Source organism: Phyllostomus discolor, chromosome 8 (genome assembly GCF_004126475.2).
Source record: "Phyllostomus discolor isolate MPI-MPIP mPhyDis1 chromosome 8, mPhyDis1.pri.v3, whole genome shotgun sequence".
NCBI lineage: Eukaryota > Metazoa > Chordata > Mammalia > Chiroptera > Phyllostomidae > Phyllostomus > Phyllostomus discolor.
In genome coordinates this window covers 102376880-102431377 of record NC_040910.2, presented here as the reverse complement: position 1 = coordinate 102431377, position 54498 = coordinate 102376880, and the positions used below count along the sequence as shown (strand labels likewise).

The 54498-nt window shown below is 50.3% G+C and overlaps 1 protein-coding gene, 1 long non-coding RNA gene and 1 other non-coding gene across 4 annotated transcripts; 1 reads left to right on the top strand and 2 right to left on the bottom strand.

Moving 5' to 3' along the window:
* Positions 1–5898: 5898 nt before the first annotated feature.
* LOC114504360 lies at positions 5899–6009 on the bottom strand. Its single transcript, XR_003685140.1, has one exon. It is a non-coding gene; the product is annotated as a U6 spliceosomal RNA (small nuclear RNA).
* An 8582-nt stretch (positions 6010–14591) lies between these two features.
* Positions 14592–16410, bottom strand: LOC118502320. The gene is made up of 2 exons (XR_004905030.1): positions 16001–16410; positions 14592–14902 (listed from the first exon to the last, which is right to left on the bottom strand). It is a non-coding gene; the product is annotated as an uncharacterized LOC118502320 (long non-coding RNA).
* Positions 16411–16593: 183 nt separating this feature from the next.
* IGF2BP1 (insulin like growth factor 2 mRNA binding protein 1) lies at positions 16594–54103 on the top strand. Of its 2 annotated transcripts, none has more exons than XM_028519836.2 (15): positions 16594–17243; positions 18408–18468; positions 40357–40405; positions 40943–40994; positions 43693–43756; positions 45054–45335; positions 46130–46264; positions 46892–47014; positions 47784–47919; positions 49058–49180; positions 49542–49658; positions 50476–50550; positions 51322–51453; positions 51710–51823; positions 52688–54103. In XM_028519836.2, exons 1-15 carry the CDS (start codon positions 17069–17071, stop codon positions 52778–52780), a joined length of 1731 nt encoding a protein of 576 aa, XP_028375637.1. In that variant the 5' UTR covers positions 16594–17068; the 3' UTR covers positions 52781–54103. The 2 variants fall into 2 exon arrangements, with proteins under 2 accessions (XP_028375637.1, XP_028375636.1); XM_028519835.2 differs by having other exon boundaries at positions 49539–49658.
* The last annotated feature ends 395 nt before the right edge of the window (positions 54104–54498 follow it).

Below are 54498 nucleotides of genomic sequence, written 5' to 3'. Positions count from 1 at the left end.
ATTTTCCCCCTTCAGAGGAGACGAGAGGAGGCAGGAACCTCACCAGTTCTGTCGAGTCATCTGGCCTCTCTTGATTCTTAGAAGGACGCCCTGTAGCTCTCCGCCCCAGTCGCACCACAGACGCAGCCACGGCTGCAACCATCCCTGCCCACACCACCGGCCCCAGCACCACGCGGGTAAAGACGGACACTTTCCAGAACGATCTTCAAGAAAGAATACGCCACCTCCAGCCTCTCTCTCGGCCATCTGCTACAAGGGATCGTTTGGGAAGCCCCCTCTCAGTTCTAACTCCAATCCCTCTTGCTGTTTTCAAAGGCTATTTTGTTTGCTTTTGTTTGTCAAGAAAAGAGCTCAGTGCTTAGTTGCAGCCTAATCCATGGGAGGAGAAACCCACTGAAGAGTTGGAACTGGGAGGGGCTGCCGAAGGTTCTTACTTCCAGGGAGGGAAAGAACTGGTGATGCATTTAGGATAAAAGGCCAGAGGGCTGGACTCCCAGAGAGAGCAGCATTCTTAAGCCCGTCTCTGTTCCAGGGGGGAGTCCATCCCCCAGAAAGGAGGTGGTGAAAGGGAGGGCTCTCCTTCCCTCTGGCTTGCACCGGGACACGGAGGAAGGAGCGGTTTCCAGGGTCCCCGGCGGACACTCCCCTCGCACGCACACGCACACGGATTCCTGCAGTGGGTACGGGGAGGCCCTTCCGCAACCCTCAGTTTGGAGCAATGAGTAGCAGGATTCCAGCCTGCACGCCACCGCCTCACCACTCCTGAGTAATGCTTAACTGCGGGCAGAGCCCTTACTCACTCGGAGCCTCAGCTTGCCTGACTCTAAACTGGGGAGAAGGAGACAAAACCTGCCCTGCCTACCTCTCGCAGGTAAGTGCAAAGTTACCATGTCTCGTTAGTTTGGAGGTCTGGGGAGTGCTGGCTGGTGGTTTTCTTTGGAAGGTGAGAATTAGGTAAGGTGAAATGATAAAGCTGGCTGACTCAGCCCAGCACCTGGCACAGAGGAGGCTGGGAAGTCCCATTGGAGGAGCAGAGATTGGGGACAGACTCACCCGTCTAGTCACCCGAGGTGACTAGAGCAACTCCTTCTGTGCTTCAGTCCCCCTTTCTGTAAAATGGGGGCGGTAACAGTTCCTGCCTCAAATAAAGGATGTAGGAAACATGGACACTTAGTATTACATTATATGTAATACAAGATACATCGTATTACATTATATCTTGATATGTTAGTTACTGTTTGCTGCATAACAAACGGTTCTGAATGGCAGCAGTTTGAAACAAGGAACATTTATTATCTCACAGTTTCTGAGGCTCAGGAATCTGGGCGTGGCTTAGCTGGGTGGTTCCGGCTCCCTCCGGGTCTCTCCCCCGAAGTCGCAGGAGCTACCAGCTGAGCTGCAATCTCAGAAGACTTGTCTGGGGCTGTAGATCCCCTTCCCAGCTCACGGCTGCAACGGTGCACTGCTCCCCAGGGCTGCTCACCGTGGGGCTTCTTCCCCCAGAGCAAGCGCAGGCACCGAAGATGAAAACCTGAATGCCTTTTAAAACCTAAATCCAGATGTGACCATTACTTCAACTGCAGGGTACGGGTCATGCAGACCAACTCTGGTACGACGTGGGGCGGACTGCGCGGGAGCCAGAGACCCGTGGGGGCCACCTCAGAGGCTGGCAACCATGTATACAGGGAGGTAAAAGTAGGTTTAAGTTGTGAGTACATAAAATACAGAGCTAATAAAGCTATTGTCATAATCGTAACCTGCGTATCTTTTTCCATAAGAACGCCTGTGAACCTACTTTTGCCCACCCCTGTATCATCAGCCCTAAAAAAAGCATTGACCACCATTGCCATGATTATAGAAGATGCTAGATTCATCAAACACTCCTCCTCATTGTCATAAAATCTGGCCGTTGAAAATCTATGTATCTTAGTCCCTTTCTCTCCGTAAGAGTGGGAACTGAGCTGATGTTGGATCCTGAAGACACAGAGAACGAGTCGTTTCTCTGATGTTTTGCAGGGTATAGATGTCGGTCTTTCGCATTGCGAGAGGGCACTGGATGGTCAGGCAGCCAATACGGCATGGGGCATACTCATACTAAAAAAAAAAGTTTAAAAACTGTTGTTTATCTGAAATTCAAATGTAACTAAACATCCAAATCTGGCAACTCTATGCGGAGAGCCTTTTGAAACCCCAGTGCCTCAGTGCCATTCCCAGAGTCATTCATCTGGGAGTTTTTAAAGCCTTTCACTTGGAAACCATTTAAAACTTAAAGGGAAGTTGCAAAAATAATGCAGAGAACTCCAATATACCCACATACTCAACAATTTTTAATGCGTTGCTACTTATGTTACATCTTTCCCTTAGCTACCTTCTCAGCAATTGAGAGCAGACACATACACCTGTTTCTTTACCATTTAATATTTGCATGTATGTTTCTTCTGAACAAAGATACTCATGTATACAAACACAGTCAGTACAACCATACAATTCAAGTGGTGTGACATTGACAGAAAGCCTATAGTCCACATCACAGTTCTCTTCGATGGTCCAAATAAATGTCCCTCTGGGTGTTTCCCTCCCTTATTAGATGCAGGCCAGGACCAAGCTGCATTTCATTGCCGCGTCTCTCCATCCCCATTCACTCCGTCTCTCAGCCTCTCTTTCCCGTGCCACTGACAGTTGCGCTATAGAACGCTTCTCAGTCTGGGTTTGTCTGATGCTTCTTCCTAGTTGGATTCAGGTTTTGCATCCTGGCCAGAATACTAGACAAAGGAAGGTGTGCCCTTGTTGAGGTATCCCACCCAGAGGAGCTAGGTGTCTGCCCGCCTGTGATTGATGACCATGTTGATCACCCAGTCAAAGGGTTGTTGAATTTTCCCACTGTACAGTTGTAGTTGTTCTTCCTATAACTAATAAGCCATATGCAGGGAGACACTTTAACATTTTTTTAAATTGATTTTAGGGACTAAGAAGAAGGTGGGGAGAGAGAGAGAGAGAAAAAAAAAAACATCAGTTTGTTGTTCCACTTATACATTCATTGGGAGGGTGTTTGTTTGTTTGTTTCCAGAAAGAGAGAGGGGAAGGGAGGGAGAAACAGAGGGAGAGAAACACTGATGTGTGGAAGACACATCAATCGGTTGCCTCTTGCATGCCCCTGACGACAAGCAGGCACGTGCCCTGACTTGTGAATCAAACCAGTGACCTTATGGTTCTCAGGCCAGCACTCAGTCCACGGAGCCACACCAGCCAGGGTTATTGGTTGGTTCTCATATGTGCCCTGACTGGGGATCAAACCCACAATCTTGATGTACGGGAACAGGCTCTAACTAACTGAGCTACCCGGCCAAAGCAGAGAGAGAGAGAGAGAGAGAGACACTTTTAGACAATGCAAATACCTTTTTCCTGGTCAGACCTCCCCCACCCTCAGATATACTTAACAATCACTGATAATTCTTGCTTGAACCCATCTCTATTATGATAACAGAAAATGGTCATTTTCCAGTTCACCACTCACTCCACAGTACTGGGATTTGAAAGCACAGCACTTTTGAGGTGTAACTGACATGTAATTAACTGCACACATTTAATTGAAAGTGTACAACTTAACCCGTGTTCTCTCTCATGAAACCATCACTGCAATTTATGTAGCGAACATAATCCACCATCCTCAAAAGTTTCCTAGAGCCCCCCTCTCCTATCACTTAGCTAGTTTCTAGTTGGGCTGTTACAAATTAAGCTGCTATGAATGTTTGTGGGCATGTCTCTCTCTCTCTCTCTCTCACACACACACACACATTTTAATCCCAGACAGAGGACATTCTTTTTCATTGAGTTTATTGAGAGAGGAAGGGAGAGAGAGAGAGAAACATCGATGTGAGAGGGAATTGTTGACTGAACCGGGGATTGAACCCTCAACCTTTTGGTCTATGCGATGATGCTGTGACAAATTAAGCCATATTGGCCAGGGTGACATACGCTTTTCTTTTTTTTTGGTGTGTGGGGGGGTAAATACCTAGGATTGGAGTATGTTTAACTTTTTAAGGAACTGCCAAAGTGTTCTCCTAAGTGGTGGTCACATGTTACATTCCCACCACCTGTATAAAAGTTCCAGTTCCCCCACAGTCTTGCCAAAACTGAGTGTGGTCAGTCTTTTTCAATTTTAGCTATTCTATTATTAGGTATGTATTGGTATCTCATTGCGATTTTAATTTGCGTTTCACTGATGACTAATGATATGAACTATTGTTTCATGGGCTTATTTGCCATCTGTATATCCTCGTTGGTGAAATATATGTTCAAATGTTTTGTCCTTTTTTGGGGGGGGGGGTATTTGTTTTTTGTTATCGAGTTTTGAGATTTGAGATACAAGTCTTTCATCAGATACATGATTTACAAATATTTTCTCCCACTCTGTGGCTTGTCTTCTCACTCTCTTAACAGTATCTTTTGAGGGACAGAAGTTTTTCAAATTCTGATAATGTCCAATTTATGAATTCAGCTTTTTATGAGGTGTGTGTGTGTGTGAGAGAGAGAGAGAGATCTGAGAGGTCGTTGCCTAGCCCAAGCTCACAACGGTTTTATCCTAGACGTCTTCGAGATTTTGGCTTCACAGTTAGTTATACGACCTGAATGATCACATTTAGGTATAAGACTGAGTTAATTTGTATATAGAATGGAGCGTGGAAAGAAGTTTGTGTTTGTGCATGTGAATATCTAAGTGCTCCGGCACTATTTGTTAAAAAGGTTATCCTTCCTCCACCGAGTTGCCTTTACATTTTTTGCATAAATTGTGATGTATGTGTGGTTGGATTAGGATGTTTAAATGCTCCATTGGTATAAAGGCAGGAGCACAGACTTGGGGTCCGGGCGTAGCTGACCTATAAGGTAGAAACAGTACCCCCACCTCAGGGTGCTTTCTGCAATTTACAAAGTTCCCCTCTGCCTCTTGTGCGCTCCTTCCAGGAAGTGTACTAGAATGGGAAAGTTGCTCTTGAGTAATGTTTTTATTTTTTTTCCATATTAAAAATATTTTTGGCCCTGGCCAGTGTGGCTCAGTTGGTTGGAGCATCGCCCCATAGCCCGAGAGGTTGCAGGTTCCATTCCCAGTCGGGGCGCACACCCAGGCGGCAGACCTGACCCCTGTCAGGGTGTGCAGGAGAAGGCAGCCAATCGATGTTTCTCACATCGATGTTCCTCTCTCTCTCTCTCTCTCAGCAATGAAAAAACATCCTGGGGTGAGGATTAAAAAACTATATACGCTCATATCTTTCATGGCCAGTGGCTCATCTGGCTGGAGCGTCATCACCATGCACCAAGAGGTTGTGGGTTCGTTTGATTCCTGGTCAGGGCACATGCCCGGGCTGCAGGTTCTGTCCCTGGTTGGGGGGCAACCATGGATGTTTCTCTCTCTCTCTCCCGCTCCCTCCCTCCCTCCCTCCCTCCTCTCTCTGAAATCAATGAATCAATGAACATATCCTCAGGTGAGGGTTAAAACATTTTTTTATGAAAAAATTTTTTGAAAAGATATTAAACATTTAAAAAAATGTATCGATTGATTTTAGAGAGAGAGGAAAGGAGAGAGACCGATTTGTTGTTCCACTTGTTTTTGCACTCATTGGTTGTTTCCTGCCTGTGCTCTGACTGGGGATCGAACCCACAACCTTGGCGTATGGGGACGATGCTCCAACCAACGGAGCGACCTGGCCACAGTAAAAACATTTTTTCAGCTACAGTTTACATGAAATAGTATGCTTTATTAGTTTCAGGTGCACAGCACAGTGGTTAGACAATCACACACTTTACAAAGCGTTCGCCCTGATATTCCCATATCCAACTGGCACCATACTTAGTTATTACAGAATTATTGACTACATCCCCTAGGCTGTCCTTCACATCCCCCAAAATAGGGAATGCTTTATGAATTAGTGAGTCATCCATCCTCGTGCAGGGTCCATGCTAATCTTCTCTGTATCACCCCAATTTTAGTGTATGTGCTGCCAAAGTGAGCCCTTGAGTAATGCTCTGCAAACCCTTAGGACCTCAGTGTTCTAAGAGGGAGGGAAGGAAGGCGTCATGGGCACCATGGTCTCCATGAGCTATCTGCAGGCAGTGAGAACATCCAACACACATCAGACATGTGCTCCTGGCAATTGGGCACATTCTGATTTCAAGTGCCTGTGCTTCCGGTGGGAGCAGCGTCACCACTTGCTGTCTGTAGAGCAGGGGCTCCGCTGAGACACGTGTATGTTTCCACAGGAGCACAGTTTGTTACTAGTTGACCAATGGAATTTTTTGATAGGCAAGATTTTTGAAACACTGGCCTCGTGGAGAAAGAATAAAGGAGATCTTAGGTGGTGCAAATAATGGAAATCACTCAGAGAAACACAGCCACACGGATCCTGCCCCGTGTTTTCCCAGGTTTCCGCAGCAAGAGCCGCCCAGGCTGACGAAGAAGCAATGGGCTTCGCCCCTTACAGGGCACCAGCGAATGCAAAAGGAGACGAACATGACTCAAACATGGGTGTGCAAAGGGGGGACGTGTCAGCCAGAGCCAGGACAAGCTGGGAAGGTGTGACTCTAAGGGCTTGCTTCCTGTTGTTTACCTTGCTGGTCCTAAGTTTCAGCACATGGCACCTCGGATTATTAGGAATAAATGTGTAATTAATCAGTCCTTTAGCTAAAGTCAAGCCACAGCCGTGATTGATCAAAGTGAGTTGCAGTTAACCCTCCACCCTGGTTGCCAATGGAAGAATTTCTGGCTGTATCAAATCTTGGAATGGCGGATGATCCAGAACTATCCCTTTTTTGGCTTCTAAAGGTATCCTTGGGTTAGGGTTGACTCATTTGTTACAAAAATATAACAGACAATCTAGAAATCTTGGAAAATATACCAGAGTCAAGAGAGCGAGAAATAGGGAAGGGGAGAGAGAGAGGGGAGCAGAGAGAAATGTATCTATGTTCTCAAAACCAGAGTTAACTGTTCACACTTTTTCCCAGGTTTTTATTATTTCAATGAATTTTTATGAACTATTTATGCTTAACAAAGATAACGTGAAGTTTCGAGAATAAAACCACAAATGCCTGTGCATCCACCACTCAGTTGAGAACTGGAACATCCGTTTCCAGCATCTTTGAAGTGCCCCGTGAGACCCTCTGCAGTCACCCCTGAGCCACCTCCCCGAATTAACCCCGTTCTGGAATTTTATTCATCATTCTCTCTCTTTTCTTTAAAGTTTAACCTCTTTTGGATGCATCCCTAAACAATATATTGTTTAGTTTTGCATATTTTGAACTTAAATAAAGGGAACGATAATATGTATGTTCAGTCTGGTTTTTTTTTTACTGGTTTGTTTTTATCAGCATTGTGGAATTCGCCCACGTTGCTGAAGTTCATTTATTGTCACCGCCCACTGGTACTCCATCGCACAGCTATCTATAACGGACTCTCCTTACCCATTCTCCCGTGAATGGCCATGTATGGTTTCTAGGTTTTGTTATTATACACAGTGCTGCTGTGAATATTCTTGTACACCTCTCTGGGTATTCATGCACAGAGTTTCTGTAAGGTAATTTCTAGTCTTTTAGGCACATATCTATCTATTTTAAAAAGATAGTTCCAATCATATGAACTATGGGCGTGCAAGTACTCAGTTGTGTGATGCGAACTTTTTGCAAACTTCTCTCCACTTTTTAAAAGCCGTTTTTAAATACAAATTTCATGGTTACATAATATTTTACCAGATGCCTATGTTTAAAGTTACTGGAAAATTCCCCTGTTTTTAAGCATGCATGTGTTTTTTTCCCCCCTTTGAGGGTGATAATTAGTGTGTACGTTTATTATCTTTTTTGAGGTTTTGAAAGTTTGTTTTTTTTTACCTTTTTAAATCATGGTAAAATATACATGACACAAATGTACAATTTTAACAGATTTTCAGTGTAAAATTCAATGATAGTAAGTACATTTCCTCTGTTGTGAAACCATCCCATTATCCATCTCAAGAACTCTGTCATCTTGCAAGTTGAAACTCTGTACCCATTAAACACTAACTCTCCACCCCATCCCTCCTGCCAGCCCCTGGTAACTTCTCTTCTACTTTCTGCCCTTGTGAATTTCACTGCTCCATGTATCTCATGTAAGTGCAATTATATTATATTTGTCCTTTTGTGTCGGGCTTATTTTACTTAGCGTAATGCTTTCAAGATTCATATGTTGTAACAAGGATCAGAATTTCGTTCCTTTTTAAGGCTGAATAAAAGGACTTACATACTAGATTTTTGGTAGGAACGTTACTCAAAAGTGTAATTTCTAAGTCAAATAGTAAGAATTTAGTAAGATTTTTGTTGCCTGAATATTATTCTCCCACACAGCCATATGGAATGTTTTATTTCACTCTATTCTTGCTAGTAAGGAGTATTACACATTAAAAATGAAAACACCTGACTCTGCTCCTTGGCTGGGAGGCTCAGTTGTTTCAAGTGTCATCTTATACACCAAAGAAAGTTGCAGGTTCGATTCCCAGTCAGAGCACATACCTAGATTGTGGGTTCTGTCCCTAGTCAGGGTACATACAGGAGGCAACTGATCTATGTTTTTCTCTCTCACATCAATACTTTTTTCTCTCCATCTCCTTTCCTCTCTCAAATCAATAAACATCCTTGGGTGAGAATGAAAAAAAAAAGAAACCCAAACACCCACTTTGCTGTTTTTATGACCTGCTTAATTTTTGTTTTAATTTAGCTTGCTATAAAAACTGCTTTCCCTTTTTCTTGGGTGTTCATAGCTGTATGGAAACCTAGAATATTCGGTCAACTTCTGCTAGGGTGACTGGCTTTCCCAGACATCCCGGGCATTACCGAGATGGGAGGCTGTCTCCCGGTGGCGCTTTTGTTTTGGATGACGTACCAAATAACAGATCTTGACACGGTTAATGGGGAGCTAGCTACAGTCCCAGATAAAAAGACCCGAATAGAGTTCCCGGCAGGAGGTGCGCGTGGGCTGTGCCTTGAGTCCATCAACCCGGCTGCGCGGTCACGGGAGAGCAGGATGGCAACGGGCTGAGCCCACGGACTCCGGCGGTTGCCACGGGCTGCCTGAGACCCGAAGTTGAGAAGAATGCCAAAGCTACACGACCAGGCAGAAGGGGAAGAATGCTCATCAGTGGACACTGGGCTCAGCACTGTTGTGGGCGCCAGACTAGGAAACGACAAGCCCAGAGGGAACTCTGGGTTGCTATCCATTTTTAAAAAAATAAAATATAGTTAATATACAATATTTTAGTTTTGGTTGTACAACATAATTATTCAACGTTTACATGCCCAATGAAGCGGTCATGATAAATCTAGTAACCAAGTGTCCGCCATACAAAGTTGTTGCCATGTCATTGCCCACGCTGTACATTACATCCTCGTGACTTACTTCCCACCGGGAAATGTGTGCCTCTCATTTTCCTTCACCTTTTCTGCTCTTCCGCCCACCTCCTCCCTGGCAACATCAGTTCGTTCTCCATATCTATGAGTCTGTTTTGTTTTGTTTTTTAGATTCTACGTGTGAATGCAATCACACAGCATTAGTCCTTCCCTGTCTGACTCCTTTCACTCACATTATCCCCCCGAAGCCCCCCCGTGTTGTTGTAAATGGCAAGATCTCTTTCTTTTCCATTGCTAGTAATATTCCATCTTGTATACGTAGCTCGTCTTCCTTATCCACTTATCTATTGCTGGACACTTAGGTTACTTTAATGTCTAGGCTACTGTAAAGAACGATGCGACGAACATAGAGCTGAATACACCTTTCCAAATGAGTGTTTTTGTTTTCTTTAGAGGGATAACCACAAGGGGAATTACTGGGTAGTTCTAGTTTTCATTTTTCGAGGGACCTTCATACTGCTCTGCACAGTGGCTGCACCAATCCGCACCCCCACAACTGGCGCACGTGGGTCCCCATTTCTCCACATCCTCGCCAGCGCTTGTTTGTTTGTTGCTATTTCGATGCAGACTGATCAGCCTTTTGAATGACTGAATTTACCTGTATTTCATCGGATGATTGTGGAGTGCATTTACAAAAAATAAAATAAAAAGGGAAAAGGAAGGAAGGAAAGAAGAAAAAAACACTTAACAGGCTAAACACAGCATTTTATCTTATCGCAACAACCCTGTCTTCTCAGCTAGCACCAAAAGATACTTATTTAATATATGTTTTGGACACCTGTCAGCGCTGTGTTGGATTCCCTAAGTAATTTATAGTTTCTGCCCTCAAGAACTTGATACATAAAGTGCTAATAACAAGGTTAGTTATAAGCAACATACGATGCAGGAAAATAATACAAACCAGTAAGAGTATCCAGTGAATGTTCAGACAATACAAACCGAGAGCACAGGGTGGAGGAGCTCTGACTCACCCTGGGGTTCCCACTTTGGTGGATAAAATATTTCAAGCATCTCTGACACCTTCCACGTCCCCAGAAATAAATTTGAATGATAACAAGTAGTGATGGTGGGAGAGGCAGAAGGAAAAGGGAAGGAGTGGAATAAAAAGATAGAAAATTTGGAGAGGTATGTTGATTAAAAAGAGGGAAGAAATGGACTGAGGGGCAGAGGAGCCCACGAATGCTAAAACGGGGAAGAGAAGTGACAGAGAAAAAAGAAAAATTGAAAAGAGGGTAAAGGTAAAGGGGGGGAGGAAAGGAATTGACAGTGTCGGGAGTAGGAAGAAAAATGGAGGAACAAAAGGAGGGGGGAGGGACAGAGAGGGGAGGGGCAGGGGGAGGGGCAGGGAGGAAGAGGAAGATAGGGAAAGAGATCATGAGCCTTATTTCAAAGCAACTTAGAAATAACTCTAATATTTGTTTCCTATACACTTGACAGACACATTTAAAATGAAAACTTTAAAAATTTATTCACTGATTTCTCCTATGACCCTTGAGCAAATACTTTCAGGTTTTATTTAATCGTGGGGGTTGTGTTAATAATAATCCTTAAAAATGTGAGGATGTTTAGGGAAGAGGTGGGTGGACCCAAACTCTTTCTGAATTATCAACCCATGAAAATCAGAAATCACGTTTAGAATTGAATCTCAGTTTAGTCAAATAATCAGTTTAAAAATAACATACTATTAGACTAGTTTCCTTTTCTGTATAAAACTGGTTTTATAGAAACAGATCTAGGTGTTTCTAATGAATATTTTGGTAATAAAATATTAGTGTAAAATAGTGTATGTGTGAATTTTTTAAACTTAAAAAAAAGTAGCAACATCTTCTGTTAAGCACTTTGAAATATTTGAGACAACTCCTGAAAAAAGAAAATCCTAACTAGAAACAGGAGTAAAACTAATTAATCTTACAGGCAGGAACAAAACTTTAAATATACAAACAAAAATAATTTTCTTTCCAGCTAGGAAAATTCTTTTAGTCTTAAAAAAGTATAGATATTATGTAGGAAAAATCAAATTACCTCCACACCATTTGTAATTACCTCCATGTTGTAATTGATTCATTTTGAATTAAATTCACTTAAATACTTTGAAGATATGTAGATTTCAAGAACAAAATTGTATTATTGTCACTTTAAATACTATTTAGGTATGGATTCTTTCTTTTGTTTCTTTTTACAATTTTATTTTAAAAAATAACACTTATTTCCCAGTCTTTTCTTGAACTGTACCTTTCCCGCCCCCCTACAATGAATCAGGGATCTATTTTGCATTTTGTGCAAAATTGGGATTAAGCAAAGTTGTTCATTACCTTTTAACCAGATAATTTTGGAGTGAAAAAAGGCAGCAATGGGGGAGTGTGTGGAATGTTACTGACATTTATTTCACATGTGTCAATAGAGGCTACTATGGTGCAGTTTAATTTACTAACAAATTGGATTTGGAAATGCCCATTTTTTTCAAAGTTAATAAAATAAATTACTCCCTTACTTCTCTAAAGGTTTCTAAACTGCAAACCTAAGCTCAGACAAAAAAATTGAGCAGTTTTGTCACACGCTGTGTGACCCGCAGAAAAACAAATGGTCATTCTTACAGTTATTTTTTCTTCTTGAATCTTTCCTATTTCTGGAAAAATACATTTCTTTTTAAGATTTTAAACAATGAACACTTCAGTGATAATTTGAGGAAACTTTTCTTTTCTGCTTACCATTTTATTACATTTTATGAGTTATCTTAAGTACATAATGACCCTTATTTATTTGACAGCAAAAAATGCTGCATGTGTTCTTAACTGGGGCTATTTTACAGTTTTTCAAAGTTTACAGTCATTTAAAAGAACCCCACTAAAACTTCAAGTTACAGGAAGAAACAAAATATCCCAAGGCAATAATAATGAAGAAAAAAAACAAGCAAACAACAAAATAAATAAAAACCAAACAAAAACAAATGCCTTCAAAAACTCTTAAGTCCAAACAGCCATGTCAAGAAATGTGAAAACTTTTTCTGTATTTTATAGAAACCATAATTTCATTTCAAAATCAATTATGGTTCATTAGAAAATAAAAGAGAAAAATGTCTACTTTAATGTATTTCCCTTCTAATTGCTTTCTAACTTTTTGTTTCTTTTGTAAAACAGGCTAACCTTTAAAAACAGAAAGTCATTAAAAAGATGGAAAAGTCATTGATAAATGTTCGGTTTGAAATGTAATATATATTCTTGGGGTTTATCCAAAGGAGTTAAAAGAGGAAAAAGTTATATTTTCCTCAAAATCTGTTCAGCACTATTTACAAAAGCAAAAATAAAAAAAAAGTTGCCATAACTTTACATATCGAAAAATAACAATTAATGATGAACTTCCATCTACTGTACTAAATGCTACAAGTTCACTCAAAATGATAGTTATGACAATTCTGAGGCAGCATGGGAAAATGCTTATGATACAATAGCAAGCGAAAACAAAATATAAAAATAAAATAACAAACTACAAAACTATCAAAATGAACAAATGCTGGAAAGACACATTTTAAAAACAGTTAATTTTGTATGACAATGGTGAAATTGATTTCTTCGCTTTGTATTTCCAATTTTTAAAAAGTTGTTTTAGTCTTACATTTTTTTCCTCTGCATGTATGTTTATGTTCACATTGAAGGAAAAAGGATCAGAATCCCACCTTTAAAATGGAGTCAAGTTTCAGTGTTTCTGAATTCTGAGGAAAACTGAATTCTGAAACCAGACCAAAGACTTTTCCAGGAAAAACAAAAGAGAACAAGAAGTATTATAAGAATAATTTGAAAATGATGTTATTACTGAATTGTATAAATTATCATATTATTAAAGAAAACAATTTATCTTGTAGCTACATTTTTCACTCTCATCAACTAAATTTAATTCTGCACTGAATATTCTTTTCCAAAGCTGTGTAGGAAAAAAATTGAAAATAAATGTTTATTAGTTGTCTTTAATATTAAAAGAAAAACAAAAAGGAGGATGATAAGTTATGGAGTCCTGAGTCTGCCCATTTTTATCCCTAACCTAGTAATGTTTGACAAGGATAACCCTTCTCTTAGGTTAATTTTAGTGCTGGGCTCACTCAGAGGGGCGAGATTAAGTACCAGTCGACAACCCTCAGCCCCCCAGCCCCAGTCTAAAACAGCCAGGTCACTGAGGCAAGACTGATTTGGGGGCAAAAAAGGTCTGTATGTAACCAGCCCCAGCTGTCTCCTCCCCCTTGTGCTCCAGCAGCCTGTGCCTCTGCCCAGACCTCGGAGAGGGGGGTGGGGGTGGGGGTGGGAGGACTAGAATTCAGTGAAAACAGCTGATTTTTAAAACAAATCAGTTTCCCTTTAGCAGTGGCTGGCACGTTTTTAATTTTAAAAATTTATATTTTCTGTTATTTTTAAAAATTATTTTCAGCTCACATTTAGACTTCTAATATATATATATTTTAAAATTAAAAAAAAAAACCTACCCATGAACTGAATTCCATTTTTCCTTGAAAAAAATGTGCTTCCCTTTGAATCTAGGATGGGAAAAGGTGGGCTGCATTTTACAGGCGTGTGGAGGTCTGGAGGGAGGTTTTTGTGGGTTGTAACTTGCTTCGGTTTTAAACATAAAGAGGTAGCGTGGTGGCTGTGTTCCCCAGGGAGAGGTGCTTCTAGTAATTCCTTAAGATTTAAATGAAACGAAGGCTAAACAGCATGTTCTGGGAAGTGGGATGCCCTGCCTAGTACCCTTTTTCTTGTCCCCCAATAGAACAGAAAAGATTGAAGGAGGGTAGGGCTCCAATTCAGGAAGAGGCCAAGGAACACGGCCGCCTTTCTTGAGACTATCTTAGCCCTCTCGAAAGTGCACACAACACCAAAAGTTCCCAGGCAACAGATGCACACATTCTGGCCAAGATGATTTTTTTTTCTCCTGGACTTTTTATCCTCTGAAGTCTCTTTGCTTTGCAGTTTCTATTAGCTTGTTTTTCATTCAAAATGTTTATTGAATGCCTACTACGTGGCAGGTACGGATTCCAGCTCGTTGGTTTTCAAGTTAAGTGTATGGTCAGGAGTTCATAGTCAGAAGCAGAGGGGAGGGTGGAAGGATGGGTGGGGTGGTGGGTGGGAGACACATGTTGCCCACCTTCTTAGATAGAAATCTTTTTTCGACTTGGCAACTAATTGCTTATAGTATTTTATCTTGCCCCATGGAGAGAAAAAAAAAATCGCCAAAACAAAAACGAGACAAACACGTGGCTGGCTAGAACAAAACGCGAATTTGGAGGGTCGGGTTTGAAGGTGGTGGAGACCGAGAAACCGAGTTGGGAGCCCTCCCCCGCACCCACGCCAAGCCCCATCTCTCTCCAACGCGCGAGGAAAACCGGGAGGGGGACAAAGGTGCGGCGTGCCGCCTGGAACTCCCGACTTTCGAACGGTATAAAACCGGCAGGCAGAAGAGCGGTGCGCACAAGTCGGAGTGAGCTCAGACTCTGCAAACAAAAAATAAGAGAAAACCTCAAGGCATTCATATCGATGCAGCCAACACGTGTTTCGGAGTCGGCCCGGGCCGCCGGCGACTGAGACAATGGGGTCGGGGACCGGGAAAGGGAGAGTGACCCCCTGCCTCACCTGCCCTCGCAGCACGCGTGCCCGGACAGAATGATGGTCCCCTCCCGCAAAACCCGAGCTTCCGCTCAGTTCGAGGAGCTTCTGGCAATATCGGGGGTCCACTCCCCGCTTTCCAAGAGAAGGGGGCTCCACGGCCCCCGGGGCGCGCTCTCCACCCCCCTCTGCGCCGCCTCAGCCCCCGCCACGGGAAACTCGCCGGCCAGGCTGGTCCCCGGGCTCGGGACCCCGGGGGCGCGTGGACCGCGCGTCCCGCTCGCCGCCGCGTCTCTGAGCCTCCGAAAGGCGCGGCGAGCTGCTCCCTCCCCCAACGCCCAGACTGGGTGCGAGCGCCCACGTGTCGACCCTTGCCCATTCGGGTCGGTCCCTCGGGATCTCAGGGCCGGAGGCTCCGGAACGGGTCGGTCAAAGGCGAGGAAAGAGACCAGGGCGGATCCTCTTCCCCCTCCGCAGAAACGGGCGGGGGGCGGACCGCCGCCCCCTCCCCGAAGCTCCCGCCCCTCGCTTCCCCAGCGCGGAGCGGAAATTGCCCCCTCCCCCCGCGGGTCTGACCTGGGGACGGGGCGGGGCTTCGCTCCTGGCCCCTCTCCCGCCTTCCCGCCCGGATCCCAATCCCGCACCCCAAACAAAGTTCCGAGCCCCCCGCCCGGCGCGGGGAAAGCGGCTGTCGCCGTCCTGGGCGGAGGGTGGAGGGCGGAGGGGACTCCACCTGTCTGTGCCCCCGGCAGGGCTGCAGGAGGACGGCTCGGGTCTGCGCCCGGTCACTCCCTTTCTGAGCCCTCCCCCTTCGGTTCGCCCGGGTCTGCTCGCGCGACCACTCCCCGTCCTCCTCCTCACCCCTCCCTCTCTCGTGGGGTCATCTTGGGCCGGAGCCGTGCGTTCTCCCAGGACCCCGAGACCTTGTCGTTCCACGGCCAAACTCCGGGTGCGATCCACTCTTTCTCCCGTGGGAATCCTGAAACCTGATTTCCTGCGGATCCCTCGTTCCCAACCGCGATTCCCCGTTCCCATCCTCCGGGTCCCGCTCTCGCAGGGCCCCTCGATCCTGGATTCCCGGAGGCGAGGGAGTCTCCCTGAGCCGGGGCACGAAGGCCGAGACCCTCCCCCAACACACAGAGTTAAAAATCCAGGGAAAAGGCGCCTTTTTTTTTCTAAATCATCGGCTCGCCGGCTTGCGCGACCCCCTCCTGAAGACCCCAGAGTCCTCGGCTTCTCTTTGTCTATCTCCGCGGTTCCCCGCCTGTCAGTCGGTAGCAGTTAACCGGGATAGAGTGGGCAAACTACCCCCTCCACCCACTACACGAATAAAAAAAAATAGCCGTACATTTTACATATGAAGAGGTGGGAGACTCGGGGCCGACCACCCTCCCCCAGCTAGGGCCTGGGTAGGGGGATGGGTGGGGGCGGGGCGCCTCCCTAGGGGCCAGATTCTTGCAAAGGAGGAGGGGGCCAGTGGAGCTCCGGCAACGCAGCCCCACCCGCCGGGCTGACTCGGGGGTGAGTTGAATGGCCCCCCCCACCCCATCCACCCTGGCGCGAGATTAGTAGGCTGGGCTGGGCTGGAGGGTCTAAGGGCCCGGAGGCGTCGGGGGTCTTCCCCTTCAGGGTGGGTGGGGGCTTTCACCACGTGGCTTTGCCTCCCCTCCCACCCCCGCTCCATTTTTTTTTTTTTTTTCCAAGTCGATTTTATTTAGAGGCGGCGCCAGGGCGGCCGCGGAGAAACGTGACACACCAGCCCGCTCGGAGGGGTTTCGGACAGAAGGAACGAGCTGCGCCGCGTCGTCCGCCTCTCCGCGCGCCGAGGGCACTTCTCCAGGGCCTCCCCGAACTCCCCTGCGACCTCTGCGCGTCCTCTGGCCGCCCTCTGCGCCCCGGGCTCCGGACAACTTAGGGGTGGGGTGCAAAGAAAGTTTGCGGCTGCCGCCGCCGGCCGCCCGCCTGCCCGCCTCTCGGCCTAGGAGGCTCGCCGCCCGCGCCCGCCCGCCCGCTCGGCCTTGCTGGGGACCGCGTCCCGCCCGGAGCCCGCCACCATGAACAAGCTTTACATCGGCAACCTCAACGAGAGCGTGACTCCCGCCGACTTGGAGAAAGTGTTTGCGGAGCACAAGATCTCCTACAGCGGCCAGTTCTTGGTCAAATCCGGCTACGCCTTCGTGGACTGCCCCGACGAACACTGGGCAATGAAGGCCATCGAAACTTTCTCCGGTAAGAGTGCGCCCATCTCCCCGAGGAGCCACGACAAGGTTCCCGAACAACGGAGACCTGCCCCCCTTCTTTCTTGCCCGCCAACTCCGCTCTTCCCCCGGCCTGCGCACTGGGCTTCAGGGCCCACCCTCCACCCACCTCCTTCGACGCCCCTCCACCCCAGCCCCCTCCCGCCCCCACGTGGAAACACTCGGGGTCTCCTCACCCCTTCCAGCCACTGTAGGCTTGGGCAGGGTGGTCCCCGTGCCCCCCACCGACGTGGCGGGAGCCCCCAGGGGTGGTAGTGGGGGGGGCGCCACGGGGGCCACCCCGTCCGGGCGTTATTTCTACGCCGGCCCCTCCCTGCCCACGCCTGGCGCGCTCCCCCCGCACCCCAGCTCCTCTTCCTCCGCCCTAGGCCTTTGCAGCCGGGCGCGGGGGCCCCTCTCTGTGTCCCGTCTCCCGGGTCTCCGTGTGTTCTGCAGCCTTCGGGCAGGACCTGAGAATGCGGATTCCGCCTCCCGCCCAGGGCCTGGGGCTTGAGCCATTTTGATTTGAAAGTGGGGCGTGAGCGGCTGTCGCGGCGGCGGCGGCGGCCGCGGGTCGCCATGCTGTTTCCCGAGACGCGAGGCTGGGCCGGGAGGCGCGCGCCGCGGCCGTCAGGGACCCTCCCTGCGGGCCCCGCTCTGCTCCCCCAGGGCCTCTTCTCCCCACCAGCTCGACAGGTGACCGCTCCGCCGCCGGAAGCCCTCCTCCTTTGCTCGACGCAAAGATAAAGTTTCATTTTGCGGCCCCCTCCCCAAAACACACTTGGAGAGAAACGGGCGTGCTTCCTCGGCCGGCCTCTCCTCCCCACGTCTGGAAGCCTTGTGGGCAGCCCGGCCACACGGATGCCCTAGCACTCCCAAACCGAGCTCCCAGAGCGCTGCACGACTCAACGGGCCTCGGTGAGATAACGACAGAACAAAAATTAAGAAAACAATAATGAATTTGCAGACACCACCATTCTCAGGGCGACCTTGCTCATCCGGCTGCAGAACCCATTGCCTGGATTCCTAGGAAGGTCTCAAATCCCAAGAACTCTTGAATTATCCTAATGTCTTTTTTCTTCTTCCTTTTCCCGCCCCCCACCCTGTTCAGGCTCTCATGGGTTGTTTTTTTTTTTTTTTTTTTCTTAATCTTTAGGGAAAGTAGAACTGCAAGGAAAACGCCTAGAGATTGAACACTCAGTTCCCAAAAAACAAAGGTAGGAAAGAGTTCTTCTCTGGGGAGAGGGGCAGCCTGGGGGCGCTGAGAGGCTGTGTTTAGGGGTCCTTAGTGTGTCTCCAGTGGAAGAAACCCATTACTGGCCTTTCCACCCCCAACTCCGGATGTTGGGGGCAGGGAAGGAAGATTGGCCAAGATCTTGTAATGGGTGGTTTACAGCTTGTAAAAAAAAAAAAAACAAAAAAAAAACAAAAAACTGGGGCTAGGGTGGGCTAAGAGATGTTCCTTGGAGAAGTAAAAGAGTAGAAATCAATAGGGAAGAAACCCTGTGAAGTTTGTACAAGGTATGTGGGGCCATTTTTGTGAGGAAGCTAAAAAACGTCTCGAAGAGTTTAGACTCATGGACATGTTTGCAGCTTCCTGGCAGGCCTCAATTTCTGTTTTTTCTTCCCCCACCCTTCCCTCACTATAATTTTTAAGTGGCTTGAGGGGTCCCCTTTGACTTTCTAAGGGAAATGGAAGGAGTTTCTGCCCCCACCCCAAATTCTCTTAAGGCTTGTGCAATATCTTAATATTTCTGCAACAGGCGTGGATATTTACAGACCCCCTGCCCTAGTCCCTCCCAACTAGGTTTTGCAGAGTATGCTTCGGCTGTACTGTCTTTTGCAAGCCCCCCACCCCCCACCCCACCCCTTCAGCCCATTGTTACAAGGGGACCATCTGGGGTGAGAGCTTTGTGTTCAGGCTGTGAGCTGGGGCTCTTTGGAGGATCTAGAACTCCCTGGATGAATGGGTGTGTGTGTGTGTGTGTGCGCGCGCGACCCAATACCATTTTATCCTCACTTCAGCAAAGTGAGTCGGTTACCTCTGTTGTGTTGCCCCCAAATCTGATTCATGGTGGATTTCAGATCTTCATTGAACTCTGGGTGGGAAGTGTAAGGGGAGCCTTGCTGCTTTCTGAAATCTGACTTTAAACATGTTGCAGCCTTAGTAAACCCTTGATTCTTTCACTAGCCCTCTCCCCTCATTTCAACTGGAAACTATTTCCGAATAGTGCCTGGCCTTTTCTGGGTGGGAAGGTAGAGGTGGATGGCTGTGGTTTTTTTGGAGGTGGTTATAAGGATCTAGAAAGTTTAACACCAGTAATAGTTTGTTCAGCGGTTTATCTTGAGATATTTAAATAACTTGGAACCATTGTATCTGTACAAGATCAATATGGCTTGTAACTATGTTTATAGAATTTGTGATTTAACCTCCAGTGCTTGAAATACTCTGTTATTGGAAAGGCAATTAGAGTTAGGATTAAGAGATAATCAAATCGGAAGGAAGAAAAAAAAGTCTTAGTTATTATTTTGAAACATTTCCTGCAGATGGGAATAATAGAAAAAACCTTACGTGGACACCTACTGAGTGTGACATCCATTCAGAAGATTGTGTAGGTTTGAACTGAAAGCTGAACGTTTGAAACACGTTGATGAGAAATACTAAGAATAACTGGAATTCCAAGATAGGTGGGGAATTTTCTCTTTGGCTCCTCAGCACGGTTTAAATTTTAAAGGGAATAAATTGAAAGGCAAGAGAAATGGCGAAATGTGATGAAATGGAACCCAAAACATTTATATTTTAATTTTCATGGTGCTCCGTATTTATGGATCTTTCCCCCTAAGCCATCTGCTTGCTTTCAAGCCATTTTTTAGGCTCCTTGTTCCCTCCAAAATGCACTCCTGAGGGCTCTTTTGAGTTGGGAAGGGGTGGGGTTTGTGAGGAGAGTGGGGACAGAATCTGCCTTTCCACACCCATATTCAATTCGATCTTTTGTGTGTTCTCTCCTTCCCGAAGTAATCGGGGAGTGTAAACACTGTGTCAGTTGTGTTCTGTCTCATTTTTGGGGTGGTGGTGAAAAGGCACTTTATTATTCTAGAATGAATCCGTTTTGGAAGTTTTAGGATATAAAAAAAAGGAAAGTTTGTTTTCACGAAGTCAGTATGTTCTATCATTTTGTGTTCTTTGGGCAAGTATGTTGTGGTATGTGTTTTTAGCCTGTCTGAAAGTTGAAAGTATCTTTTCAGTTGGTTTGTTACTGGCTTTTTTTAATCTCATGGAGCTATAAACAACAGGAACTACTTAATTCACTATGAGTAACATTTAAGCGAAATGAACAACTGTGCCTGTATTCTGGCGTATGTATATACTCCAGTGTTTACGAAGTTTAAAATGGAATTCTTGGTGCACTCAGTTCCACGTGAATTATGACTTGAAACGTTTTTAAGACATTCATAAAAACCTAATGAGCTAAATGGTCCTGATACATTTTTGGAGGGGGGGAGTCCAGCAAAAGATGATACTATTACAGCAGTTAACCTCTGAGCAATCCTGATTTTGGAGTATTCACATTTTCTTCTACTTGATAAATATAATTGTTATCTTTTTAAAAAAAAGTACATATTGATTGTGGAGAGAGAGGAAGGGAGAGGAGAAACAGAAACACTGATGGGTTGTTTCATTATGCATTTATTGGTTGATTACCTGACCAGGGGTCAACCTAGAACCTTGGTGTATCTGGATGATGCTCTAACCTGAGACACCAGCTCAGGGCAGTTGGTGTCTTTTTAAGAACCCAAGAAACTGAACACTGTCCATTTAAACCGAAAACGTTCATTTCAGTTTTTAAATGGATGACATTACATTTCTCTGAGATCACCTTCTCATACCCCCCACCCCTTTTAGTGTTAGGATTTTGGTCAACAATTTTGGCTTTTTGTTGAGAATTTGTATATATTCCCTCTCAAATGTTAGGGCAAAAGAGTAAAACCAAAAACCTTTTTACAAACGGCTGTGGTGAGAGTTTGTGTTTATATTTTAGTTTGAGATAGAAGAATAGTTAAGGTAAAGGGCTACCTTCTTAGTGAGTCTTGTTTATTTTGGGAAATGGCTTGCTTTTTAAGGGAATGAAATGTTTGTTCATTTGCCCCTGTGTGGCCTTTTTCTAGAGGAATGTGACCTAACGATAGCATCCCTACTGTCAACTGGCGTCATCAAAACTCAAGGTGTTATTAAGAAAAAAAATGAAAGGGGTGCACTGCAGCTTGCTTAGGGAGATGTGTTCCAGGCTTGATGTCCTTAGGCAGGCAATGGCGGTTCTTTACATTGTATTGAAGTTGGGTGGGTTAACACTTTTCCTCCAATTTCCTTTTTTTTTTTTTTTAAAGAAAGAATTGGTCTCAGCCTTCTAAGTGTGAGAACTCTCAGAAAGTGCTCAAAATGAATTGTGATTTTTACAGTTTAATTTTCTAAAATTAGCAGCTTAAAAAATTTCTGTGAAGGGATGCCTTACAAATGGCAAACATGGTTTGTTTTTTTTTTTAAGTGATTTGTGGAGACTCTGAAGAAATCATTGGGTCACTACATGTTTTCAAAACAAGTAGAAAGCTTACCTTCAGAAATGGGTATGTCTTTAGAGAACATTGTTCTTAGGGGCTGACAATGACTTGTAAAGGGGGTTGAGAAACAAGGGAATGTCTCTGAAAAAAAAAACCAACACAGGCAGAAAGCACTGGAGTGGGGGGGGGGGTTGAGGCACTTGGACTTAAGAGATTGTAGGTGTCAGATGCAGCTTTCATCAAGCATGTGTTCAACAAGTATGGTCCAAGTAGAAACAGTTTATGAGACTTGCAGTAAAGAGGTTTTCCTAGGAAAATTAGGCTTAGTGTTTGGGGGCATTCAATAAGTTTAAAAACCGTCGATTCTTAAAAGTTTTCTAAACTCTTTGGAGGAAAAGTGGAAATCAGTTCACTCTGCCCATTTTTAATTTCCATCTAGAAAGTGCACTGAGCCTATTCATAAATTAAAATTTTTTTTCACTGCTAGAGAAGTCCTCGTTATTTAATGCTCAGTATTTCGAGATGAGTTTCCTAAGAAGGATGGTGTTTGACTGTCCTTTGCAAGAGTTGGGTGTTTCCAGGACCTTTATTTTCTGACTCAAAGGGGAAAGATGAAATTTTATTCCAGTGGTTTCCCAGATGGAGAACTTCTGAGTAAAGAAGGGGAGGAATGATAATTCCCATCACAATGTATAAAAAGTATAGTTAACTCTTCCATATGTAAAGTTTTAAGGGCACAGCGTTTGGTGGGAAAAAAGCAAAACATTCTCATGATTATGTTTTAGAGATGAAATACAGGACATTAGTCATCGGAAGAATTTTGATTTCAAGGTTCCAAGCCTCTAATCTTTTAAAATTACCTTAATGTATGTCATTTGCATTTATTTTATCTGTTTGGATACTTTTAAGGCTTATTTTTGAATTTATTTACTCTAGACTCTGTGTAATAACCAGTTGACAAAGACAGGCTAGAGACTACACAATTTCCAGACGTTAAAGAAAGTTTTTTTTTTCAGATCCGTTTAGTTGAGTGAAAAAGGGGGGGGGTACCAGCAAGTGTTAACTTGTCTAAGGTTAGGGGGTGCATACTGGTTGTACCTGTGCTGATTTTTGTGAGCGTTGGGAGGGGGTGATAGTGGTGACGTTGTCATTAGAATAAATGTATGAACCAAAGGCGTCTGAAAAAAAAAAAACAAACAAACGACATTTTGCTACCTTTTTTAGAGTTTAAATTCAGTCTTGTTGTCTCCTCATCCTCTTAAAGGATACTTACAATGTGGCTAATGTCTTCCAGAAAGTGCAGCCGACGTTTGGGGATGGAAGTGTTAGGGAGAGAAAAGGGGAGGGAAAAAAAAAGCAGCAGGGGAGACTGGAGAAATCAGACGAGTTAGTCCTGGGTTGGAAATTCCAGACGGGAAAAAAAAAGAGAGAGAGAGAGAGAGATGGGGGTTGGGGTGGGTTTCCCGCTTCCCTTTGAGAGAGAAGCGGCTGGAGGCGCCCCGCGACCCCCGGGAGAGGGGGTCGCAGCCGTCAGGTTTAGAAGACCCGCGGTGGATTTCAGCGAGGGCAGGGCTATTTTTGCTTGCGGACTTGCCTGCCTTCCCTTCCCCTTTGCAAAAAAGCTGAGCGAGTCGCGGCGGCGGCGGCGGCAGCAGCTCTTCCTGGAGAGCCAGCCGGCCGGCCCGCTCGCCCCAGCCCCACTATCTCTGCCCGCTCTGGCCCGGCCGCCTTCCTCCTCTCCACAGGCCCCCTCCCGGAACATCCGCAGGCCAGGGTCTCCAAGGAGGGCTTCCTTCCCCAGGCCCCCAGGCCCCAGCCTGCGGTGCGCCCCCAGACTGCCCCCTCCTTAGGCCTTGGAGCCCGCCCCTCCCCGACCTCGTCCACGTGGAGTGTCCCCTGCCCCTGGCCGCAGGGTGCAGACCTTCCCAGCGCCCGGCTGTCTTAGGACCTTTCCATTCTAAGGTAAAAAAGCAAGAGGCCATTGGGTAAATATGAAACGAAGAGGCAGAGGGGAGAGGAAGAGAGTGGGTTAGGGGGAGAAAATAAAGAGGATGAGAGCGGCGGAGAGAAAATGGAGGCGCCTTGGCCATGGGGCGTAGAACCTGGAAGAGTGAACAGAGTCCACTAGCCTGTGATCGGTAGGAAATGGACTTTCTCCTTGTACCAAAGGCCGGCTGAAACAATAACAAAGGGAGTAAGAGTAACCTGAGGCCCTGGGCGATTTTCTTCCGGTCGTAAAAGACAGACAACTGGGGCCTCCAGTGGGCCACTGGGTAGGCTGGGAAGACCTTTCTCAGGGTCTCAGCCCCGTGATTGGCCCCATGTTAATATAAAATTTGCACACCATTTCCACCTGTGTTGAGCACATTTCCTCTCCCTGCTCACACCTTTTAAAATGCTTGTCAAAACAGTCAGAAAAAGTCTCACCTCAAAAAGCATGGACCTAAGGAAGCATGCTTATTTGGTGATTGATAAAAGGTTGATTCAGCTAGGAAATGATCTTCCAGGAGAGTGCCCGTGACAGCCCACGCCCCTGCAAGGAGGCCCTGTGCCAGCAGGTTCGGTCCCCAGCCCGCTGCCTTCATGCCAGCGGGAGGACTTGGATTCCCCTCAGATTTTGTTTAAAGGAGAACCGTACCTTCTAGTGTGTGGAAGGGGTCATCCATCCTGCTATTGAAGACGCAGAACCAGCTAGCTCTTTTGTAAGACCTGCTTTGTACCTTGGCAGCACAGTAGGCGTGCAGTGGACGGTGAGGACTGAAGGAACAGGCTTGAGCTGTCACCCTGCACAGGCTGCTGAGATGCAATGTGTGTGGATTGTGGGTACATCGCAGGGGAGAGAGTGGGTCTGGACCTCGACGTGGTAATGTAGTTGGAGAAAACCTGAATGGAAAACACTGAAAAGTCAGCGGGTACAGAACAAGCACCATCAGAAATGCAGTCCTGGTGCAGGAGTCCAGGCTTCCAGGAACTGACGATCGGGCTGTGGGACAGAGCAGAGCCCGGCTAACCGTCAGTGACCTGCTTTTGAACGAAACAGCAAACAGCCGAATGATGAAAAGAATTTTTGACTAGGTTGTCCAGATATTTTCAAGACCCCCTGAGGACAAGTGGCATGTTGGTGGCTAAAGGCACATGAGAGACCTGTTAGGATGGGTGGGAATTTTGTTCATAGTTTAGGGGGGAGGATTGTGGAAAGGCTCTCTTTATTTTCTCTTTTTCTTTGTACCAGGTTTGTTCCGTGGATTCTAGTCAGTCCTCTCAACATTTCCTTAGGAAAAGAGAGTTAAGGAAAACTTTGGTGTTTATTCATTTTGAATTAGTGTCAGTTAAAAAAAAATAGTCCTTTATCTAGATGTTTTGATCACGTGAAATGGGAAATGTTAAGTCTGAGTGAAATTTGATTGTGTAGTTTCGCTTCGTTGATGGGCCATAGATAGAATCTTGAAGAGGAGAAATCAAGAGAATTGAGAAATTTAAAGAATGGTGCCGCGTACAGGTTGTTTGTGGGGTCTGCTGAGCTCTTTGGTGACCAGAGCAGGGAAAACTCATTCAGAATTCTTGAGGCTCAAGATGGGAGGAAGCCGCATTAGGTCAGAATCTCCCAGCCCCTCTGCCCTGGGCCCCTCACACAACCAGCTACCTGGGTGTGGAGGAGAGGTCTCCCAGGAGAGGCCTGTGTTGAAAAACAAGAGCTTTGGAGTCAGGCTGTGACGGGGAAACTGGAAAAGCTATTTAACCTCTTTCAGCCTCAACTTCTGTACTGTAAACGGCCCCTATTCCACATTAGCTATTTTTATTTATTTTAGGTACGGACCTCTCTGCCACCTGCCTTTGGACTGTGTATTGTGGCTTGGGGCAGATATTTAAGGGAGTAGGTGGGCTGTTTAAATCTACTTACATGAATGTGGCATGCATTTGTGTGGAGCACTGATGGGCAAGCACAGGGAAGGGGGTTTGTGTGTCGGTGCTTTGACAACTGACTGTGTGCTACCTCTCCTCCCCGTTCTCCCAGACAGCAGGCTGGGAGAGAGGGGCCATGCAGGGCGGGAATGTTCCCGATCATTCGGTGGGTAAACGGGCCCTTGCTGATGCTCTGAACCCCGGGCCAGGTTCCTAGCTGAGATTTAGAAGCTCGGGGCTGCTGTCAAAGGTGCATGTAGGATAGTGGTGTTGGTGGGAGGAGAACCACCCTACTCCTGCAGATGAGGTAGGTCTCCTAAGAATTCTGGATGAAGGAGACTGTGTGAGTCCCTTTGACGGGGGAAGAAATGAGAGCAGCTTCCCCACTTGGGGGGAGGTAGGCGTGTCTGTGTTAATGTTCTGCTCTTGGTGAGCTAACAGAGTGGACATTCAGGAGTTGGGGATCCCTGATGTCCAGGAAGTGGCTGCGGACATTGTTCCCAATGCCCTTGTGAGGGGGTGGAGTCAAAGCCACAGTGTCCTCACATTCTTCCCCTGTCTCCCCCCCCCACTGGAAGCAGTCCTCAAAGGTGTGCTCGGAACTCACCTTCAGGTCCATTTGCTCTCTCCAGCCCTCCCTGCCCAACAGGGTGTACACATACCCACAACCCCTTTCACCATCTCGGTCTAGACCAGGAGTCTTGAACCTTCTCCTTCGTGGGGTGGGGACGGGGAGGGCTCTAATCGGATGTGGTTTTTGGCCATTTAACAGGCTGGTGACTTTAATCAGTTACTAGAAAGGGTTTTACAATTAGTTCATGTGGAATGAATGATACTTGTTTCCCCGGAGTGGCATTTGGGATTGCTCGGGGCCCGTCGGCTTTCCACCGGGTCCTCTGAGGAGGAGAAAATGAGGGGAGACAGGAACTAAAGTGGGGGCCGTCGGGTGGGGTAAACTCGTTGAGGATGTCTATTCAGAGTTAGAAATATTTATTCCACTTCCTCCTCCGGGTCTGTAAGTAGCTTGGGAGGAGAAGTCCAACGGTAATAGAGAGCGGTTGCTTTGCCGGGGTTTGGAGACGGAGCCTCAAATTAGAGGGCAGAGATGATCCTACACAGACAGGCTGCTGGGGGCTGCGGCTGGCCTGCGCGTCCCGGGCGAGGACTGGACGGAATGGGACGTCGGCCGCGGAGGCGGCAGGGTTCAGAGTGTTTCCTTCCCTCCCGTGGAAGGCCGTCCATTCTGGCAGCTTTTTATTCCATGTATAAGAAGGGGAAATCTAGCTGACCAAAGTTATTTTATCTAGAAGGAGGCTTTCTACCCTTAGTTTATTACCATGTGGTTCCAAGCTGCTGCTGCTGCTGCTGGCTTTTTATAGCCCAGGGTTGTAGAGCGGTACCTGCCCAGAAGAAGCCGGGGCAGGCGGGGGGGGTGGAATGCAGTGATCCGCACCAGTTTCGTGAATATCCGAGCGTAATCTTGGATGACTAAGTCACTTCCTACTCTTGCTCCTCACGGACCATCTTGATTGAGTAGTTTCCTTTCAGCTTTTAACTAGAAGAAGCCACGCCTGTCTACACCCAAAGCTCCTTTGCTCTCTCCTAAACATCCCACAGTCAGCAACTTTAGCCTGGGGGGGAGGTGTGTGTGTGGGGCGGGGGCGGGGGGGGGTGTCTTTTCTAGTCATTCGTTAGCCATTTTGGAGGGGAGCGGGGGAAGGGTGATTTTTATAATATATTTACAACTGAATTCCATGTCAGGAAATATTCAGCAAGGTAGTATGAACTTCAGTGATAGCTTGCATATTGTTGCGAAGGCTGGAACCTCTAATGGTGTATCCTTTCACACATGCTCGCATCCATGTATCCACTTATTTTCACATTCAGAGCCTGCTGTTGTACGTGGCGTGCTCTCTTCCAGGTCCTAGAAGTACAACAGGGAACAAGGGAAAGACCTTGGTCTCGGGGTGGAGATAAAAGCAAGTATAATTTCTCAAATAATTTTCCCAGGGGCTTTTTACATTTTCCACTTTATCCTTGGTATTTAAAAAAAAACAACTTCGAATGTGGTAACAAAACATATACAATTTACCGTTGTAATCATTTAAGTCATTTTAAGCGGTACGGTTCAGTGGTGTAAAGAACAGTCACGTTGTTGTACGGCCGTTCCTCTCCAGAATTCCTCCCCTTGCAAGACTGTAACTCTGTACCCGCTGAACAATACCTCCCCGACCACCCCTCCCCCCGCCGCAGTGAAACACACCACGGCCAGTTCGGCCTTTTCCCACACAGTGGTCCCCGCTCCACCCTATATAAAATAGGAGTCTTGGCCTGATCCCTCTGCTGTATGAAATATTAATTACTCACCGGGTTTTTATCTAGCGTTAGTGGGTTGGTTTGTTTTTTTTTTAGGATGGAGAAGGGAGAGGGAGCTGCACAAAAGAGGTAAAAGCTGAAATCCCTGCCCTCCAGCATTTTCCCTTAAGATCCAGGAAAAGCTGGGAGACAGGCAGCAGAGGCCCAGAGGCTGTAGGGAAATGAAAGGGCACACACCACCTCAGGAAGTAAACGGGAGGAGCGGGGCTGGACAGTGTTTGGGAGGGCGGGTCAGGCCGGGAGAACAGGCTTGGACCGAGGAGGGGACACTGGGAACGGACAGGGAGGCACTTGTGGGCAGATGGTTCATCCGGAGGGGAGGGATGGCTTGCAGACTCAGGTGGCAGGGGGCAGGCAGATGTCCCTGTCGATTTCCTGTTTTGAGCATCTTCTCTGCCCCCTGAGCACTGTGCTAGGTGATGCGGGTCAAAAGATGAGCTGCTTCTACAATCATAGGGAGCATTCGTTGAGTATCTGCTCAGAGCCTAGCCACTGTTGCTTCGGTGGCTCCTCATGAGGTGTTACTTCATTTTATAGAAGGAGAAACAAACAAGCCGAGTGGTTCAAGTAACCTAACCAACCAAAGCCATGCCTCGGATGAGTGGTAGTGTTAGGGCGTACACCCAGGGCTTTCTGCCTGCAAGGCTGAGATCACTTGCAAGGTGGGAACAGGTGATCTGGATGCTCCGAGAAGTTGTCCGATCGTGAGCTTTTCTCCTGGGGAGATCATAAAGTTAGTGAATAAAAACACGCCCAACATTAATTTCTCCCTGCTCTGAATCTCCTTACTCCCTGGGTGTTCCATGCCTGCTTTGCATTGTACTTTCCTCCCACTGTTGGGATTTTTGGGCAGTCTTGAGTGATTGAAGAAAACTAGATAGTTCTTCCTTTGTCTGGGTAGCTAAGCTGGGCACTGGGGATATTTTGCTCTTGGAGGGAAACACCCCACGGAGCAGGACTTGAGTGGGTGTGTCAGTCTCAGCCCTGCCTCTGCCCAGATGTGCAAGCTGTGGGGCCTGGGGTCAGTATCTTTTCCTGGGTCTTGTTTCATCTCAGTGGTCCAGACACCCATAAAATAAGCTAAGTATTTCGAGTGGTACGAGCCTCCACCCTTTGGCACTTCTGGGAGGCACCAGGGCTGGAGCCTTTGGCAGACCCCCCACCTTCCTTTTGTTTGGGTTCAACCCTGGGGAAAACGGGAGGGTGGAGGGGGACAGGGACTGAGAGGCATCCCTTCTCATCCCCTTTCCTCCTAGCAGGAGGACACAAAGAGCTGATCTTCGTTACATTCCTACAAAATCATAATTCAGAGTTCATACATGTTTTTGAGGAGCAACAACCTTTTGTCTTGATGGGCAGGAGCAGGCTTCATGGTGTAGCAGTGACGCGTGCTGGCTAGTGTCATCCTGGGCTGGTCACTTGACCCTGTTGAGCCTGTTTTAACTAGAGAACAGAAATAAAAATATCCTCAGTTCTCTGTGGTTGTTTAGAGCAGCAGTTTTTAACCTTTTTTTCAAACGCGTTTAAAAATTTTATTTCTTGATTTTTAGAGCGAGAGGAAGGTGGGGAGAGAGGGAGAGAAAGAAACACTGATCTGTTGTTGTTGCACTTACTTACGCATTCTTTGGTTGATTCTTGTATGTGCCCTGACTGGGGATCGAACCCACGACCCTGGCATATCAGGACGCCACTCTAACCAACTGAGCTACCCTGCCAGGGCTGTCAACCGTTTTCATCTCCTGGCACAGATAAACTAATTACTAAAATTGTGTGGCATGCCAAGAAATACATATTTTGCTGATCTGACCAAAAAGTAGGTGTAATTTTGATCATTCACAGCAGGTGGCTGTTGTGGGGTTTTTTTTTGGTGGTTGTTGTTGTTTTTATCTGACAATGGAAGGGAAAAGAGTCAGTGCCCCTGACTGAACGAATGAATGGTCAGGTGTTGCATGTTTTAAACATTCTTGTGGAAAATTGCTGGTTTAGAGTCTCACCTCAATCTCTTGTCATTGTCCTAAGTTCAAAGCCGAGAGTGTGGTGCAAAGTAGTACTTTGTAAACTCTTAAGTATTGTGCAAATGTGAGTTATGAGATTATCACTCACTGATGACACCCCAAAAGGGCAGACAAAGGAAGTGATTCTCACCCTCAGACAAATTCCCTACTCTTCCGCAGGGGTGCCTTTGCTTTAAGGCTTCCTAGAACGCTCAGGGAGGAGGGCGGAGGGTCTTTTCTCTCCAGACCCGGATGGCCCCTTGGTTCCGTGCGCCCAGCCCGGCCCAGCCCAGCCCACTCTACTCCCAGGCCGACGTTCCTGCCTTCTCAGTGGGAGGCCTTCGGGGCCGGTCCTGCCTCCTCCCGCAGCCCAGCCGAGGTCTCTAAGGAATGCCGCCTCCCGGGCCATTTTCTCCCCTCCAAGCTTTTGCGGCCCCACTTACAGCCCCCTACCCCCAACCGGTTCCCACTTAAATGCTTGCAGGCCTGTTTGCAGCGGGAAGCCCCCTCCCCCACAGGACCACCTCAGTCACAGCCCTGACCACGGGGAGGTCGGGTCTGGATTTACTAAAGGACCCCGGAGGGGGGGAGCCTGCCCCTTGCTGGTTGCCTGGCTCGCTGATGGGGTCGGGTTTCGGCTGGTGGCTCTGGAGAGAGAGACAAAGGGCAAAGTCCTGGTCCCCACCCCCACCCCGGTGCGTGTCCCCTCCCCCTCGGGGCCCTGTGCGGGTAGCCCAGGGCCCCCTGGGCCGGGTGGGACCGACTCAGAGCGAGTCGGGGAACCCCCGAGGGAATTCTGGTGGCAGAACATTCTAGACAGACTGGTGGGGACTCGCAGCGGAGGGGGGCCTCCCCGAGGGCATCCTCTGCCCGCCTCCCAGAGCTGCGCCGACTGGGCCCACCCAGCGGCTGGGGTGGGGGGGTGAGCGCTCAGCTTTCCCGGGGTTAGGTGAGCGGGGCTGGGGGAAGGGGCCGCCCACGTGGGGCACCGGCCGGCCGACGCCAGCCCGGCCGCTCAGCTGCTCAGACCTTCTCAATTGCCCGTTCATGAGGGCTCCCCTCCTCCCCCCAGCTGCCGCGGCCCTCCCCCGCCTTCAGCTGCTGCCGCCCTTCCCAGGCACCTCTTTCTCCCCAGTTGCCCGGCCTGCGCCCCCTTTCCGCAGCGAAGGCTTGCTCGCCGCCTCTGGTCTCGCGGTGGTAGGGACCTTGCCCGCTGCTCCTGGCCGAGGGTGGCTGAGAGCCCTGGAGGAGGGCACCATGCACCCGGGAGGACGGCAGCCCTGGCCTGGGGAGGGGAGGACCTCCATAGAGAGGGCTTTATGCTCCGGCCCCAAGCCCCGGTGGAACCGGGGATGGTGTCCCTGTCTGACGGAGAGCGACCTCACCGGGAAGAAGCAGACACGGGCCTCCTGGAGTTTCTGACCGCCAACAGGTCTTTGGCCACCGAAGTGAATGCGCTGAGTCTCTCGAGGTGGTGAACCTTGTGTTGGAGGGACACGACCCGAGCTCCTGTCCACGGATAGGATGCGCTGTTACTACTTATTTTAAATCCTTCCCCGAGGATATGTTTATTTACTGGTTTTAGACATAGAGAGAGATACACACACACAGAGACAGACAGACATGCATTGATCGGTTGCCTCCTGCGCATGCCCTCACTGGGAACCCAGCCGGTAAACTTTCTTGTGCCGGTGGAGGCTCCAACCGGCCGAGCCACCCGGCCAGGGTAGGGTACGTTATTATTTCAGCATGTATGCTGGGGTACAGTCTCATCCTTTCCCAGGAAACGTTCGATTCCAAGAATGGCTGAATCCCAGAGTCTTTTTCTCCGTGCAGAACTGTGAATTGCAGCCTGATTTCTCTTGGGGCCAGTCTAGTTTCCTTTTCCTTGCTTTTGAGAGCTTCACCTCCCAGTCCTTGCCTTCAGCTGGGCTCTCCCTGCACGCTCTTCCTGCCCAGGAGGCGACTTTTCTCCATTTTCCAGGCCTGCCCCATGCTGCCTCCTGCCGAGCGCCAGCCCTACCCTCAGCCAGGTCTGGGGGGCCTCAGAGTGCTAGACCGTTTGGTTCTTAAGCTTTCTGGAGAGATGCTGACATCTCCACAAAGCGGGGGTGAGAGCTAAACCAACTTGTCCTGCCAGGCTGGGGCAGGAAATGGCCTCTCTAGCCCCCCTCCACTTTTCCTTCACTCAATCGGAGCCTATTAACCCTTCTCACCCCCAGGGAAGATTCCAGAAACACTTCCGCACTGCCAGCCTAGGAAGAACAGAGCAGTGGCAACTGCTGGTAATCGAACGGTTAATGCCTTCTCCACCCATCGCTTGCCTCAACCTGGAAGGTTGCAATGCTCACATTTGGTCCCCTCTTCCATTTGTCTCCACGCCTTGGGTTTATCCTGATGGTTTCTCCCCCCGCACCCCCATTCTCTTTCCTCCTACTTCACATCGAAGAGCACATGTAGCCCGCTTCCGCTCAGGTGGAAGAGGAAGAGTCCAGGCAGAGCGAGCTCAGCGGAGGGAGGGGGTGACAGTTGGCCCGGCGGACTTGGGCTCCGTCTGGAAAGAGCTCCACTGACTCAGAGCTTCTGTTTTGGCTTCCTCCGGCGCTGCCCAGATGGGCACGAAAAAAAAATGTGGGTTCTCTTGTCAAACCATGCATTTCTGAGATGAGAGAACTGAGCACGGTATTCATCCGCAAGGTCTGCTTGCTCTCGAACGCCGGGGGAGCACCTTCCCGCTCCGGGCCCCACACTGTTGCTTCCTTGCCTGTCCCAAACCTAGATACAATTTGGTAAGACTGAATCATACTCTTTTACCCTGCTAACAAATCTGACAGTCATCCAGCCGTGTTATAGGGTAGTTAGCTTTTCTGCAAGTTAAATCCTGTGCCCAAATTGGAGCCGCATGCAGTGAAAGCCAGTTGGCACGCACTTAGCCATAGAGAATATGGGCACTTTTCCTGCTGCTGACATCGGGGCTGTGCAGCCTCTGCTGCGTTAACACTTCTTGTCAGGGAGAAAGCGGCGCGGTTCGGTGAGATGCGCTCAAACCGCTAGTCTGGGAGGAGAGCTGAGTTCTGGTCCCTCCTCAAAGTTGCCGAGTCTCTTCCTTTTTCTTGAGCTTCAGTTTCTCCATCTCGAAGGCAAGAGTGACTGTTTGGAGCTTACAGTTCTCCTGTCTTATTGTAGGAATGTAACTTCCTTCAACTGGAACGTGGTGCTGGGATTGTGTGTGTGTGTGTGTGTGTGTGTGTCCCCTTGTTCACGTAGGAAGCCCAGTGGTCTCTCCCCTTTCCTGACTTCAGGTAGACCAGGAGCATGTTAAATATGGTGCATGAGCCTTGTCAATGGGAGGGAACAAGGTTCAGCCAAGAGTCATCTTCTGTGGTCTTGCTTTTCCTTCCTGCCGGTTCCCAACATCGGCGCAGGAGTTGGCACACACGTGGGGCAGTGCGTGTGTGCCACAGACATTTAAAGACCATGTCCATGGGACCACGGATACAGTCCAGCAGTGGCCCTGTCTTCAAGCCCCTCCTACACTCTGCCTGGTTCCGAACCTCCCAGTAGGTCAGTGTTTTCCCTGCCAGCCCCTACCTTGCCATCAACCCAGCGACCCACCTGCCTTCCCGCTAGCCTGCCTGCCTGCCTGCCTGGCTGCCCAGCCTCTGGATCAGCCTGGCACCGAGCCCTGGGCACCAGGCCAGCTCCTCCTCCCCTCCCCAGCCCCGCCTCCTTTCTCAGCTATTGCCGTGCCTGGAGCGTGCCAGGTCCGCCCCCTTCAGAAGCTTCCCCGGACAATTATTATTTTTTTTTCTCCACTTCTCCACACTGTAGGGAGAAGGAGGCAGGGTGGGGAGGAAGGAGTAGGTCATTGGTGATCTTATGGAAAAAGCAGAGGTTGGCACGTTAGGACTTTTTTTACGTGTGACTTCGAGTTGGGAAAAACAACTGGGAAGGGAGCCAGCTCTTGGGAGGTTGCTTCTGCTCCCGTGTCAGCCGCGTGGGACTCGCTTGTTGAGGAATTGGTGGGCTCACCCGCTTCTGCAGGGATCCAGTGGATGACCCACCTGCACGCTTCTATTAGCTCTGTCCATCCCCCTTTCCCATCCCACACCAGAATGGGGTCCCCTGCTGGACCGGAAACGCCCTGCGAGCAGGAGCAGGAGGCGTGCCTGTCCCCGATGCTCTCTGCTCTGCAGCCCAGTGCCTAGCACCGGGCTCGGGAAATGCGAAGGGGGACACACACACAGAAGTGCGAACATTTTCTGATAGCCACGTTAAGACAGAAAAAAGGTGAACGTAGTGTAAAAGGTTATTTCAAAAATTAATTTAGAAATCAAAAGATCTGTTCCACGTGGGATCCATAGAAACAAGGAGATATTTTACTTTTGGGAGGCACTGAGTGTTAGGAATTCCGGTGTGTATATTTTTACACTGGGAGCCCAACTGCATGCAAATGCGAGGTTTTCAACGGAAACATTTGATCTGTATTTAGATTTCGTAAACTTGAAAGATGAGAAAACTAAATTGTGTACACAGTTAAAGTGAAATACAAGTAAAATTCAGTTCCTCAGTTGCGGTGGCCACATCTCAAGTGCTCAGTAGCCACGTGTGACGGGTGGCTGCCGCAGTGTGGACGACGCAGGCCCAGTGCTGTAGGGGCCTCGGAAACCTGGGAGGGTGCCTCCAGCAGCTGGGCTCCAGACTCCGGGAGAAAAGTCGTGGTATGGAGCTTTCTGACCAATGATCAGAGTGAAATGAGCCAGGTTTGAAACATAGTAGTTTGCTCACTCATTTCCAGCTCCCAAACAGTAACCCCCAACCGCATCTCCAGTCCAGCTTGTTTTCCGACCGCCTTGGGCTAGTCCCTTCTGGCAGGCCTGCTGGGGGTTTGCGGGAAGACTGGGCCATCACTGGGGAAGAAGGAAAATGTGTAGGTAGATTTGTGGGAGGGCGTTTTAGCTTTATTGTGGGTGGATTCCAAAGTCTTCATTAACCCCCGACATTTTGAAGTGGTGTGTGAAAAGTTAGCTTTTGCGGGGGGGGGGGGGGGGAGATCATATTTTTCTAATGGGAACCAAGTCTTAGAAGAAAAGTTAGAACCACTCACTCAGACCATCATGGCACAGAAAAAAATCCCTCTAATTAAGAATGTAAGTGACAGGGATCTGGGAATGCACGGTCCTGTGAAATTGACTAGTTCTTATCCTTGTTTCCCAGATGTAAGAAACTGACTTCCGGAAAGTGGAAACCTTGGATTGCCCAAGGCCACATTGTCAGCAAGGCTGAGAGAATCACAGCCTGGGGGAAGGGTGGGGAGGGGGAATCTAATCTGAAGATCTCTGTGGGGGTGAAAGTCCAGATTTCACTCTCAATAGGGGCCTCTGGGGATTGGGGCCTCAAATTTAGCAAGATTTCCAAAACCTGCTTTCTCCCTACCCTCGGATGATTTGCCCCACCCTGGTTTGAAGGAACTCCTTCCTTCAGGGAGGGCGGAGGTCACGTTCCAGATTGAAGAAGGCACCTTCCCCTCCGGGATTGGGGTAGAAAGAGGAAGGAACAGGTTTGCAAAGGTTTGGAGAAAGGAACAGCCCCTGAGGCAGTTTTCAGATTGCTCCACCCCATCCGTTTGCCGGGTGAGAAGTGTCCCATCTGGGCATCTGCTCCCCCACCACTGGACCCCAGGCTCACATGCTTCCTGCCCCCAGCTTTGTCCCAACCAGGGCCTGGATTCTTGCTAATAAAACACCAATAGGAAAACCTCGTTAGTTTATACCCACAGATTTGGAATTTATAATGACCTGGATTCAAATAGAGGTGAGATAGAACAATCTTTTTTCCCCCAAAAAAACCCTCTATGAGAAAAAAAGTTTACATAAAAAAGCTCATGTACCCATCACCTAGTTTTAAAAATTACCAATTGAGCCCTGGCTGGTGTGGCTCAGTGGACTGAGTGCTGACCTGCGAACCAAAGGGCTGCTGGTTCGATTCTCAGTTGGGGCACATGCCTGGGTTGCAGACTAGGTCTCCAGCAGGGGGCGTGCAAGAGGCAACACATTGATGTTTCTCTCCCTCCCTTCCCCTGTCTAAATAAAATCTTTAAGAAAAAAAAATTTACCAATTTATATCTAATCTGTTTTCATTTATACTGTTCCCTGATTGTTGTGAAACAAATCCTAGACATCCCATTTCATCTGCAACTATTTCATTATGTATTTCTAAAATGTAAGAACTTTAAAAATCACTGCGGTTTATAAAAAAGTTAACAATGTTATCAAATAACTAGTCAATGTTCAAAGTTTCAGTGAATCACTTGTCGAGTAACTGGAAATACGTTGGAGAATGAAGTTACCAGCTGAAGAAATTAAGAGATGTTTTGAGTGGTACTTCACTAAGTTGAGTGAACTCCGAGTATTTTAAATTTCTCCTCAAGCCTAACACCACTATATTTTTGGCAAAGGCCGCCTATGTCCTTTTTTTATTTATTTACTTTGAGAGAGAGGGGAAGGGAAGGAGAAAGAGAGGGGGCGAAACATCAATTCACACATACCCCACTGGGGACCTGGCCCACAACCCAGGTATGTGTCCCAACTGGGAATCGAACCAGCGACCCTTTGGTTTGCAGGCCCATGCTCAATCCACTGAGCCACACCAGCCAGGGCCTCCTGTGTCCTTTTTGCCATCAAAAAGGTAGCAGAAGAGACAATGCAAAGAGCCTGGAAAGGAGACAGACAGGCTGTGGGTTCAAATCCTGGCCCTGGTACTTAGCAGCTGTGTGACTTGGCAAAGACACTTAACCTTGCAATCTCAGGGCCCTGGTCTGTAAAACAGGGCCATGGATAACGAGAGGTTTGTAGGAGGGGCTGAGCATCAGAGTCTGGCACCGGGTAAACTCCTCAAATGTTAGGCTCTCCCAAATGGTCCCATTTTTCCTTCCCATTCAGCCTGTCAGTGACACTTCTCTGCAAGAGTGAAAAGGACAAGAACTTCTGGCCCAGTGAGAACTCGCAACCATACTTCCGGGTGCCTAGTCTCTGCACTTCCTGAATCTCCTAGTTTTCTGCTGATTAACTCCTTATGCTATTGCATGGATGCTATCTTCCTCTGGACTCTTTTGGAGTTTGCCGTGGGGTTGAGAAGAATGGTCACTTGGTCCCTGTGGCCCCCATGCCTCTTGCAACAGCGAGCTGGGTCCCCTGTGGTTGCTCTGTATCTGGGGAGCGGCCCCAGGGCCCAGTTGCTTCCCTGCAGGTCAGGGCAGGCAGAGAGGTCAGAAGATCCAGGCAGCTGGCACCCAGGGATGGAATTGCACCGGGGCAATCATTCGCTTTGCTGAGGGCTAGCGTCTTCCTTCTTTCCCTTAACAAGTTTATCGGCTGCAGGGTGGGTGCTGGTTTCGGAACTCCAGGTCTCTTTCCTGCTTTTTCTGAACCACGGATGCTGGGGTTCAGGCTGGGCTCAATACAGCACCCTGTTTATGGAGAGCAAAGGCACTGCTCAAGTCCAGTGGACGCTCACCAGCTGGGGGCTGGAGCGGGTCCCTTTTGTTGACACGGAGGTGGGGTGGGGGTACTCCAGGAAGTGGTGTTTCCCTGCCAGTGCGGAACTCTCTATTTTACTGTCACTCTGGGCATCTCCTTGTCAGCCCCTGCTTTCCCGCCTCTTCCCGTGCTTGTCGGACGGCTGCCGCTCCCGGGCCTGGGGCAGGGGTTGAGCACCATGGCATGGTAGGCACCCCGCTTTAACTCTTCGGAAAGCCCTATCTGTCCGTTTTCCACAGGAGAAAACTAAGGTGCTGAGCAAAGACCTAAGCAGTCAGGACTCTCTCCACTCCCACTGAGCCCTCAGCACACTGCCCTTGCCCGCTGCAGTGTTTGTGAGTGGGATGAGGTGCCCAGGGGGCCCTGGGAGGGCGTGCACTTCCCTGCCTCTCCCGTGCTTCGGGCCTGACATAAACTAGGTAACGTCACACTTCAGTACAGGCGCCGTCATATCCTCTGTGTCTGTCGGGGTTGGGGGCTTTGCTGGAAAAGGAGGTTTCCAGCCCCAGAGGCGAGGCACTCCGAGGACTGGGTGTGTGCCCTGGGGGCTGGCGGAGGGAGTGCTGCAGGATGTCTGTTCCTGCATGGGTTGAGTGGCCCTGCCCTCCCCCCTCCCCCTGGAACATTCCACACATTCCAGACTGCCATTGCTTTCAGGGTATGGATTAACATCCCAAGCAGATATTTGATTTCACCATCCCGTCCCCTCCCCACCCTGGAAAGAAAGCCCCTAAAACTAGGACTTCGAAGTAGGGAGAGGGTATTTTTGACCTTTGACCTGAGATGATACTGCCGGGGCCAGCATGAAAGAGCGCTATTCACACCGAACTACTGCTGTGCTCGGGGTGCTTCGGGCAGACAGCCCCCGCTCCCCTGTGCTTCGTCCTGAAGTGTTCCCTTGATGAGGAGGTCGTGGGCCTGGGTGACCCCTGTCGCTGGCGTTAAGCTGGGAACAGCGTTCTCGGTCTTCCGATGGTGTGCTGGTTTCTTCCTCACTTCTCCAGCAGTTTGCCTTGTGTTGTCAGGGGACCTGGATTTTCTCTGTCCACCTGGTCCCCGAGTGAGTCTCATGGGAAATCCCACAGAAGGGCAGGTTCCCCGGGCTCCCCTGTTGGCCAGTGAGTTGTACTAAGAAGGTGGCCTGGTGTGGCACTGGCAGACCTGGAACGGGGCTTGTTTCCATCCTTACTCTTTCGTCCTGCTGGAGTCTGACCTCCTTAGGTGGGGTCCTCGGACCAGCCAAAGCCGAGAGCCATAGACATCAGTTCTCTTCAACGCTCACCCTTCTCTCCTCCTGAGTTGTGTCTTCGTCTCCAGAAGCGGTGGCCTAAACATACTTCATCGGCAACTTGCCTCGCAGAGCTGGACAGGTCTTCGGGGCCCTCTCGTTTCCCTTTCATAGCTGAGGACACTTGAGATCCCCAGGGGTGAAATAAGTGAGCCGGCCCAGGACAGGGCCACTGGGAAACATTTATAGTTAGAATTTAGCATCCCTTGCCTTGGTCCCCCGTGTTTTCAGCACCCCTTTCTCCCAGCCTGTGGGGAACTTAGGGGCACTGAGGCCTGACGCTTAAGTGACTCGGTCGGATGAACACCCGGTCGGGGGCAGTTTGAGGGCTGGAGCTGGACTCTCTTGCTTCCTAGTCCCATTTTCCTTCCTACCACTGGGGGGGTTTCATTGAGCCCTGTCCCTGAACTACGATTTCTTGTGAAGGGGAATAGAAAAAGGCTGGAATGACAATTGACCGATACAGATAAGTCCATTAAAATGTTTTAAGCCTAGGGATTAGGGTATTGATTTGAGCAGTAACCAATTTCCCTGCGAGTCATCCTTGAACCTGAAGGCTTCCTCAGGGAAAAGTACCTAGTCAGGCGTTTGAAAGACAGGAGGGGGAAAGTGTAGTTACCTTGGAGGAGGGAGGGGCGGTGGTCTGAGTGCGGGGTTCTGTGTGTGCTGGTCACCCCCACCTCACTGTGCGCACATTCGTCTATTGTTACCCTGTACTTACTCTAAGCCCTTTGCTAAGCTCTTCATAATATTGCCTAACATTACCTTATATGCCCCGCCTTCGGTAGGTATTATCCCTGTTTTACAAAGGAGGGAACAAAGCCTCAAAGGAATTAAATGATCTTTTCAAGATCAGGGCTCGCAAGGGGAGCCCAGGTTTAGCTGCACAGCTGCACAAAGCACGGCACTGCCGCGCTGTCATCCCGACGTTGCCGCCTGCTTGCCCGCGCGTCTCCCCCAGTGAACGGCGAGCGGCTTGAGGCCAGGCGCTTGGCCCATTGTGTTCGTGGCTGTGTCCCCAGCATCTAGAACGAAAGTCCAGCCTATGACGTAGGCGCCCGTTAAACAGGTATCGGGTGAATGAAGGGTGTCTGGCGTAGCTTTGTATCTCCAGCACCTGGAACAGAGTGGGTGGGAGTCGGTGGTCAGTGAGTCGGTTTCTCTGGTGAGAAACCTAAGCAGAGAGACAGGTGAAGCGGATGGGGTATTTAGGGAGCTCCGTGACCTTCGTGCTTGGGGCATCTGATTTTGGTCTTCCTGTCTGGTAGCACTGACAGAAATTTTGCTCTCCAAAAGCGAGACCCGGTTCCCAAAGTCCATCCCTGTCAGACTCGTAAGGCTTTGTTGAGGAGGAGGTAGGGAAAGAGACTTGGACAAGGCTTAAAAATTGCAAGGTCACAGCCCCCTAAAGCTCCCAGAGCTGTCACTAACCATTTGCTCTAATTTCAGGAGTCGGAAAATTCAGATCCGAAATATTCCACCCCAGCTTCGATGGGAAGTAAGTGATGCGGGGACTTCCAGTGGTGTTGGGGGGCGGGGAGGAGACTGGACCGGGAGTCTGAGTCAGCCTGCGTTTGGCAGAGGAGACCGGGGAGGTCCCCTGGGGGTGTGGGTTGGGGCTCAGCCAGGGATGCTGAGGGGAGGTTGGTTGGGTCTCTTCCTTGACCTGTGTTGGTCCTTTGAAGTTTTGTCCCTGTAGTGAAGGAGGTGGGATGGGGTACTCCCGAGCCCCAAACTTCCTGATGACAGAAGTTGATTTAGGGTCCCAGCTGTCCCAGGTCTGCATCTAAAAAGGTGCTTAAATTCCTCTTTGAGCTTACTAAGTATATGTCTTGCAAAAAGAGACCCTGGCAGGTCACCACCAGCATCAGTACCCCAGTGCCAAACCGAACAGGCAGGCAATGCTGCTCCACGCCCACTCAAGGCTCTGCCGGGCCCCCAGTGCCGTGGGATGAGGGGTGTCCAGGGGCCGGCCTCGTGGTAGTTCCTGGGATGGATGCTCAGAGTAACCTCCCTCCCTCTGCCGTTCTCCCAGGTCCTGGACAGCCTGCTCGCCCAGTATGGGACAGTAGAGAGCTGTGAGCAAGGTAAGAGTGGGTGGCGGGGTGCGGTGGTAGAGGAGTGGGTGTTGGAGGACTTTGGGGAATCTGCTCCCCCTCGTTTTCCAATAGCAACTCTACTTGGCATACAAAAAGAAGACAGGTGAAAGGTGGTGCAGGGGGAGCCACACTGGACTCGGGGCCTGGCATGTGGTCCCAGCTTTGGCTCAGCTGCTTATCGTGGAACAGGCTTCTCTGTTCAGTGGGAGACTTGAACAGAGCCCCTCGCTTGCGTCAGGAGGTTCCCATGCACCTAGGGAGGGTCAACCATGGCTAGGAACCATGCTCCTAGAGCTGCCAGGGTTTTAGAAGGAGTTTAAGAATGGAAATGGTGCATTTATCCTGGGTAAGTGTGCGGCCCTTTTTCTCTGAAAGCATCTCGAGTCTTTATTTTTGGCTGCAGCGACCTGCTGGTTGCCTGCTGTTGTTAGAATCTCCGATTGTCCACTCCATATCTTTGGTCAAAGGAAACAAGGAGATTTGTGACTGTACTACATACACATCGACGGGCAGGCAGAGTCTTTCAGAAGTGGGCCTGCAGCAGAAACGATAAAGAATTCTAGATTAGAAACAATTTGCTATGATTTCTAAGGCTTCCCCGTTGTTTAAGGTTACACATTTTCATAGGAAATGAACTAAAATCAAATGGAATGATTTAGGCTGGATATAAGGGAGAGCTTGGTCCTTAGGTAGATAAGATACAGTTTGAGTTTGATGATATTTTTTTAAGATTTTAGTTATTTTTAGAGAGGAAGGGAGGGAGAAACAGAAAATCAGTGTGTGGTTGCCTCTCACATGGCCCCCACTGGGGACCTGGCCTGCAACCCAGGCATGTGCCCTGACTGGGAATCAAACCTGCGATGGTTCGATGCTTTGGTTCGCAGCCCGCGCTCAATCCACTGAGCTATGCCAGCCAGGGCAAGTTTGTAGATCTTTTGAGAAACCGAGATAACCACCTAGTCAAGATTTAAATATCCATTTCCGAATTCTTTGTGGAAAGGCCAAGCCATAAATCATAAACGATTAGTATCTGTCTGCCTGGAGGTAAAGGGCCGGATGCATCACACTGGTCCTCTCCTGCTCTGACCCTGCAGCTTGCCTCTCGTTGTCATAAACCCCAGGACTCACCAACAGCCGCTGCCCAGTCCTGTTCACGGCCTAGGCTGACGACCGAGTTACTGCTGAACACACAGACTGAGCAGGGCTTAGCCTCCGTGGGAGTCCAGGGTTCACCTGGGAGCTCTAACACCGGATCTGGAGGTGGCACCTGCTCCCTGGAGAGGAGAATGGGAAACTTTTCAAGTTGAAGGGCAAGACAGAGAGTCTTCAAGTCTGTTCAAATGTTGCTTTTTAAACAGAATTCCTTCTAGTATTCTTTCTAATTGGCTTATTAAGCTCCACGACGTCAGTTGTTTCATTCACTATGGTTTCCATTTAACGAGAAGATTATTCTTGCAGAATCTTCCTCACCACTGAGATGGGAGAGCTCTGCTGATGAAGGCCAGAGGAGTTAAGAGTGTGCCCTGCTTGAGGTTTTGTGGCCAGGTGCCTTCCTTCCGTATTGGCAGGGTGGGGTTAGAGGCTTGGTTTTTGTCCGTGTCCTCCACCCCAGGGTTGAGCAGGCCCAGGGGATCCAGAATCACAGGACAGTGCTACATACAGCAGGCTAATTTTGTTTAAAATGAGAGGTATAGCCCTGGCTGGTGTGACTCAGTGAATTGAGTGCCGGCCTGCAAACCAAACGGTTGCCGGTTCAATTCCCAGTCAGGGCACATGCCTAGGTTGCAGGCCAGGTCCCCCGTTGGGAGTGTGCAAGAGGCAACCATACATTGCTGTTTCTCTCTCTCCCCTTCTCTAAAAATAAATAAATAAAATCTTTTTTTAAAAAATGAGAAGTACTTGTGCCCGGATTGCCTGAAATTCTGATGTCCGACCCCTTCTCCCTGTAGGAGAGAATGTATGATCATTAAATGAAAAGCAAAGGGCCGCTCATGAAGGGTTTGATGGGGTTAACGGCTGGTGCCCTTGAATGCAGGACGCCCCGAACGAGTGCATTTCCACGGCCCAGGTGTCTGGGATCCCCGGGAAATCCTTTCCCTGGAGAAGATGCAGACGTCTGTGCTCCTTCCCCACCTCCCCAGACCCGGCAGTATCCGCCCCCCCGCCCCACCCCTCAGTCACCCGCCTAGCCGGGTCATAGTGCGCATGCGCTCGATCGCAAGCGTTCGATCGGCGTGTTCTTGAAGACAGGCCTCTCAAATGGGTTTCGGTGTTGCCCAGATCTCTTCAGCCATACCCTTAAGGACCAGTTCTTGGGATGTTTACTTCTATAAATTGCTAATCTTAGTGTGCATTGAGTTTTAACTAGTTTAACTTTCCAAGGGTAACTGCCGAGAGCAACCAGCTGCCTCACTGCCAGTGTTTGGAGTGCCCAGTGCTCGTGGGGGCTGGGAAGGGGCGTCAGAGGGAGACATAGGAAGGAAAATGCAAGAAGATGAACTTCAGTTTTCTAGGAGTTCTGATAAAAGGGGTCTGAAGGGGAACTGTTTGGTCTTGTCATTCAAGTATTTCAGAAGCTCCAGGTGTCCCACCCCACAAGATGTAAGGACGGACTTGCATCACTCCAGATGCACTGGTGGCGTCTCTGGGTCTCTGCTCTAACACGGCCTCTGTTTTGCCCCCCCAGTGAACACGGAGAGTGAGACTGCCGTGGTGAACGTCACCTACTCCAACCGGGAGCAGACCAGGCAGTGAGTAGGCTGGAAAGTGGGGCTCTGGAGGGTCTTTGTGGGCTGTTGCTGGGTTGTTGGTTCAGGAATCTCACAGGTTTGGGAGCAAATGGCCCCAAAGGGAGGGACCCGAAGAACTCCACCGACCTCCCGCACCCCTCCCCAGGGTGGGATATCCTCTGTAGGAGGAAAGGTTGGCTCCTGGGAGGTCTCTAGTGGCCTGAGAACTTCAGGGCTTTGCTGTGTTGATGGCGCCACCTAGTGATAGCGAGGAGGAACTGCTATATACTTTCTAAAAAGACGAGTTAACTGGGATGTGGCGGGGCAGACATTTTATTGCAGTGATCGTGGGGAGCCCAGTTTATGCTTGCGGGGGTCCTGTCAGTCCCCTTACACCTACTCTTTCTAGCCCCTTATCCCTTTGGTTGAGCGATGAACACTTCCCACCCATTGGTCTTGACAAAGTAACTACATGTTACACATTCACCCGTTTATATCTCTGTAGACCCTGTCATAGGCCTTTTGCTACACTTTCCTGTTGATGGCTTTCTTGCTTCATGCTGCTGCCTCTGCCCTTTCTGTTTCCTCCAACTCTGGCTCCACAGTAAAATCCCACCACTTCCTCAAATACTGTTTCATTTTAAACGTCTTCTGGGCTCAGACTTTTCTGGAAGCTACTACTGCCCCTGGTGGCCAACCTGTGGCTTTTAGCCTGGGTTGAAAGAGGCTTCCGCTCGGGCGCACTCCCTCGCTGCCTGTAGCTGCCCTGCTCACGGGTAGCTGCCCTGCTCACGTCGCTGGCCAGCGACAGGTCTGGGGGCGGACGGGGCTCGGCCCCTCCCTTCAGTTTCATCCCCCTTGCAGACGCCCTGGATATTCTTAAACTCCCGCCTCCATGTGGCAAGCAAGCCATTCTGTCTTCAGCTCTTAACTTTTTTTCCATGTAGTTTCCTTAAACATAGAAGGTGCCAGGCTCAATAGTTACAAAGACAAAATGTTGTGAATTCTATTTATTGTGTTTATTCACTTATCATGAGGCACATGTGATTCTCACATGACTTGTAGTAGGTAGTTTTGGCTAAAACTGAAAGGCTGACCCCAAATTAGTGGGAGTAACCAATTTACTTTTCCTTCGATATTTTGCGCCGTTTAGACTGGAAGGTGCTCTGAGGTGGAGGTGGGAGTGGCGGGCAGGCGGGTAAACCCCTTTCTGGGGCGTGCTCTGTGCTGTCTCCCCGTGGAATGCTTGGCGCACGGAGAGCGCTTGGTGTGAGTGGCGTGGGCTGCAGCGACCAGTGGGTTGTCCCTCTGTCCGCAGAGCCATCATGAAGCTCAATGGCCACCAGCTGGAGAACCATGCCTTGAAGGTCTCCTATATCCCCGACGAGCAGATCGCACAGGGTCCCGAGAACGGGCGCCGCGGGGGCTTCGGCTCTCGGGGTCAGCCCCGACAGGGCTCGCCAGTGGCTGCCGGGGCCCCGGCCAAGCAGCAGCAGGTGGACATCCCGCTGCGGCTCCTGGTGCCCACCCAGTACGTGGGCGCCATCATTGGCAAGGAGGGCGCCACCATCCGCAACATCACAAAGCAGACCCAGTCCAAGTGAGTCCCGGCTTCAGGGGGTGGGAGGGAATTGAGATGGGTGCCAGGAAGTCGTGGTGTGTCCCTGGGGGGGGTGGGTGCCTCCTGAAGCACCCTGAGGGGCCTCAGTGGGGAGTGTTGCCTGGAACATGTTCCTTCTTTTCCATTCAGGAGTCCCTGCTTCCCTGCAGGAGTGGAGGTGGCGTGGGCACGGGTGCACCCCGTGGTGGCAGTTTCAGGGCTTTGTACCGTTGTTAGTAAGAAGGGCTCCGGAGTTTCTCGTAGAAAGTCCCAGCCAGCAAACCTAGTCTCTGCCAGTCGGTCATCCTTTGGTGCTCTGTGGTTTTAGCGCCGCTTACTGGGGCCTGGGGGGCTGGTCAGCCTGGCTGGAGTCCGGGCCCTTGGCATAATGGGTCAGGAGTCCGTCCCATCTCCCCGTCCACCATAGCCACCCCTCTTCTGTCATCTTTGCAGCTGGCCAGTGCGCTCCGGAAACGAGCAGGGCACGTCCTGTCCTGATTCATAATCCACCCTCTGTTAGCTACTTTTAACCTGGGACCGTGCGCCTTCCCTTAGCACTTGTTTCAAGGGGGAAGCCGAGAACGCACAAGTGAGAGCTGCGGGCTGTTGGGCCCCGGCCCTGCATGCCCACGATAGATGCCATCTTTCCTCTGCCCTCTCCAGTTCTGCCTTCGATCGACCTTATCCAGGAGCAGCTCCTGTGCCTCCGATTGAGGAGAGGTGGGGGGAGCCCCAGAAAGACCCGGTTCCCCCAGCAGCCACTGACTGACTGTCCTTGTCCTTGTGCTCCTCAGGATAGACGTGCACCGGAAGGAGAACGCAGGTGCTGCGGAGAAGGCCATCAGTGTCCACTCGACCCCCGAGGGCTGCTCCTCCGCCTGTAAGATGATCTTGGAGATCATGCATAAGGAGGCCAAGGACACCAAAACGTAAGGATTTTCGCAGAATGTGGAGATCGCCACCTTCCTGAATCCGGCACACGCTTTATCAGCGAGAGTCAGGGAGGTAGAAGAAATGCAATTGGAATTGTGCAAAAGGCTATAAACTGAGAAAGGGAGCGGGGGCACCTGTTATCCCTCCAGAAATTCTGTGCACTTGGAAGCATGTGTATCCGTGTGCACGTGTGTGTGAGTGTAAATAGGCTCACAGTAAACACATTGTCTTATAGTTTGCTCTTTTCGTTTCATGCAGGAGCACATACTGAGCCAGCTCGTTTGTTTGTAGCTACAGAGAATTCTAGTATGGCTACCTTGAAGTGCACAGTTGGGTGGTTTTTAATGTGCACGGACCTATAAAGCCGTCACCATGACTAAGATAGTGAGCATATCCATTGCCCGCGGCGTTTCTGTGCCTCTGGGCAGCCCGTCCCTACGACCACTTTTCCCTATCACAAAGCAGCCGCTGATCTGCAGATTTTAGCACCATTTTCCTAGAATAACCATTTTGACCTGTGGTTGGTCCTGGAAGCCACACTGGGGTGGCATGGTGGCTGAGTCTCCACGTGACCCACCAGTTAGGGAGCTCTTGCCCCTCACTGCTTTCCCTGTCTCTCGAAGGGCCGACGAGGTCCCCCTAAAGATCCTGGCGCACAATAACTTTGTGGGGCGTCTCATTGGCAAGGAGGGGCGAAACCTGAAGAAGGTGGAGCAGGACACGGAGACAAAAATCACCATCTCCTCGTAAGGCACTCCCCGGTGTTTCCTTCCTTAGGAGTGGGCTGCCTGGGGGGTCTGGGGCCGGCCGTGTTCCATTATCGAGTCTTAATCCTTGCCCCTTAAGTGGGATGCAGTTTCTTTCTATTGACGAAGAATTAAAGACGTCGTGGAGAACGTTCCTTTCCATCGGGGCCGGAGCTCTCCCATCACCCCCACTGTGTGGGCTGGGGGGCCGAGGTCGGGGTGCTGCCTCCTCGGGCCTCTGCCCTTCGGGGAGAGAGCCTGCAGCCTGGAGCCAGGGCTTCGGGGTTTCAGCACGGGAGTCAGGCTGTGCGAAGGGGACAGAGCCAGGTCCTTTTCTGAGGACAGCGCCTGCGGTGGCCCGCCTGTCTGGGAAGCACCGAAGTTAAGAGGGTGGCGAAGCTCCTCTTTGAGCTCCGTGCGTCTTCACTTCATCAGAGACTTGCTGGTGGGCATGGGTCTGCTCCGTTCCGGAACGGCACAGGAAGTGGGTGGCCTGGAACCACCGGGGAAAGGCGCATTGTTATTGTGTGTGTGGGGACGGCCTGTGATTGGACTCCTCCCACTCAGAGGGCTTTCAGTTGGGTGTTCTCCTTGCCCTGCACCTCTCCCTGCCCTGGTTACAACCCTGAGGACAGAGAGAGAGCTGTTGGGCAAAAGTTGAACAGCTTGCAGAAATGGAGCAGAGACTGGACTCGTCCCCGGCTGGGGCCGGGGCTGGGGCTGGGGCCTGTCCTGTGAATGGAAGGGTGACGCCGCTCTGCCCCCCCAGGCTGCAGGACCTCACCCTCTATAACCCCGAGAGGACCATCACCGTGAAGGGGGCCATCGAGAACTGCTGCAGGGCTGAGCAGGAGATCATGAAGAAAGTTCGGGAGGCCTATGAGAATGACGTGGCCGCCATGAGTGTGAGTGCCAGGCACCTGCCTGCCCTTCCCCGGGCCCGAGCTACAGCATGGCGGGCCACCCCCGAGGGTGGGCGTGCCGAGCGCTGTGGGGCCTGGGAGCACTTGGCTTTTGGACCTCGATTCAACAGAAGAAAAGGCTTTTACATTTAATTTGTAGGGGTTCTTCATTTGATTCTTGGGGTGGGAGTTTTACTCTTGGGCTTTGAGGTCTATGAGTATCCTATAATTATGTGTGAAGTTTGTGTGAGAGAGAGTGTGTGTGTGTGTGCGCGCGTGTGTACATGAGTGGGTAGACGGTCCATCATTTCCATCTGATTTTCAAAGGCGGGCAAGGGTGTAGGGTAGGTAACCAACAAGGCGAGTCCTAGAACAGAGCTCAAACGGAGGCCTGTCCCTGCCGCTCCTCACTCACGCAGACATGCTGCAGTACGGAGCTGTGAGCTTGTCGTCTGCCTTGGAGTGAACCAGGGGTGGGCTTCATGTTTTTCCTTTTTCTTTTTTTTTTTTTTAAAGATTTCATTTATTTATTTATTTACTTATTTAAAGATTTTATTTATTTATTTTTAGAGAGGGAAGGGAGGGAGAAAGAGAGAAACATCAATGTGCGGTTGCTGGGGGCTGTGGCCTGCAACCCAGGTGTGTACCCTGACTGGGAATCGAACCTGCGACACTTATTTATTTATCTATTTTTAGAGGGGGAAAGGAGGGAGAAAGAAGGAGAGACACGTTTACGTGAGAGGGAAATGTCGATCGGTTGCTTCTCGTATGTGCCCTGACCAGGGATCACTCCGGCAACCTTTCGCTTTGCAGGATGACACCCAACCCAGCCACACTGGTCAGGGCCAGAGGATGGACCTCTGACAGAAGAGCCAGTTGGCTCTTCTGGTTGGCGTTGCTAGGTCTCAGTCCAGTGAGCATCCCGTGTCACTTACAGTGGCACACCCTAAGTATACATGTATATATACGTATATGGGAAGAGCAGATGGCAGGAGGGTGTTTGTGTAAATGCGTGTAGTTCTTCTGCTTTTGGCCTGCTCTCTCTGGGGGTGCTAGCCCTCTCGGTTCAGCCAGGCCCACACTCTGGGGACCGACCACCAGGGCCCGTCAGAAGGAGCTGACCCTCCCCTTCACTCCCCAGCTGCAGTCTCATCTCATCCCCGGCCTGAACTTGGCCGCCGTGGGTCTTTTCCCAGCCTCGTCCAGTGCGGTCCCGCCACCTCCCAGCAGCGTCACCGGGGCTGCGCCCTACAGCTCCTTCATGGTAGGTGCCGACGGGCCTGGCTGCGGCCCCCCTGCCTGGGGATTTGTGGGGAGGGGGAAGGAGGTCTGAGGCTGCTCCTCTTACATTGTTCCCAGCCCTTGGTGACACTTGAGAACCTCGACTCCGTGGAGGGCAGTCTCGGATGCTGGCAGCACTCTTCCTCTTTTCTCCTCCTCTTCCTCTTGCCCAGCTTCTTCCCTTTACCCCTGCTGGGCATAGGGAGAGCTCAAGAGGATGTAGCCCAGGTTGGCCGCTGGGTGCCTGCGCCCCTTTCTCCCCGAGGATGCATGGCAGGGGTGTGGAGGGGCTCGGGGCCATGGCTCTGGGCCCGCGGTGATGACGTGCCTTGTCTCGGCAGCAGGCCCCGGAGCAGGAGATGGTGCAGGTGTTCATCCCTGCCCAGGCGGTGGGCGCCATCATCGGCAAGAAGGGGCAGCACATCAAGCAGCTCTCCCGCTTTGCCAGCGCCTCCATCAAGGTGATCTGCCCTGTGCTCCTCTGGGTCCCTGACGTGGGACCGCTCTGCTCCCATCACTCTCCGCCTCTGTCCCCAGGCGCCCCGTCGGGCTGGTGTTGGGGCCTTTGTCCCGTGGAACGGCAGAAATCCTTCCCACGGGACAAAGCTGGGGTCTCTGCAGACAGGCTGGGCAGGGGGCGGCAGTATTATAGCCTGGAGGAAGAGCTTAGCTTCTGTTGAATGCTGACGTGGGTTCAAATCCCTGTTCCTAGGCTGTGGGTCCTGAGCCTCAGTTTCCTCATCAGTATAGCAGATACTGGAGTGCCGCTGCAGCCCCTGGCTCAGGCAGTGTCTGGTGGGCAGTGACTGCTCAGTAAACGCTAGCGGCATCTTTATTTGCCTTCCCTGGCCCGGCCCGTAGGGAGAGGAGGGAGGCCTGGCTCGGGGAAACAGCAGTGCTGTTGAATTTCCAAGTCTAAATCCACTTGTTTCGGTCGTCTTCCGGCTTTGCTGAAGAGCAGTCATTGCTCCCCGGGGAAGTGCGGTCGCTGCTCTCCCCTCATTGGCCGTCTCCTCCGTGCCCTCCGCTTGGCAAGACTCCAGTGGGGATCCCCCCCCACCCCAGGACAGTGGGTGGGGGCCCTGCTTAGATAACATCATTGAAGCAAACCCACTCAGACCTTCGAATCAGTTTTGGTGCCGGGGCAACGACCTTGGGGTTTGGGGTCTTCTCCCTTCCCTCCCATGTCCTGAGAAGTGGGTGGTGGGGGTGGGGCCAGGGGTGCGTGGCCTGGAGCGGTGCAGAAGGGCGTCCCTGTGACCAGCGTTTGCTTTCCAGATTGCTCCTCCTGAAACTCCGGACTCCAAAGTTCGTATGGTCATTATCACTGGACCCCCAGAGGCCCAATTCAAGGTTCTGGTCTTTATGCTTTTTTCTAAGCTGGACACATTGGAATTGATTCGGGGTGGGGGCGGGGGTTGGTACAAACCTGTGTCCGGTGTTTCAGCTTCCCTGCATGATGTAGGGCTGGGGGCTGCTTTCACACTGGCCTTGGACCTCATGCCTGTTGACGGCCACCTCCCTCGTGACTTCCGGGGGGTCGGCAGGCACAGGGGGAGAAGGAAGTCCGGGGCTTCTTCCTGGCACTCTGTCTCCGTTACTAAGGAAGGCCTTCGATGCCCAATTCTCTTCTGTCCTTTGTGTCTCTGCTATACCCCTGGGTTCTCAAACCTCTGGTCAGACAGCCAGAGAGGTGATGGCTACCTTAGCCCGACAGGGATGGAGAGTGGAGACAGCTCTCCAGGCGGCGTTGAGTGTCCGGTAGCCCGTTCTCTGAGCGGCCCGCTCGGCTGCCGCTGGGACCTGCATTGCTAGCCACTGCCTTGTTCAAACAGATGCGGTTTTCCCAGATTCCCACAGGTCTGGGTTATAGCCCGTTTTCCCAAACTGAATACCTTCCTCTAGGGTTACTCTACCCAGGTTCTCCCATACAGATAAGCCAGAGGGGCGCTGGTGGGTTAATGCTGTGGACCTTTCACATTACGTGGCCTAGACGGTCGATCCCCTCAGGGGAGGGGGGCGGCTCGTGGGCCAGAACAGGGTCGGTGGGGAGCTCGGGGGCTGCGCGTCGTGTTTTGTCCTGTAGGTATGGCCCGGCGACTAACGGCGACCTCCTCTCCTCAGGCTCAGGGAAGAATTTACGGGAAACTCAAGGAGGAGAATTTCTTTGGTCCCAAGGAGGAAGTAAAGCTGGAAACCCATATCCGGGTACCAGCGTCCGCAGCTGGCCGGGTTATTGGCAAAGGTGGCAAAACGGTGAGCTGTGCGGGCCACTTGGAAAGTTTTGGACCTTGGCGCCCAAACCCGGTGGCTCTGCTCTGGCCCGCGTCGCCCAACGTTAATAAGACTTCCAGTTTGTCCATCTCCTTGATCCTGCTCCCCAAACTCAGCTTCTTACTCCCAGTTTCCCCCTGCTTCCAGTTTCCACCAGCCCCTTGCCCCTCCCTCTCCTCTAAGCCCACCCACGCTTTCTTAACGGCAGCTTGCGCTCCTCCGCCCACCCTGCCTGCAGGTGAACGAGTTGCAGAATTTGACAGCAGCCGAGGTGGTGGTGCCGAGAGACCAGACCCCCGATGAGAACGACCAGGTCATCGTTAAGATCATCGGGCACTTCTATGCCAGCCAGGTACCCAGGGCAGTCCCCATCCCAGGAGGGGGGCGGGAGCCCAGGGGTCAGAGCAGCAGGGCGGCAGAGGCTGACCAGCGGGACCTGACAAAGCCCCGGGGACACCTCCTGCCTCGGAGCCAGCTCCTTCTGGGTGCAGGAGTCTCCCCCCCCAGATTCCCAGGGAGAGTGGGTGTTGTGCGTTCTCTGTTAGTGGCCTTTCCTGCTATTTAACTGTAGACCTTCCCTAACTTTTTTTTTTTTCCTGGATAAGGAAAGAAATAGGTAATTTTATCACCCAGTCTTGTTCGTGGAAAAGAGACATTCTGGGACATTTCTGTGAAGTGAATTGCATTTTGCAGTGGGTTTTCCTTGTAAAACTTTGTTCTTAGGGGAAAAGGTTTTAAGAAGGGAAGAGTAGAACGACTGACCCTTTAGCACCTGGCCCGTTTCCTCGGTGGTCGGGCCCTGTCCGGCACTTCACCCGCTCTCCTGGGGGGGGCGCTCACGTGTGGAGTGGGGCTGCGGTTTGTGACGAGGCCTTTTGGCCGATGAGCCTTGGATCAGCCCGGGCTCTGGGAACCCCAGGAGAGGTCCCTTGGGTGTTTAGTAAAGTGACAACTTTGTAAAGTTTTAAGTTCTGAACAAATGCTAGATCCCGCCCCCAACCCTTGGTATGTCACGCAGTGGTGCTCCGGGTCCACTCGGAGGCGGAGAAACGTAGGTCACGGTCATACTCAGTCTTCCTCATCTTTCTTCTAAGTCCCGTGTGTCCCGTTGGCTGCCGGCGTCCGGGTCCCTAGGACCTGTCTCCCTGTATAAGGCTGTCGCCTCCCTTACCCTTGGAGGTCCTCACTCCCTCCTCCGTGTCCGCTCTTTCTGCAGATGGCTCAGAGGAAGATCCGAGACATCCTGGCCCAAGTTAAACAGCTGCACCAAAAGGGACAGAGTAACCAGGCCCAGGCGCGGAGGAAGTGACCCGCCCCTGCCCCGACATCGACGCGAGGACGACGGGCTGAAACCCAGGGCGCGTTCTCCCCAGCAGGCCTGAGAATGAGTGGGAATCGGGGGCTCGTGGGCCGGGGTGCGGATCAGGTTTGCCCACTTGTTTGAGAAAGACGTTCCAGTGAGGAACCCTGATCTCTCTGCCCCGAACCCCCAGCCGATCGGCCCAGCGCTGCCCGCCCGCCCCTCAGGGTGTCACCGTGGAAATTCTAGCTCAGGGTGCTTTTAAACGTGGATTGTTTTAAGTCAGTTCTTCATTTCCCACCAAGAGGGTGGGCAAGATCCCACAGGGAAGAGAAATAAAATTTCCTTCAGGTTTTTAAAACATATGCAGAGGGGTGTTTTAATCAACCTCAAAGAATGGTTTGCTCTAAAATCCTTCCAGCCTTTTCCCGCTCGGTTTATTGATTAAAATACCTCCATTCTCATGCCCTGACATAACCTCTTCCTGTATCCACACTAACTGTCTTACCGTGACTGCTACCAGAAAGAGTGGGAACAGATGCATCGCTGAGCTTTTACGTTGTTGACTCGAAGGGAGAAGACGCGTCAGCATCTGTAGTTTTAATTTCGGTCCCTCCCTCTCCAACCACCAGGAACAGCGAGGAATAAGGAGTGGTGGGGGGGGGATGGGGAGAAAGATGATTCAAATACAGTAATCCACGTTTAAAAGGAGTGCCCTCGTGGCTGATCCATTCCAGACCACCGTCTCGGAAAATTGGCACAATTCAAAGTTCCCCCCTCTGCGGGGGCTTCCCCGCCGAGACCCCCCGCCCCGCCACGCCCCTCCCACTGTGGAGGTCCCACGTCACGTCCGGGCGCACGTGGGTGGTGCTGAGCGCTCAGCGGGACGGGCCGACCGCTGCACTGTCCCTGATTCCCATCATTCTCAGGCAGATTTTATATTTTTTTAAAGTCTATTTTAATGATCGGATGTGAGCACTGGGAAGGGGACGTTTCTCCCCTTGATAAAGTCGCAGTTCCGTGGAGGACCGGAGTGGCCCCAAAGGCTGCCACTGTGCCCTCACCCCGGCCCACGGGCTCCCCTGAGGGCTGGCTCCCCGAGGCAGGGGTTGTGGGGCCCTCCCCCCTCCCCCCCGCCACGGCACTGTTCTCCTGGTGGTGGTGGGGTGCGGAACCCAACCCTGAGCTCCCAATAAAGCTAAAGTTCATCATCTGGCATACATTACGAAGACTCAATACATTGGAGAGTATTTGCTTCTGTTTGTATCTTAGAGGCATATTTAACTGACGGCTCCTGCCTCTGCATCATTGGCGTGATGACAAGGGTGCCTGAGAAAAACAATTCAAAATACCAGCAACGTGTTACGTACAAAGGGGTAAAGACGCTTAATTTATTAATTTGCCGGCCGCAGTAAGACCCCGGTGGAGGCCCAGCCCCCGTGGGAGACAGCGGCCGCTGGTGCCCCGAGGCCAGGCCTCCCCTGCGCGCTGTCAGCGCGGACTAGCCAGGTGGTGCACTTCAGCGACCCCGGACGGTGCGACCGAGAGTGTGCTGGGGAGGGGGGAGGCCTCTGCGTGTGCGGGGAAGCCCACGCGTGGGGCCCCCTCCTCCCGACATGGCAACGACGGTAACGACGAGACAACCTTGACACGTGGGCGGAGTCAGGTAACGCTGTGCGCAAGTAAACTACCTCAAGGTATGAAGTTACCTCAGCAATTAACTTTCC

Bases quoted from the DNA above. Each gene is read 5' to 3' on its own strand.
- IGF2BP1 (XM_028519835.2), top strand. From the start codon at position 17,069: ATGAACAAGCTTTACATCGGCAACCTCAACGAGAGCGTGACTCCCGCC. The intron at 45,336-46,129 runs GTGAGTCCCGGC...TGTGCTCCTCAG, and splicing joins ACAAAGCAGACCCAGTCCAA to GATAGACGTGCACCGGAAGG. The intron at 51,824-52,687 runs GTACCCAGGGCA...CTCTTTCTGCAG, and splicing joins GGCACTTCTATGCCAGCCAG to ATGGCTCAGAGGAAGATCCG.